Raw genomic sequence first — 72,089 nt, 5'->3', positions numbered from 1 at the left:
GGGACCCAGACTAAAGACAAAGCCGTCAAAATGAAATTCAAAGTGAGACACTTACAGAAAGGCTGCGACCCGTTGGAGCTAAAATATGAATTCTCGTATGAATTCGATTTTGAAGGGACGACCGAAGCATGCAGAATCAATGTTATAGTTAAGGCCTGGAGTACAAGCATTTGATTTCCTAACAACCAAGTAAAGATACCTTCTAAAAGGATTTTTGCAAAGGAAGCAGACGCAGAGTTATCTTTTACAAATACAGAGAAGGTGCATTGGTTGCAGAGCGAATTTCTTCAAGCAAGCATCAGGTTCTTTCTTATTTTGCAACCATACTTGTGTTGTAATAAGTGAAATTATTCTCATATTACAGAAGTGTTTTAAGAAGTGATATTCCTCTGGTTGTATTGCAAATGGCTCCTAAAAGGGAATTTTCTGGTAAAGTTGATTATTTAGAAAGAAGTGTGTGTGATGACTTTTTAGAACAGTTAACGCTGTCAACCAATCAGGCATCTAAGGCCAAAGAGTTAGTACCGAGGGCTCCCCGTCTGAAGATTGGAGAAGGATTATATGACAAGGGTAATTGGTTAAGAGACCCTCAGGTTGGACTGTCTGGGTTGGGGTTATTTAAAGTTGGATTTGGTATGAGGAATTCTCCTGCTCCTCAAAATATCATTTGGGAGTTAGATGTTGGGAAATCGGTAGTCCCAGGGGTGTTCATGGATACAGACTTGTTAACCCAAATGGCATTGAATTATGATTCAGTTACAAGGTGCATCCGGGATGTAAATGAAAAAACCCTCGTGGAGATTAATGCAGAAGAGTTGAGAACAGCGTTCGGGCTCAGTGAGTTTACAAATTTCTTGGAACCTATAAACTTCACACAATTAGCCCAGGTGTACAGGGCACAGAGGAGTCATCTTAGGAATGGGCCTCTCAAAGAACTTTTTCTGAAAGTAGGAGGGTTAGCAGTTGTAGGGCCCAACACACAAGAGCCTTTTTCATTAAGTATGTTTACCTTGAGGGCAAAAGGGATGTATTGGGCACTTTGCCAAGTTCTAGGAGAGGATGCTGAATCGAATATGCCAAACCATTACTTGCTAATGATTGTTCAAATTTTGAATCCTTCTCTTGCTATTACATTTGATTATGCTTCTTATATGGCTGATGCTATCCATGGAGGATTGATAGGGATAAAGAATGGAAAGGTGGATAGGCCATTTGGGTGGTATTCACTATTGATGCACCTCTTTCTCTTCAAAGGTGGAGATTATTTCGCCAGTGGAATGGACCTGGTAAAAGAAAAGGAGGGGGAGAAGATGCCGGTACAACTATGGAGTACTGTATTGTCATGGGACAGAGAGGATGCTAGTTTTCTAAAGTTTGATAAGTATTTTGCATCCAAAATAAGGACTCTCCTTTGCTCTGACAACCCAAGAGTCCCCAAGGTTCTCTTGGAGTTCTTAAGACCAAAAGAATTCATAGAAAATATCAAGATAGTTCATAACTGGGGTGATATGTACTTGTATCCAGTCTCCACAGTTTTCAGAGTCTTTGGTTTCAGAGGCACCCTGGATTTTTGTTACCATACCAAGTCCCCCTCAAAGTGGGAATAGCTGAGATTCTCAGACAAATTGGTGACCTGCAAGAGGCAGAGTTAACAGGCAGAGGTAAAGGGACTATTTTCCCTACAGCTACAGTAGCCCACCAATTTGTAATCACCAAGGGAGGCTGGAAATGTTTTGAGGATTTCCTCAAACCCTACCATTTGTCCACGGCAGTGTCTAGATGTGCTGATCCAGAGGATTTTTACAATGGTATATTCTGGAAGAAAGTAGCATGCAGAGGTAGGCTTCATCAATTCCATTTTCCTGAAGACCTCATCAGGAATGAATTTGATTTAGATGAGCAGGAGTTGAGGAAGGAAAAGTGGGTGGCTTACAGGAAGGCCCTGGATTTTGTGCATCAATTTGATGCTAGCTATGACCCATTGTCTAGCTTCTTCCCATTGGAAGAGAAGATAAATTTTTTGATTATTTGCTTTGAGGATGTGATGCAGACAATAAAGGAGAAGAGGGAGGTTGTAATTAAGAACAACCCTGAGAAAGCAAGAATGATTTTGGGGAAATCAGCTCCCACTAAAGTAATCCCTCCTGGTGATTATACCCTACATAAGAAAGCAGGTTACAGTGTGTTGGTGTCTGCAATAGGGGAACCCTCTTCATCCAAAGGAAAGAGGAAGGCACAAGAAGCCATTGACATTCAGGACAGCCCAAAGAAGCAGAGGGTGGGAAAGGAAGTGCAATCAGATACACCCCTGTATTCCCCATCCCAATCCCCTCTCCACATAGGAGATGAGCAAGCAGCAACTGAATACCTCTCCCAGCTGGGCAGCTTGGGGGAGATTGCATATACATATGATGAAGTGGAAGAAGGAATGCCAGAAGAACCCACTGAAACACAGATGGACATCACTTCAACTGAACTTAAAGGCCAGGAGTGGGATCCTGAGATAAAGAAGGCCACTAGTGCCTTTCTAGCTGATGATAGCTTTGTCACATCTGAAGCATTCATGCAATTTATCTGGAAGCAACATATAGATAAATATAATGCCAGATGTGAAGCAAGAAAGGCAGAGCAGCCTAATAGAGATCCAGCCTCAGTGGAGGAAGAAATAAAATAGGAGATGATGGAAGAATTCAAAACCATCACTCCTGAATAGGGAAGAGATTTAGTAGCACAAGCTGGAGTGCTCATTTTACCAGAGTGGAATATTGCTGATGCTCTGGTGTTGGATGCAGTGAGAAAAGAGACCAAACCCATGGAAGGGGTTACATTCAGTAAGGACAATGCTGCACTGGTCATGTGGTCCCTTAAAAGAAATGAGGACAAGAAAGGTAAAGATACCTCAAGGAAAAGTCACATTGGTGGATTGATGGTCAAGAGAGTAGAGAGTACAGGGGTAGTAGAGGCTGCTAGCACAGTGTTAGAGACTGCCAAATTCAGTGTTGCAGTGGCTGAAAAGGAAGCTAAAGAAAGAGAGGCCCTTCAGCTTAAGTTGGAAACGGTTTTAAAGGCTTATGATAGTGCTAAGGAGGAGATAAGAGGCAAAGATAGCATTATTGCTAAATTGCAGAGCCAGCTGGCAGGACAACGCCAACAAGGTGAGTCTTCAACATTAATGATCACCTCTTCTCCTACAAGACCTCCACCTACTAGCCCCATCATTGAGCTCCCACCATCTCCTACGCCTTCCAGCTCTCAAGTGATTGAGATAACTCCCCAAGAATTGGAGAGTCTAAAGCAAACTCAGGCTTATTATGCAGGAAAGTATGAAGAGAAGATAAAAGCCACAATCTCCAGTTTTGCAGACACTATAAATGCCTCACTCCTTCACAATAGTGTAGGAAAGGTCATGGAGATATGGACTGAATTAAGAAGAGATAAGGCCATTTTGACACCCATTTTTGACAAATGGAGGCCTAGGGAGCAGGATTTAGAGTTTATGTGTGTTTCCTGTGATGAAGCAAGGGCCAATCCCATTATAAAGGCTACCTCTGATGTTGCTAAAGTTCTAACACAATTAGCTACAGATGTAGACAATGTGGACAGGAAGGTCAATCTGTGCAAAAAGGAATACACTAATCAGGTTTTTGAGTTGCTCCCAGAAATTTTCGCCAATCCAGATCAGCTGAAAGACAAGCAGATATGGCTCAATGAGATGAATGCCAAGTTGTCAACAAGGGTCAAAGGAATCATTGATCTGGATGACACCTCTTTCTTTGTCGTAACCATACAGGAAATAGAAAGAATTAAATCGCACTATAGTTTTCTTAACTCGGAAGTCAACAAACTGAGGAATTCTTGGAAAAGGTTGACTAAGGTTAAGAATGATGTGATTAGTTTTGTATGGCCGATAGAAGAGACATATAGTGAGTGGGGAGTTAAATATTCTACTCGAGATCCAGAGCAGTTGGAGAGCGCCCCTGAAGAGCCAGAAGAGGTTGCAACTGAACAACCCGTTGAACAAACTACTGGAGAAGCTGAAAAGGGCACATAACTGATTCACGCAGAAATTGTAACCTCTTCAATTTTGAAATAATTGTAACAAACTTTCCTCGAGAAGTCCGAAGCTTTGTGCATCCATATTGTTATAAATGGATACCAGGACTAGAGAGAAGGGGATCACAAAAATTTTGTAAGAAAACGCTGCAGAAAAATTATCTGAGCTTTTCCAAAGTTTAATGGAGAATCAGACTTTTGTAAAATCTTTTCAAATGAATATCAATATATAGGCCGTCAGTTTTTGAGTAAAGCTATGTGTCGTCTTCAATCTTGTCCTTAAGTCTATTTACTGTTTTCATTCTGAATGATCCAGGATTTTCTGTTTGATTGAAATTGTAAGGCAATCTCAGTATGGGTGTTTTTAGCTTTTCCCTTTAGGAGGGAAATTAAACATGCATGATCACTCTTACCAGTAAATACTTTAGGAGAAACTTTGAATTTTGAGGACCATAGTTTAGTTTTAAGTGACTGAATTCTTGTTGGTGTTAGGCATTAGCAAGGATTTATGGAAACCAAGTTGATGGGAAGTATGGAGATATTTTATTTCAAGAGTTTTATTTGAGTTTGAGTGACTCTGTAGCCTTGGATAAGGCACTGGTACTGATCGAAGCTGTTTATTGCATGCTTTGTTGATCGAATATGCTGAAGTTAAGTACTGTTTCATTCTTTATTTTCAGCTGTTTTCAAGGTGAATGAACCCATTGGTTTTCTGGACTGGTTTGCTGTGGGTTTGTTGCTTAAGAGTGTGAAGTTAATTCACAAAGGGTATACCCACCTGGGCTCAAAGAAAAGCCCGAAGTGTAGAAGGTCTAACCAAACCTTGTCATATGTTGTCTCTAGAATCCCTTTATCCTTGATGCTTCCTCGGCACCCATTTTAGATTGTATTATTTTGAGGGCATTGAAGGGGAATCAGATTTTGAGACTAACGTTTTGTATCTGCAAGCCTATGAAAAAATTGATTTCCCCTACTAAAGACATTTCAAACTCATTTTTCATTTCATCTACAAAACTGTTGCTCATTAAATCATTACCTCCAAAAATAATATCATCAACAAATACTTCACTGACCAGTATTTCATCTCCTTCAGACTTGAGATAAATATTACTATCATCACTAGTTCTTTCAAAGCCTATCTTCATCAGATGTGTATGACGCCTTTCATACCATGCTCTGGGTGCTTGCTTTAATCCATACAAATCTTTATGCCATCTTCATACCATGTCTTTCTCATCTGTCAAAGCATAACCATCTGGCTACTCTATGTATACCTATTCTTCCAATATCCCATTCAAAAATGAAGACTTAACATCCATCTTGTATACCTTGAACTTCTTATGAGCTACAAATGCAAGTAAAGTTCTGACACCTTCCAGTCTTGCTACTGGTGCAAAATCAATCCTTGCAAACCAATCTTGCCTTGTTGCGAACTACAACACCATCTTCATTTAACTTGTTTCTCAATACCCATTTAGTACCTATAACATTCTTGTTTACCGGTCAGGGTACCAGGGTCCAAGTGTTGTTCTTCTCAATTTGATCTAATTCCTCCTCCATAGCTTTAACCCAATGATCATCACCAAATGCCTCCTTAGTACTTCTAGGTTCAATTGTGGAGATCATGCAGGAGTTCTCTCTTATTATTCTTCTAGTTAGTAATCCAACATCCTTATCCTGAATAATCTGCTCAATACTATGGTTCAGTCTTACATACCTAGGAATAACATGATCATTCTCTTCAAGTTTAGATTCTTCATTATCATCTTCTTCTGAATTTATTTATTCTCATTGAACAAGTGCATCAGAATTTTCTTTACCAATTTCTGATTTAATAGTTTCAGGTTCCAAAAGCAAAATACAAGGAATTTCATCCTTTTTATATGAACTGGTTCCTTTTGAGACTTCAGGACATTCATCTACTCGAACATCAACACTCTCAATAATTCTTTGTGTCTGATTGTTGAAGCATTTGTAGGCCTTACTCTTGGTAGAATAGCCAAGAACTATGCTTTCATCACTCTTAGCTTCAAACTTACTAATGTAATCACCTCTTTTAATAAAACATTTTCTTCCAAATATCTTAAAATAGCTAACATCAGGTGATCTCCCATACCAATATTCATAAGGGGTCTTGTCCTTACCTCTAACCAAAACTCAGTTCATTGTGTAGACAGTTGTACTTACAGCTTCTTTCCAAAATGTTTTCGCTACACCTCCTTGTATCAACATTGTCCTAGAAACTTCAACCACTAACTGGTTGTTCCTCTCTGCGATACGATTCTACTATTGTATCCTTGGTGTAGAAAGATGTTCTTTGATACCATTCTCATCACAATACTTAGTGAACTCCTCAGAAGTAAATTCACCATCTTGATCTATTCTCAGACATTTTATCTTTTTGCCACTCTCTTTCTCAGCTAAGGCCTCGAATGCCTTGAACTTACAAAACACTTCATTCTTATCCTTCAAAAATGTGACCCACATTATCCTTGAAGAATCATCAGTGAAGATCATGAAATATCTGTCACCTTGAATTATTCTTGTTCTTATTGGTCCACATAGATTTGTATGAACCAAATCTAATAAGTGCTCTACTAAGAAGGACTTTCTCTTTAAAGTTGAAGAATTCATCTTTCCTAATTGAAATTCTTTACAAAGAGCATTAACTGGTTTGTCTAGCTAAGGTGGACCTCTTACTATCTTGGACTTGCTCACTTTAACAATGTCATCAAAGTTTATATGACAACATCTCCTATACCAAAGCCATCTATCATCTATCTTTGCAATCAAACAATTGCTAACTTTAGGATTAAGATGAAATAGATTACCTTTGGTTTGTTTCCCGATTGCAATCAATTCACCTTTGTTGTCAAAGATTTTGTACATACCATTTCTAAACTCCAGTGGTTATTCTCTATCATTAAGTTGTGCCACACTCAGAAGATTGTGCTTTAGAGCTTCAACCCAATAGACATCGTCAACACTGCTCTTCCCATTAAGAGAAATAACTCCCTTACCTATAACCATACATGGTGAGTCATTGCCAAATATGACAATGCCGCCATCAAATTCCTTTAAGGAAAGAAATTTGCTCCGATCACCGGTCATATGATGTGAACAACCACTATAAATGATACAATCATCAGAGTTATCCATCCTGGACACCACTACCATCTGATTTGATATCTCTTCCTTAATAGCTACTGATGCCCTCCTAAATGGCACAAGATTAGTCTATGATCAAATAACACAAAAACACACAAAACATTAGTGTTAGTTAATCGAAAACTAATCTAAAAAGGCATACCAAAAGAGAGACTACAAGCATGCAAGCATATTTAACTATCAAAGCAAACATGATGAGGCATCTCCAAATACCTCCTAACATACTCTTAGTTCCTTCTCCCTTGTTCCTCTCCTCTCCAAGTTCCAAAATAGTGTAGCTCTCAGCAGCTTTTTGCACTATGGATGCTTATGGAGGATTGAGATTTAATATTAAGCTTCAAATATGAAATGAAAAGCTAAATACTATGCTATTGATGCTAAAATGATATATTTTAACCAAAAATGATAAGATGTTAGATTGCTTATGCTAAATGCTCTCTAAAAATGTCTATAGCCTAAATGCATACAAGTTTTCAGGATCTGGATTATAAAGGAATGGGCTCTATTTATAGGAAAAATGGAGCAATGGATGGCCAGGATTGAAAGGTTTAATCAAGGGTCAAGCTTGAAAGTTGGGGATCCATGTGCACAATTTGCACCATTGAAATGGTGACAAGTGTCAACATAAGATTGGGTTGAGAGAAGAGATTGGAGGCATTAAATGCCTGAGGAGACCTCATGGTTATCTAGAAGGTAAGGGTCAAGCCTAAATTAGAATTACCCACTGGATTAGGAGTTAATGCAAGGATAAACCTTTGTGCAAATGATTAAGAGATAATCATGGTCAAAGCATTAAAGGCTTGATGAGACCCTGGGTTGGGTAGAGGTTGAGTCAAAACAAATGTTTTAACCATGTGGGAGGGTTTGAGGTAACCATTAATGGTTATTGGAGACTTTGGGGATTAAGTGGTTGAAGGTTGAAAGCCTTTCAAAGGTTATCCAAGACTTTGAGACATTTAGTGGTTGAAGGTTGAAAGCCTTTAATGGTTATCAAAGACTTTTAGGCTTTGAGAAGTGACTCCATTTTGCTTAGGAATGTGACAATAATTAGGGGATGGATTAAGTTAATTAGGAAGGGGTTAGAAGAATCTAGAAGGGGATTAGATTTTGCAAGTGGATTTGGTGGGTGAGGGAAAATAGGATTTTATTAAAATAAAAATTCATTTATTTCAATAAATGTGTGCAAGTTGTATTTGGATAAATATTCAAATAAATATTAATTTATTTAAATGAGAAAAAGGAAGATAAAGCATTAAAATGCTTGAAGACTTTGAGGGGAACCATTAAAGGCTTGAAGACTTTAAGGAAAACCATTAAAGTCTTAAGAAGACTATAGAAGGAAGCCATCAAGTTTGAAGACTTTAAAGCCATCAAGTTTGAATACTTTAAGGGAAACCATTAAAGGTTTCAAGTGGGTGAGGATAAATAGGATTTTAAATAAATAATTTATTTAAAATAGTTGTGCAACTTGCTTTTGTAGGAAAATACAAGTGGGTGGAGGATAAAGGTGATTTAAATAAATTATTTATTTAAAATAATTGTGCAACTTGCTTTTGTAGGAAAATACAAGTGGGTGGAGGATAAAGGTGATTTAAATAAATGATTTATTTATTTAAATGTTAGAGGTGGGATTTTGGGGGATTTAAATAAATATTAATTTATTTAAATGTGAGAGGTGGGATTTTGGGGGATTTAAATAAATATTAATTTATTTAAATGTGAGAGAAGATTTAATTAAACAAATATGATTTATTTATTTAATTAATGGTATGAATTTGGTTAAGTGAATTAAATCAAATAAATTGAATAATTTATTTAATTAATAAGAGAAGAGGGTTAAGATGAATTAATTAAATATTAATTTAATTAATTATTAATTGATGGTTAAATAATCAAATAAATAATATGTATTCATTTAATTAAGTGGACAGATTTATGTGACTACATTTGCCCCTCTTTGAGACGGTGCAGTTTATCGCGTCGTTTCAAAGAAAGAAAAATAGGTGTGAAGAAATGCCCCATAAAATGTAAATTTAATGGGTGGTATGCCCCCTCGAGGGATGGGCCGAATTTTTTTGAAAAATTGGGCGATCTCTCGAAAAAGAATGAAAAGCGGAGGGGAGGTAGAATAGAAGAAATTAGAACTAATGATGAAAGAATGGGAGAAAATGGAGTGAATATGAAGAAACAACAAGCCAGTGGGTACCCTGAGGTCATGCAAGAGATACATAGCAGATGTAGTGTGGGGTTTGGATTGATGCTATACAATTGATCAAAATTGGTTGGACAATTTGGTGCAATCGGTTTAATTGCCCCGGTCAAGTCAAAGCGTGACAATTGATGTTAGTTGGTCGCTTGGACATGATAAAGTCTGAGTAAGTGAATCAAAGTGACCTGATGTGACTTAGACAATTGATGTAATTGCCCGATGAAGTCAAGGTATATGAAGCAAAATACTCGTTGAGACGTAGACAATTGATGTAATTGTCCGTTAGATTGTGTTTGATTGGTTGATCAATTGATAGTATGTGCGTGTGATGGATGGTTGTGGGGAATCATGGCAGCCCCGTTGAGACTAGGTCATTATGATAAATGCCTGATGTAGTCTAGGATTACCATAATCGATTACCTGTTGAGACCCGAAGATACGTGATCAGAGTATCTGTTGATAGTCTAGGTGTGTGGGAGTCGATGTATCTGTGTAGACAGAGTAACTGGCTTAATTTTGTGGATGAGTGAGGATGGGAAGCAATGAAGGGATTAGGATGATGTTGATGATCAAGATAGGGAGGGTGAGGGGGGATTTGATGTTAGATAGAAGATATGGAGGACTTATGACTCATTCCTATGGAAGAAGAGGAAAATAGAGTATGCATTATTATGACTATGTATGCATGATATGCAACTATTATGAATGTATGGATGGTTGGAATGCAACGAAATGCAGTATATATAGATGAGATGGAATGACGATCCATAGTGCTCTATTTTCATCATTGAGCTTTAAAATGTTGGAAGAGAATACAAGCATCTTGACATAATGATTCAAGATGACCAGAGTATTTCTTACATGGATTTGATATAGCAAGTTAATACAAGCAACTTGATATAATGGATCAAGTTAACCTGAGTATTGCTTGCGGAACAGACAAGGATTATCTCCGTTCATGCATGACTTGGATCATCCTCCTTGATCTTAGGCTGATCATATCCTGAGACAAGTGCATACCGTACTAAGAAATAAAAACCTTTATCCAAATTGGATGAGGAGGAACCAAAGAATGAGCATTGTACCTGTAAACAAATAGTATATACATAAAGAATAAAAGAATATGGATCCTTGGTAATGGTTCATGCTCATATGGTCGAGGTATACGCTGTAGTCAGCAAGCCATAATGATCTATGACTATATTTGGCATAAGATTACGTAGCTTAGTGAACTTCCCACGTAGACACCATTAGTACATGCCCCAGAACTTCATCAGAAATAATGCGCAAACGATACAAAAAAATGTTGAAAGATCCCGATACAGATAAACAAATGAATTACTCACGAATCAACCAAGCATTTGATAGCTTAACATAATTTTCTTGTCAAAGAAAACGTCACTTTTGTCTTTGTTTTGGTAAGGAAGGATGCATCCTTGTTTTTAAAGACAGTTTCTGATTTGTTGGATGTGGATTGTGTGGTCGATTGATAAATGGTCATTGTGTGAGTACTGTGTTAATGTTGGTTTTGCATCTGCTTGAATGAATATGTACAAGGTGTTGCCATGTTTTTGTGTGATTTTCGATGGGTTTTTTGATCTTTTTGGATTTTGTGTAATAGTTTTTGAATGTTTTTGGATTTTGTGAGTCATTTTTGAATGTTTTTGGATTTTGCGAGACATTTTTGAATGTTTTTGGATTTTGTTGAGACATTTTTGAATGTTTTTGGATTTTGTTGAGACATGTTCCAATGTTTTTGGTATTTTGATGATTGCTTGAATGAAGAACTGAATGAATCATAAGACAATGTAGAATCCACTTCCATCAATAGGTTAAAGGTATTGCCCCCAGTTTTAGACATGACTATGAAAAAGCGGGATGCAAGATGTATGGAGTACTATCATAATTACAGAGGAATAAAAAGCCATGGTTGATGGATGGATGGATGTATGTATGAAGTAGATGTGATCACAACAAGTCTGAAAGACAATGGAGCCATAGCCTTTACGAGTGGCACCTGTTTTCTAGGTTTTCACCATCGTATTTACCCAAGGTGCCACCGGAGTGTTTGTTCACCGTTTGGATGCATGATTTTTCTTTACTTTTTTTTTTTGAATGTTTTTGGATTTTCTTCAGGACATTTTTCTGAATGTTTTTGGTATTTTCTAGTATGCAGGGGAGCCTAATGCTCTGTACAGCTTAGGTATAAAACCGTTTGAGGTGCATGCTGTTAATTGGATCTGCAAGCAGTTCTCCTTCTGATGTAGCCAACTGATATGCCCCGGACCCAAATACAGCAGTGACAACATATGGGCCCAGCCAGTTTGATTCAAACTTGCCCTGATGTTCTCTGTTTGGTTGGTTATGAGGATTCTCTCATAGAACAAGATCACCTACCTCAAATGTACGAGGTCTAACTCGGTGATTGTAGCTTCTGCTCATGCGCTGCTGATAGGCTTTGAGGTGATTGTATGTAGCTTGTCGCTTCTCATCAAGTAACTCTAAGTCCTGAAGACGTGAGACTCTGTATGCTTCATCATCGATGAGATTATGCAAGGAAACTCGTAATGATGGTATCTCAACCTCAATAGGTAAGATAGCTTCTGCACCATAGACCAATGAATAAGGAGTTGCACCTGTAGGGGTTCGAATGCTAGTTCGATATGCCCATAATGCTGGATTCAATTGAACATGCCAATCACGACTGACATCATTGACTGTCTTCTTTAGGATTCTCAATATGTTTTTATTGGATGCTTCGGCCTGACCATTGCCTTGTGGGTAATAGGGAGTGGAAAAGCGGTGTTGGATATGAAATTTCTCACAAAGTTCACGGACATCCTGATTTTTGAAAGGAAGACCGTTATCTGTGACAATGGACATGGGTACACCATACCGGCAGATGATGTAGTTGAGGATGAATGAGGCGATCTGCTTGCCGGTGACTTGGGTAAGTGGAACAGCTTCGATCCACTTTGTGAAATATTCGGTGGCGGTAATAATGAATTTATGGCCATTGTATGAAGATGGATGAATCTTACCCACAAGGTCAAGGCCCCATTGACAAAAAGGCCATGGTGTTGTGATTGGTTGCAGTTCCTGTGCTGGTGCATGTATCAGGTCACCGTGAACTTGACATTTCTTGCATTTCCTGACAAAGTAGTAGGAATCCTTTTCCATAGATGGCCAATAGTATCCAGCTCGCATGATCTTCTTGGCTAGTGATGGACCACTTGAGTGAGTCCCGCAAATTCCTTCATGTACCTCTTCCAAAACCTTTGTTATCTCATCCTGTTCCAAACATCGAAGGAGAGTACCATCAAGACTACGTCAATATAGGGTTTCGGCAATAATGGTATATCGAGCAGTTTGGCGAATGAAGGTTTTTCGTTGGTTATTTGATTGGTTGGGAGGAAGGGTATGATCACAGAGATAGGTGTAGAACTCACCGTACCATGGGGATTCGGAACCAACAAGGCGACATATCATTTCAGATTCGGGGATATCATAAGCGGGGATCCAAAGCTGTTCTACCAAGAACTCGTAGCGTGTTGAATTCTGTGGAAGATCTAGTAGAGATGCGATGGTAGCCATAGCGTCAGTAGCTCGATTCTGATCTCTTGGTATCTGCTCAAAAGTGATAGTAGTAAATGATGTCTTTAGAGTGTCCACCATTTGCTTATATGGCATGAGTTTATCATCCTTGGTTTGATATTCATCTGTTGCTTGTCGAATGACTAGTTGGGAGTCGCCATATACTTGTAGTTCTTGTAATTTCCACTGTACGGCTAACCTAAGTCCTGTAATCAGGGCCTCATACTCTTCTATGTTGTTTGTGCATGGAAATGTGAACCTGTAAGACTTCGGGATGCTATCACCTTGAGGTGTGATAAACAAAATGCCTGCCCCCGAGCCATGCCTAGTGTATGACCCATCAAAATATAGTTTCCATGGTTGTGCTGTTGTGATCATGAATATCTCTTCATCTGGAAAATTGGAAATAAGAGGATGATCACCTGTGAGTGGCGCATCGGCCAACTGATCTGCAATAACTTGACCTTTGATAGCTTTACGGTCCATGTACTCAATGTCAAATTCACTTAGAATCATTACCCATTTGGCCAAGCGGCCTGTCAATGCTGCTTTGTTAAGTAAATACTTGAGTGGATCAATCTTTGTGATGAGTTGTACCTTATGTGTCAACAGATAGTGTCGCAATTTAGTGGCTGCTAAGATTACTGCTAGGCAAGCTCGCTCAATAGGTGTGTAATTGAGTTCATAGCCAACCAGTGTGCGAGAGATGTAGTAAACAGCACACTCTTTGCCTTCTGCATTATGTTGTGCCAATAATACACCTAATGTTGTACTTGTCACTGAGATATAAAGTAACAACGGTCTACTTGGATCTGGTGGCATCAACAATGGTGGATTCATGAGATAGTCTTTAAGCGTCTGAAATGCTTGTTGGCATCTGGCATCCCACTGAAAGCGGATGTTCTTGTGTAGCAAGTGTGTGAATGGGTGACACTTATCAGCCAATTGTGCAATGAATCTTCGGATGGATTGAAGCCGCCCTTGTAATGTCCTTAGCTGACTGATATTCTTTGGAGGTGGCATGTCCATTATTGCCTTAACCTTTGCTGGATCGACCTCAATGCCTTTGCTTGAGACAATGTATCCTAGAAGCTTCCCAGAGGTCACTCCAAAGACACATTTCTTTGGGTTGAGTCAAACATGATATTGTTCCAGTCTATCAAAGATTTGATCTAAGATGTGGAGATGTCCTTCTCTAGTAAGTGATTTTGCTAGTAAGTCATCCACATAATCTTCCATCATAGTATGCATCATGTCATGGAAGATGGTGGTCATTGCTCTTTGATAGGTCGCTCCTGCATTCTTTAGACCAAAAGGCATTACATTCCAGCAGTATGTGCCCCATGGACATGTGAAGGCTATCTTATGTTGATCTTCAGGTGCGATCTTTATCTGATTATAGCCGGAAAAGCCATCCATGAGTGAAAGCATCGCATGTCTTGCTGTTAGATCCACTATGATGTCGATATTTGGTAGGGGAAAGTCATCCTTAGGACATGCCTTATTCAGATCTCTGAAGTCAGTACAAATGCGGATGCCCCCTTTTGGTTTGCCGATAGGCACAATGTTGGAGATCCATTCTGCATAATCAATTGGCCTAATGAAACCAATATCTACAAGTTTCTTGAGTTCTGTTTTGACTAGCATTGCAATCTGGGGATGCATCTTACGAAGCTTCTGCTTGACAGGTTTGGCTCCTTCTGCTACGGTGAGGTGATGCATGACTAAATCAGGATCAAGCCCAGGCATGTCTGCATATGACCATGCAAAGCTGATCTGACACTTCTGGAAGAACTCTATAAATTTAGGTTGTTCCTCTGGAGTGAGAAGAGATGCCAGATGTATGATATGAGGATTTTCAGGAGTCCCCACATTGTATTCTTTGGTTTCCTCGATGAGAATCGTTGATCATTCCTGTTGTGCATTAGCAGGGAGAATGTCAAACCCTTCATCCTCAGGTGCCTCAAAGAGGTTTTCACCGTTGGATACGCTCTTTCTTTTTACTTTTGTGGGATCAAATAGTGCCATAGTGTGGTTTTCACTGGAAGATCCATGTTTCATTGTTATATTTTTGCAGTTGAAAGGTTTGGCATCCGCCCCGAAGTATGCTGCGCTATTAAGTTCAATGACGAATCCAGCTTTGTGATCCCCGCTTGGTAGATTATCCCGTAATTCCAAAAAGTCAATGATAGCCTCATCATTTTGGAAGAGGTCAAGACATGGAGGATTTGATTGGTTCCATTCGATGAGTTTAGGGTGGATAATGGGCATTACTTCATCGATTAGGTTAAGTGCGGGAGATGTATCAGTGAGGGTTAAGACGTTATGGTGAAGGCCGTTAATGGTACTCTCCCTGTCAGAATCAGGCGTAGGATGAGACATAGGGTCTGTGGAAGATGTTTCCAGCTCAGGTACCCAAGTGGTCTTTATCTGTGCTTCTCCGTAAACAAGGATGTCTTTGCATGGCGGAGGTGGTGATGTGTCTTACTCATCTGAAGTGTTAAGTTGTACAGAATCAAATTCCCACTCATGTGAGTCGGTCTCTGAATCACTCTCCAGCATCCGATTGCTATACCATACTGGGATGTCTTTGGAGTTAAACACGGTAGGTGTGATTGGTTTATGTATCTTTGTAGTGATCGGTGCTGCAGGAACTGTGATGGGGATTAAAGGATTTGTTACTGGAAGTATCGACAGTGTTGATTTAGTGGCTTCTGTTGGAATGGCTGGTGCCATAGATGTTGCTGTAGGTTTCCATACAGTTGTTGCTACAAATGGTGTTGCTGATGGGATTACTGGTTCGTTTGGTGGGATGAATGATATTGATGATGATTGCGGTGGGGTTGTGAGCCTCGATGGGGCAGTGGGGATAGTGCTTGATGGTGCTTTGATTATGAAAGGTGTCCTCTTTGCAGTAGGTGGGCAAAATGGTTTGCTGGGTTTTCCTTTGAATTTGAGTTTAGGAAGGATCTCTTTTTCAAAGCCTAGGCGTGTATTACCTTTGGGCTTGAATTCTGGTAGCAGAGGTTCATGTCGTCCTTGTTTGCAGTATCCCAAAGCACTCTGACCATCATATCCCATTCTTTGCATAATGAGGAGGCCTTTGCCATACTGTTCTGTAGGAAGTGTAACTCACGGTTTATCAGTGGTGATGGGATCTTTATAGATCCAGTCTGCTAGGTCCTCATCTTGTGTCTCTTCCTCTTGACTCTTTCCAAGGATGAATGGTGTCAAGGCACATGCTGGTATGATTAGTGGTTGCTGGAGTAACTGCTGTGGCTTACCATGTTTTCTAGGAGAAGTGGGCATTTGTCCCACACAAAAGAGTTGACTCAAGTTGTATTCTCCAGGACCTTCCTCTGCTACTTTCATCTTAAGCTTTTCTTGCTTGGGTATAGGGGTGTTCAAACTAGCAAGAGAGGCGGGACTTACATATGATGTGGAGGAAATGGCTTCCCTATTATTAGGAACAGTAATTTCTGGTTGATGGCTGATATTATGGCAAAATGCAAAGGGATTTGCATCGCCCAGGATTGTGATCTCTGTACCGTTATGTGGGAACTTGATACATTGATGGTAGGTAGATGGAACAGCTTGCATGGCATGTATCCAAGGTCTCCCTAATAATAGATTATATGGCAGAGGAAGGTCTAGAACCTGACAGATGATGTGCTTTACCACAGGGCCCACTCGGATTGGTAGTACCACAGCTCCTTTGGATGAACGCTCTGCATCATCATAGGCCTTGATGGTGATCTTCTTGCGAGGATCCACTGATTCTATTGCATATCTTAATGCTGTGACCAACTATAGTGTACAAATGTTTAGGCCTGCTCCATTATCTATCAAGACTCGCTTGATCCTGTGTTGGTTGATAAAGCCTTCAATGTGTAGCGAAGCATTATGAGGTTGTTGGAAAGAAGAGTTGTCACTTTCAGAAAAAGTGAGACAAGGTGATGACTTTAGATTTCCAACCATGGCTTGAAACTGGTCCGTATTCAGGTTTGCAGGGACTGACGCCTCTTGGAGTGTTTGATCCAAGATTGTTTTATGAGATGGCGATAGGCGCAAAAGATCTAAAATGGATATAAGCGTAGGGGTTTTGTCTAATTGTTCCACAAGATTGTACTGCTTTGGGACGGAGGTGGTGCCTTGTGGAGCTGCCTTGATGGTGACCTTGCCACGACGTGTAACAACATTGCAATTTGAGGTGGGATTTTTGAAGGTTATGGTTGCAATTTGTTCACTGGCATCATACAGGTGATTTACAGTATAATTATATGCAGCCTGCGTATAATTAGTGGTATCAGTGCCTTGCCTAGAAGTGGAAGGACCCCTTTGATCTTGTGATGGAAGTGGATTCTTGAACATCTGATGATCATTATTGGTTGTTTTTGGGTCATGTCCTTCAACTTCAATTTCTCCTCGATCAATAAGATCTTGAATGAGATCTTTCAATCGGTGACAATTACTTGTCTTGTGTCCTCTTCCTTGATGGAACTCACAGTGTTCAATATCTCTCCACCATGCTGGTTTGACTTGAGGCTCATAATTCGATAACTTAGGTAGAGTGATCAAATTCTGAGAAATGAGTTGTCGCATCACTGTTTCAATGGGTTCCCCTAAGAGAGTGTATGTGCGTTTTTGTTTTTGTGGACGAGGTCTTGGTTCATCATGAGATGTGATGCGACCTTGATTAGGAGGAACATTTGTGTTATTTTGAGGTGGAGGATTTTGTCCTGCAAATCGAACCACAGGTTGTGCATTTTGGATAGTTTGAGCATCCACAACCCCATCGTTGACGATATTCTTATTCTTGTTCCAGAAGTTTGGTTTATCACTATTGAAGCGCGGGCGAGGACCATCTTTGGGTTCATTAAAGATTTTGATGAGTCCTTTTTTGATGAGTGCCCATTCACATTTTATACCCTTGGTGATCATATCGTTAAAAGAGTCTGCGTCTTTGACATCCAGGTGAAATTCCATTTCTTCGTTTAAGTTGGAAATGAAAATTTCCACTAGTTCTCGTTCAGGTAACTGAAGAGAACGTCTGCTAGACATTTGGCGCCATCGTTGCAGGAATACTGAGAATAATTCACCTGGTTTTTGTTTGGTGTTGCATAGATCAGCCATGGTGATGTCGCGTTCAATATTATAAGAGTAATGAGATAGGAACTTCTGGATGAGTTCCTCAAATGTTCTAATGCCACCTGGTAGTCGGGAAAACCATGATGTAGTTGTTCCTCCCAAGCTTTGGGGAAAGAGGCGCATTAGGTATGTGTCTTCATATGCCACTTCAAGACAAGCGGAATGAAATTCTCTGACATGATCACGGGGATCTCCCTTTCCTCTATATTTTTCGAATTTTGGTGTTTCGAACCTGCGTGGAAAGGGTGGCATATAAAGATTCCTATCAAAAGGATAGGGACAGATGTTGTTAAGTGAGAATTGATTGGTCTTAACACCACTATGAAGTTGTTGGGCGAGATTCTCGACTTGTTACCGCAACATCTCCATTTCATTTGGAGGAGGAGGTGGTGGGTTACCTCGAGGAATGTTATATCTGATGTGATCTCTACCTCTTTCCTCCTCATGGCGACTTTGTCTTTCTGATGCTTGTCTTAATTGGGCAAGATCAAAGTCCGAGGGGAGTTTGGCTCCTTCTTGAGCGAGTTTTAAGAAGTGAGCATCCGCATTGCTCCTTAGTATTTCATCAAATAATCTGTTAAAATGAGGGTTATGCTAAACCCTTTCGATTGTTGAAGGAGTGGGAGTACTTTGGTTTTCGTCATTCACATTTCCTCCAAGTGCTTCTTGAAATTCATTGAGGTTGTCCTCTTCTTCCTCAATTTCTATTTCTCGTTGTCTTGATCGTGATCGGGTTTGAGCCATTTTGTTTGCAAGTTTGTTTTGAAGTTGATTGAAGATGATGATGAGTTGGTGATGAAATGAAAGATTGATGGTTGGTGAATTATGTGGTATGTAGATCTCTTTAGCACTTTTAAGGTAGATGTAACCGAAATTCCTTCTTCGAATTTGCTTGCTTGTTTTGATAAGATTTGATGTGATAAGGTGTAGATAAATCTGAGATGTGTTACAGATTTACCTACCTAGTAATGAGAGGATTCACTCATGAACTAGTTTTAACCTGCGTAGATGTGTCTCTTAGGATGAGCTTATCCTAGATGTAGAAACAATCTAAAAAGTGATGTGATGTGTTTGATTTCAAGCAATATCTAAAAGAGAACTTGGGACAAGAACCTCTTAATGTTTTGAGAGTTGGGACAGATTGATGATGGAGTGATGATGTATGAGTGAGATGATGGATGAAAATGTTTTCAACTTTAATAAAAACTTTGTGTTATAAATGGGACAAACTCTATCTATTCTCTTTCAGGTGTTGGTGGTATTTCTCGAGCTGTGTTATAGGTGATGCAGACGTTTGGGAAGAAGTTGGGATTAATCTTTCCTCCTTGATTTTTGTGATAACTCAGAGCTCTATATTGCATAAAAGCTCTATGATTCAATGATTCTGAATCAAACTCATTTGTTTTACCTTGAAGGTATAAACGCATGCGATGTAGAAAGACTCTATGTGAGACAAAGATTTGTCTATTGAGATAGAAGAAGTTCCTCCTTTTGATCAAAGCCTTTGAGCTTAATGGTCTCCTTTTCAAGTTGATATTCTGATGACACTTCTTCTTTCGCAAGATGTGAAGAATGGTCATAAAATTTGTCTCTTTGTTGTTTACACTTTGTTTTTGGTATTTTTGTTTGTTTTTGAGAAATGTTGGATGAATACTATGTTTTTGGGATTGATTTTCTGATTTTTCTTTGACAAGAAAACAAAGCAAGCACACAAACACAAGAATGTTGCCTCAAAGGCACAAATGAGTATGGGTCTAGATCAACCCAATCCTTGGACTTGTTTTTGACCCTTCCTTTAGATGTATTTTAAGGTGTATCTCCAAAGCCTGAAGTCGGCTTAATTTGCACTTGGTCTTTAAAACGAACACACTTCAAACACTTTTTATCCCTAAGGTCAAATGGCCAGTTGTAATAAATTTAGCCCACATCTTGATATTTCTTCGACTTTGGTACTACATACCTTATGAATCCCGCCTTGGCAGGTAAGGATGTGATATACTAAGTCTTGCACGAGCATAACAAATAGATGATCCCTATGATGGGGGAGTCACCACTTTTATCAAGCCACAAGTGACTTTTCAAAAAGCTATGTTTCTACTCAAGGAAATATGTATGGTGAGTATCTTGGGAGCAAAACCATCTATGCTCTTGCACTAAATTATATCTCAAATATCCTCAATCAATAGAACGGGTGGGCTACTACTTAAAAGTGTTTAGTCATGTTCGATGTTTTTGGACATAAGTTCATTCTGCAGTGACTCACTTAAGAGCCTTGTAACTGGTGGTGGGGCCCATTTGTCCTTTCGGCCAGTTACACTGTAGGAACAGCTATACCCAAGGCTATAGCTTTTGCTCACACCTGATTTCTATAGCGGCTCGAAGGAATTACCGCTGGAGGTCATTCCCAAGAGTGATGTGTCTCTTGGCAGGCCTCTCTTAAAAAGATAAAATTTTGAGTGTTACTAACACTTTTCTCTTGCACCTAGGACCACGAAAGCCAAGGGAGAGGATAGTGTGTGTTAGAAGTAGGACCACTCGACCAACTCTTTGCACAAGTGTGCCAAACACGAAAAACACTTGTTCTTTTTAATCTATCATTGCAATGTGATCTAACTATTTGGAGATGTTGCTCCAACAATCATGGTGTTCTTTTTAATTTTCAAAGGCAATTGTTTGAGTAAACTAGAATTTGAAAATCCTGGTCAACTTAATGAAAAACACGTTTGCATGAAGTAAAATTTCTTTAAAAATGAGACAAGTTGATTGTGAATTTTATTTGCACCAAAAATGGAAGTGTGGATTGTGAGTTTTATCTTGATGCAAGAAATAAATTTTGCCTTGTTTATTTTAAGCACCAAAACGAAGTTTGTTTCCTAACTTGCAAAAAAAATAAAGTTGTTTTTGTATAAGTTTGTGGTTCTTTTTACCTTGGAACAATGAAATTCTTTTTAAGAGCCCCAAACAAATATGTGATTCTTTTTTTTAAAAGCCCAAAGTTGAAATGTGAAGTTAATTTTAAACCAAAATAAAAAGTGAATTGATTTTTAAAACCAACTTCAAAAAACAAGTTAGTAAAAAAATATAAATCTACTTTTTAATCTAATTTAAATCTGCACAAAAGAGAAAAATAGTTAGTAAAATCCGCCTATTTGGTGGGCTTCTACAAGCCTAATTTTTTTTTTTTTTGGTTACAAGGTGATTTGTACAACGTTTTGTTACAATAGCGCTAGTCTGCGTTTGAACAGAGGCACTATTTAACACAAACGCACTAAAAGAAAGGGAAAGACAGAGAAGGAAAAAGCACTGAAACAGGGTGAATAGCGCCAAAATAATGTCAAATGCCCCAAAACAGTGTCAAAAGCGCAACCTGTGTGACATTTTCAACATTCAAACATGTTATTGGTTAAAAAAAAAAAAAAAAAAGATTGATCTTTTTGGTGTTTGGATTCACGTCGGGTTCACCAAATGATGCCCTCCTAAATGGCACAAGATTAGTCTATGATCAAATAACACAAAAACACACAAAACATTAGTGTTAGTCAATCGAAAACTAATCTAAAAAGGCATACCAAAAGAGAGACTACAAGCATACAAGCATATTTAACTATCAAAGCAAACATGATGAGGCATCTCCAAATACCTCCTAACATACTCTTAGTTCCTTCTCCCTTGTTCCTCTCCTCTCCAAGTTCCAAAATAGTGTAGCTCTCAACATCTTTTTGCACTATGGATGCTTATGGAGGATTGAGATTTAATATTAAGCTTCAAATATGAAATGAAAAGCTAAATACTATGCTATTGATGCTAAAATGATATATTTTAACCAAAAAATGATAAGATGTTAGATTGCTTATGCTAAATGCTCTCTAAAAATGTCTATAGCCTAAATGCATACAAGTTTTCAGGATCTGGATTATAAAGGAATGGGCTCTATTTATAGGAAAAATGGAGCAATGGATGGCCAGGATTGAAAGGTTTAATCAAGGGTCAAGCTTGAAAGTTGGGGATCCATGTGCACAATTTGCACCAATGAAATGGTGACAAGTGTCAACATAAGATTGGGTTGAGAGAAGAGGTTGGAGGCATTAAATGCCTGAGGAGACCTCATGGTTATCTAGAAGGTAAGGGTCAAGCCTAAATTAGAATTACCCACTGGATTAGGAGTTAATGCAAGGATAAACCTTTGTGCAAATGATTAAGAGATAATCATGGTCAAAGCATTAAAGGCTTGATGAGACCCTTGGGTTGGGTAGAGGTTGAGTCAAAACAAATGTTTTAACCATGTGGGAGGGTTTGAGGTAACCATTAATGGTTATTGAAGACTTTGGGGATTAAGTGGTTGAAGGTTGAAAGCCTTTCAAAGGTTATCCAAGACTTTGAGACATTTAGTGGTTGAAGGTTGAAAGCCTTTAATGGTTATCAAAGACTTTTAGGCTTTGAGAAGTGACTCCATTTTGCTTAGGAATGTGACAATAATTAGGGGATGGATTAAGTTAATTAGGAAGGGGTTAGAAGAATCTAGAAGGGGATTAGATTTTGCAAGTGGATTTGGTGGGTAAGGGAAAATAGGATTTTATTAAAATAAAAATTCATTTATTTCAATAAATGTGTGCAAGTTGTATTTGGATAAATATTCAAATAAATATTAATTTATTTAAATGAGAAAAAGGAAGATAAAGCATTAAAATGCTTGAAGACTTTGAGGGGAACCATTAAAGGCTTGAAGACTTTAAGGAAAACCATTAAAGTCTTAAGAAGACTATAGAAGGAAGCCATCAAGTTTGAAGACTTTAAAGCCATCAATTTTGAATACTTTAAGGGAAACCATTAAAGGTTTCAAGTGGGTGAGGATAAATAGGATTTTAAATAAATAATTTATTTAAAATAGTTGTGCAACTTGCTTTTGTAGGAAAATACAAGTGGGTGGAGGATAAAGGTGATTTAAATAAATTATTTATTTAAAATAATTGTGCAACTTGCTTTTTTAGGAAAATACAAGTGGGTGGAGGATAAAGGTGATTTAAATAAATGATTTATTTATTTAAATGTGAGAGGTGGGATTTTGGGGGATTTAAATAAATATTAATTTATTTAAATGTGAGAGGTGGGATTTTGGGGGATTTAAATAAATATTAATTTATTTAAATGTGAGAGAAGATTTAATTAAACAAATATGATTTATTTATTTAATTAATGGTATGAATTTGGTTAAGTGAATTAAATCAAATAAATTGAATAATTTATTTAATTAATAGGAGAAGAGGGTTAAGATGAATTAATTAAATATTAATTTAATTAATTATTAATTGATGGTTAAATAATCAAATAAATAATAAGTATTCATTTAATTAAGTGGACAGATTTGTGTGACTACAGCTACAAATACAATATCTTCACTAGCATAATCATCAGATTCTTCATCAATGATACCACTGTCAACCGCTAAAAGACAATTTATCTTGCCTTTACCCTTATACTTCTTGAATTTATCTCTCTTGTATTCATTTTCACCATTAGGACAGTTAGCTACTATATGACCAATCTTGTTGCATACAAAACATTTTAAAGGTAGTTTACCTCTGTATTTCCTAGTGCCTCTAGGCACTCATTTTGCCAACAATGCTTCAAGTTCCACTAGGTTGTCTTCATCATCAGCATCTTTGCTGAATCTAGATTCATAACCATGGCTAGTATCTCTAATTTTTCTCACAGATGGGTTAGAGACAAAAGCTCTGAATGCAGATTCTGATTTCTGTACACTACTATCATAACTGTTTAATTCAAAAGTAGTAATTTTGCCAATGATAGAGTCAAAAGTTACCTTAGTTTTGTCAATGGACTTCAGCTCTTGAATAGCTGCAACTTGGATAGCATAGACTGGTAGCAGGGTTCTCAGTACCTTACTGATCACTGTGGCATCTTCCACTTTCCCTCTTGCACTCTTTATTTCACCAACTATCTCTTTTATCCTTTGACCATACTGTTGGATATTCTCACCTTCAGACATTCTCATGTCATTAAACTTTCCTCTTAGACTCTCCTCTTTAGCAATCTTAACATGTTCATCACTGCTATAAATCTCTTCAAGTTTTTTCCATACTTCATATGCAGTTCCAAGCCCATGAACATCTACATATTCAGCATCAGACATGTAACTAATGATAGCCTCCAATGCTTGATGATTTTCTTATTGTTCTTTCTTCTGATCATCAATCAAAGTTCCAGTAGGTGTAATATACTTAGTTTCTATATGATCCTAATACTGACTACCAAGACTCTTAATGTAAATCTTCATTTTGTCACTCCATATCCTATAGTTTTCTCTATTAAATTTTGGACCTTCCTTCTTCATCATGATCTAGTAGATCTTTTCCTCAAGTTGTTAGGCTTTTGGTTTAAGAGGACTTGAGAAGCTCTGATCCCAATTGATGGTATGATGAAATAATAAGTATCTGGTAGATTACAGAGGGGGGGGGGTGAATTAGTAAACTAAAAAACTGATACAAACTTCCCAAACTCAAACTCAAATACACAAAGTAAAAATATCACTGTCAAGATCAATACTCATAAGAATACTTGACATCAATTGGTTAATTGTTATAGCAACTTAACAGTACACAACTTCAATCTTGTAAACATCCAAATGCTTAATTATATATCAATGCACTCCATCTCTCAATGCTTCCAGTTATTATGCCTTATCAGAAGTTAATCAAATCAACAAATAAGATCATAACCATAAAAACATTCACCACATGACACAATTGTTTATACATGGAAATCCCAAATAGGTAAAAACCATGATGGGATGAGACTCACAAGATAGCTATCTGAACTCTTCTGAAGTTCGCCCTATTAGGAGCTAAGCCTGTTAAAGCTTTTACAATAAGTCCTGTTAAGAACTGATCCTGTTAGGAATCACCCGGTTAAGGGATTTACAAATGCCTTGATAAAAAGCAAATACCCTATTAGGAGTAACCTCGGTAGAGGATATGAGAATCCAAGCTAATGGATCACCTTGTTAGAGGATTTAAGAAGTAACCAAGCTTGTTATAGCTTACCCGGTTAGGGGATTTCAATTATGTTGTAATTGTTAGAAGACAACAGGTTTTTTTTTATCTGTTTGAATAGCACTACATTTGCTTGATCAGATCCTTTTAATCTTCAATATTCCCTTACACAAACTGCAGATCCATTCTCCGGTTAGGCAACCACACACTCAAATGATTTCTGGCAACACCTTGCCAACACCTTTTACAAAACAACTTCATCGACCTTAAATATAAATCAATTAGGTCGGTAACATAACAAAAACCTAATTCTTTCATAGAGATTACAAACAAATCAGTTCAAGTGTGACCATTGGATTTACATAGCAATCTATACACATTCTTCAAGAAAATTCCAACCGCTCCATGATCACCGCTTCATCGGACTTGTAACACATCACGCACTTTGCATTCGATGCAATCCACTTTGTTCATTCCCTAGACATTCAAGCAAACACACCAAAACAATTTGAACTAATCTTCATACAATGATCACACGTGTCACTATCATTACCGCTCATCATTAGATAATAAACCAACATAACCATTTCAACAAACTTAATTGGTTAAGGTTTAACAAAAACAACTGGTAGGGTTTACCAGTTACATATCATAGAAAGGGTTTAACCTTATACACCGGTTACCAGTTCAACTCACATACTTACATACTGGTTTACAACATCTTCCTCAAAGCTCTTCCTATCGGTTACAAGACAATATCAATAATAACAATAGTATCAACAATATAATAAATACCATTACCTATTCAATTAACATCAATGACAATATAATTATCATTAATGCAATCTTCATACAAATGCCAACAGAGAAGAACTGATAGAAGAGTGAAGTGTAGCAGAGAAGTTCCAGAACTAAGCAACATGATTTTGGTTGAATATCTTGGTGTTTATATTGGCGTTACCATCAATGCCAAAGGGGGAGAATGTTGGCATGATTGGCATAACTGATGTAGATGAAGAATGATGACCGAACCAATAAAGGACTATTTGTGATGACATTGTGATCAAGAGATTGAGATTGCATGATTGGATGACTTTGATCATTTATTTATGTTGTCCTTGATGGCAACTGATGTCTACTATGTTGTATTTTGTCATCTTAGTCTTTTTTGTCTACCAAAAATACCTTATAGGTATTGATGATAGTGAACTAGGAATTAGGACCTTAACCGGTAAATGAGGAAATGTTTTGATTAGATCTGGAAATTGGCGATGATTGAAGTGTTGCGGTTTCAAATATGAGTTTGTATCATTGTAATATGTATCTGAGTAGAACCGCATTATGTTTTGGTTATCGAAAGTCATGTTTATTATTTCTGTTGTTGCTAGGGTTTAAGAAGGGTTTAGGGACCGGTAAAGAATCATCTTAACCGGTAATGATTTTTGGTTTGGCAGTGATCTACATCAAGTTCAAATGTTAGTGAGGACATGGCACAAACTATGTGAAGTGTTTGAATAATGTTTTGGCATGTTTGAAGATGTAATTTCTTGGGAAATAGTGAAGCGCTTAGAAGAGTGTTCTAAGGGCTTGACTTTGTATCAGATCGAGATGCGATGATCATTCAATGGTTGTAATTAATTAGTAATTGATTGTAATGATCCATATGATGATCTGTAATGAGTTGTAAAAGATCTGTGATGATCTATATTATAAGTCTTAGGGTTTTGTAACCGAATAAGTTGAAAAGGTTATTTAGGTCAGTATAGTTGATGTTTGTTGTGTGAGTGTTTTTGAGAAGAGTGTGAAGCCTAACCAGAGTATGAGATCTGCAAGTGTAGCAGATTTGGAGCAACAATTGGATCTGTTCAAGCAAGCAATTAAGTGCTATACCGGATCATTCATTGTTATTCCCTAATAGTTGTAGCAACAAAATCTCTTAACCTGGTAGGTCCTTACAGGCCTTACATTATAAATCCCTTAACCGGGTAGCTCAACATCTGAGTGTTAAATCCTCATGTGAGGTTGATCCTAATAGGTCAAAGCTTCTAACATAGCTCATCATCTAAATCCCTTAACCGAGTGACTCCAAATAGGGTCTGCTCCTAACCGGGCTAGGCTCGTAACAGAGTGCATTAAAAAAGAGTGCACAATTTTTGTGGGTACCAATTCCCACCATGGTTTTTCCTTATTAGAGTTTCCACGTGAAAAACATGTTGTTCATATGGTGAATGTTTCTATGTGATGTTATGTTTTACTTTCAGTTTATGCATGTTAATGAACACTTAATGAGCGGTTCTGATAAACCAGTTTAACAATTGGTTATCAGTGTTTACCGGTAATGTTAAAGAGTTTATTACTAGTTTATGATTGATTTGGTGAATTTTTGCAAGTTCAAGTTTTAAGTTCGAAATTGTTGTTAATACTGATTCACCCCCTATCAGTATTAACCGGATCCTCTAAGACTAACACCTTGAGGATAAGTGTTCCACTCCACTTGTTGATGCCACATTTTATCGTCAACTTGTTGGGAGTATTATTTACTTGACTCACACATGCCCTGATATTTTCTTTTTAGCTGACATGGTGTCATGCTTTATGCAAAAACTACATGAGCTTCATTAAAAAGATGCCAAATGCATTTTTAACTACATCTAGGGTGCAAATCACTATGGGATTTGCTATGCAGTAGGCATAGGACTTTCCTCAGTTGGTTACACAGACTTAGATTGGGTTGGTGATCTTGATGATCATAAGTCCACTTCAAGTTATAGCTTTCATCTTATTTTAGGACCCATTTTTTGGCAAGGCAAGTAGCATGCTATTGTTATTTCTTTGACTGAGGTTGAGTATCGAGGGGCTATTATTACAGCTACTGAGCCTATTTCACTTCATAATATTCTCATTGAGTTTTCCTTCACCACTCCATGGCCTACAATCCTTCATTGGAACAATCAGACTACCATTTAGATCTCGAAGTACTTAGTTCACCATCATTGAAGCAAACACATCAAGATCCACATGCGCTACATCAGAGAGTTGATTCAGGAGTAGGTCATTGATTCACAACATTGTCCTATAGCAAAGCAAGTTGTAGACATCCTAACCGAACCGTTCACTGAGAGTAAGTTTCATTAGTTATGATATTTCTTGGGGGTGTGGGATATTTCATCAGGGGGGGTTAGTTGGCTTCTCCTTCCTCTCTTATGGGGGTGAATCTTTCCTCTCTTGAGGTTTTATCCTTCTTCTTTGAGAGTTATTTTCTAGTTTCATCTCTCTTTTGGGGGGGATTTTTTCCTAGTAGGTTTTCTCCCTTCCTTCATTTGTGAGAGATTGCATTGCATTTATTTACATTTGTTCATGGGTACCTGACATGGCCTCATAGCCAGGGCCCATCTTGCATTGTTAGCTTGAGTCTTCATTCCCCTAAGATGTCTCATAATTACACTTTACTTAAGTTGAATTAGTATAATGAATTTCATTATAGTTTTCATTTGAGAAAATTAGGGAAGTGTGCATCTAGGGAAGCTGCTTGTAGGAGAAATTCCACCTATTTGTAGTCTTATCTTGTTGTCATATTCCACCTTCAGTGGGTGATCCACCTGTTGTGGAGTATTTTATTATTTCTCTTACCTACCCTCCCTTGCCTTTGTATCTCATTGGGCCACATGTCATGATTGTGTGCTCTCATTTTCATATGGCCTTGCCTTTATAAGAAGGCTCATCTTCATTGTATAGTTTATCCAATTGATCATTTTTGCATCTTGATGAGAATACATTTTTTTCTTATCAATCTTTGTCTCTCATATTTTGTGCTACTCATTGGGCTCTAGATCTTAGTTATTATTGACAAATCTTACAATACCCTTCCACTCACCATACTAACCATGATGTGAGCTAGGTTAAACTTAACATTATGTGATGACATCACTATAAGTAGGCAAAGATTTTCTAAGAATAACTTTAAATATTAATAATTTATATTTTTTATTTATATTAAATTTTTATATCATTATAATTTAAAATTGTGGGTGTGTATATATAGAAATCCCTAAAGGAACTTGAAGAGATACTATATAAGTGGCGTCTATGCACTCCATACTTCATTTCTAGTTCAATTGCATCAACTTGAAGGATATACAATAAATTCTATCAATTTGTCAATGTGAGAAGGAGATTCAATATAAAGAGTTGTGAGTGTGTTTCATGAAGAAACTAATGCAATCTTTAAACAAGCCTATTATTGGATACATTGATCTCCAGACCAAAATCTTATTTTTATTTATATATAATATCTATTGGTGGTTAGAGAAAGCCAAAATCAATAAAATTATTCAAAAATTAAATAATATGATTATCAAATAATGTAAAATATAATATTTTTGATAAATAAGTACTTTTTGAAATATCTAATAGTAAATATTAATATTAACTATTTTATTGTTGGCAGGTATGTCATTGGTATACAATATATGGTAGTTATGTTCAAAGTGTTTTGTACTTCACAAGAACTATTCTTGGTCGTCACTCTATGTGTAGTAAAATATTTCAACCAATCAGATCTATCCTTAACTAGATTGGGTGTAGTTTAAAATATTGGTTTTCTCTAAAACTCTCCAAGAAATAAATTCAAATTGGTTTAATGTCTTTCATGAGTTTACCCGTAAAAGAGGTGTAGGAAACAACACATAATAAATCAAAAAATATCTATTTCATTAATTTGTTGAACATTAAGAAGTTTAAGATTGTTAAAAGACAATATGATGAATGAAAATAGTTAACAAATATAGTTACAAAATAATATGAATATTAGATGATACTATTTTTTTTAATTTTACAAACACATTTAAATATATAAAAAATATTACTTATACTGATATAAATATAATATTATATTTCATATTTATATATGACTAAAAGGAAATTTATATAAAATTATTTTTTAAATAAATAATTAAATTTATTTTATTTATACCAATTTTAATTTAATCCTAAAAAGTGTACTAGGAAAAGTTTATATAAAGAAAGTTTCTTTTATATGAAAATAAATAAGCATACATTAAAAAAAAAAAAGGCCCCCTCTTAAAAGAAAGAGACCAAGCATTATAATTATTACATAATTTGTTTAAAGAAAGACAAGAAGTATAATAAAATGTTATGTATTACATAGCCCTTTTTAGCTAAGAGGGATACGTTTCTATGTCGTTTCCCTAATGCTACCTCTTTTCAAATGATTTTATGAAGATAAGTTTGACTCAATCTTTCTATTGATAATATTAGGTCACGTATTCCTTCACATTATTTTACGAGGAACGGTCATCCATATTTAAAAGATAAATTATAAGAAAAGAAAGAATTACAAATAAAGAAAATCATTTAAGCACAAGAAGTATATGTGTAGTAGAAAAAAAGAATAAGAAATGATTAAAGAATATATATATAAATATTATTTGTAAAGTATTTAAGTATTTAAAATGATAAAAGAAAATAAATTTTTTTAATATGATTGGAAGTGATTTAATTATTTGTTCATAATTTTAAATATGTAGATATCAAATATATAATATATATTTTAATTAATTATAGGTCTTGATTATATATATTTTTTATTCAACAAAATGTTAGCAATTAATTTTATAATTATAAGTTATAAGAACGAAGGAAAATAATAGATAAATTGTGCTTAAGTCTTAATATGATTGATGAGAAAATATAAGCAATTGATTTCATAACCATAGGTTCGAAAATCATAGTGTTGATTGTTAGGCTCTAATACCAAATGTAATGGCACTTTTCTCCATATCTTAATTAAGTAATTTCAATGGAACTAATAGATTAAATATTAATGTAAAGTTCAATTATAAGATGTGATAAGATTAAAATAGATGTAATTAGTCAAGGTAGTTATACATGTAATAATTTGATAAGAATTATAAAGTCAAAGGTTAACACAATAAATTGAATAACATAGCCACATAATTCAACCATATTATGATCAAATAACATATAAACCATTTTTAATATCTTATAGCATCAAGGTTTCCAATACTTATCTTAACCTTGAGCACTTGGAACGGTCATCCTCACTCTAAGAAAATTCTAGTGGCCTTGCGTCCTTTATTTCTATAGCATTCCCAAAGGAAACTAGTTCTTACATAGAACCCACCAGTATTTACAAAGAACTTAACCTGCCTTCGTGGTATAAATAATACTATTTTGGCGAGGACACTCTTGGATGTATATTGTAACCCGAGTTGGACATATGATGTGTGCCCCTTCTCCAAATGCCTCATAGCCCACCAAGCCACCATCTTCTTCTTCTTCCATGAATGATCTACATGCCCCCTTCCAAGTCACACATATATGACTTATAAAACCTTTTAAAGTGTGGTTTCCAAACCATCACACCCTTTCAATTTGGTCATCTTTAATTACCTCTTTAATAAATATTATTATTCCTCTCTTTTAAAAGAGTTTTTCATAGATATTATTTATTAATGTCTCTAAACCAAAATATTATAAGATCCTTTATTTTTACCTTCCTTTTCAATTCTATAAGATTTATTTCATAACTTTATCCTCTCCTAAAAAAAAGTCACAAAACACCTCTACTACTCCTATGTTTTTTATTAAGGTAAACAGGTTTTGAGGGGACTAGAAACCCCTAGCAATAGGTTTTGAAGGGACCCAAAACCCTCGGATTTTTACCAGGATCTGGAACTCTAAACAGATAGCTCCTAAAAATACATCAAATACAACTAGTAGCCTAAAACCAGCCTAACAACAAAGATAATACAATGAAACCTAGCTGAAAGAGGAGGAAGCCTAAGCCTTACACTAACACAAGGGTTTTATCAAGGCTCCCTTAACCTTCAATAGAAAACAAGGGTTTTTCTAGGTACCCATAACCTGATTAGTCGGTTTTACTAGGCTCCCATAACCTAAAGAAAAAGATTCTCCCAGGATCCCATAACCTATAACAAATTCTCCAAACCAAAGCAAAAGCCTGGCCCTAACCAAAAACAAGAACTGGCTAAAATAGGCCCTTGAAAACTATCAGCAACCAGTCCATCCTTAGCAAAAACAAGAGACATGGGGTTTTGCTAGGCTCCCCCAACCTTGATGAGTTTTGAATGGCTCCCACAACCAATAACCGAGCTTCCACAACCAGAAGTAGGGTTTTTCCAGGCTCCCTCAACCTTGAACGAGGGTTTTCCAAGGCTCCCACAGGCTAATAGCTGATCCGCCAAATACCACTTGCAGTTCCTGAAAACAGGCACAACAGCCGACTTCACCTCTATAGAAGAAGATTCATCCCCGGAACAAACCAACTCCATCTCAATAGAAGCAAGCACCACCTCAATAGACTGAACCAAGGAAACCCAAAACAATTGAGACTGAAATAGGAGAGAAAGAGGCATAGGATTCAAAAATTAGGAACAACGAATACCAGACCCCGTCATAAGGAAAAAAAGGGTTTTAAAAAGGCTCCCTCAACCTTCCATTGGAACAAGAGAACAGGGGTATATATAAAAAATCCATAATCAAAAAACACCACCCCATGAGGTTTTAACATGCTCCCCAAACCACAAGAACTGGGTTTGAGAATGGCTCCCAGAACCATAGGCACACTGGGCTTTAGCATGGCTCCTAGAAACATAACCAGAAAAGAACAACAAAGCCTCCATCCAAGCGCAAACAAGGGAAGAAAGCTCCATCTCTAAAGAGAAACAACCACCCTAAACGTCTTTGTGCAACACATCAAAGGTAAACAGGCTAAAACCATCTCCACCTCAATAGGAGATAGGGTCACCTCAAAAGACAAAGCCAAAAATAACCCTTGATAAGGATAGTAGAGAAGGAACCTTGAGACACAAAAAAAGAGGGGAACCTCAATTGAAAAAAGGAAAGAAGCCAAAACCCTCTAAAAACTCCAATGATCCGCCCACCCAGGAAACCACAAAGCCTAGATAGAGAAATGAACAAAATGACAGGCATAGACAACCCTAACTCGAAACAGGGGAACACATCCACATCAACAAAGTCACAAACACCAAATACATGAGATCCCGTCCACAAGAAGCATAGGGAGGGCCAACACAACCACTCATCACTACAACCAAACACATCCTCAACAATACCCACCAGCACTAGTGCCAGAAACCACCAACACCCAAGCTCGATCCAAAAAAGAGAGCAGGAACACAACATCTAGGAGGAGAAATTTGTGCCCTGCCCAAAAGAAATGAACGCAAACACAACATTATCTGAGACATCCTGCCCAACACTATCATTTGCATCCTCCATGTTATCTACATCATCCGCTTCCTCAACATCTTGCTCTCCCTCAGAAACCCTACCCCCCAACCTCTACTACTCCTATGTTAAGCTTCTAAGGAAACACCATTTTGTCATATATCGTAAAGAGACACATCAATAATGCTAATGCTTGGTTTATTTTTCAACTTGATCTCAATGAATTATACATCTTTATAAGTCTCTCCTCGCTTTCTCTAACTTCCATTTTATCATTATTGCAAAGAAGAATTTTGTGGCTAATAATTTAGAAGTTTTATATGTTCAAATGAATTAAAGGTTGCATGTCAAATAAAAAAATATAATAAAATATTTAATATGCAAATTAAAAATACAATATTTAATTAAATATGTTAAAAAATAAAGTATAGTACAAAGGGAGAAATACAACATAATCCACACTACTAGATTGGTCTCGATCAATCAACTACACAACTCTAAATATATTCCTTTTTGTTGCATCTTATTTTAAAAATGACTTTAAGAAGGTGGCAGGTTCTCAAAATTGATATAATACTTCAAAAACACTTTAGATTTTACCTATAGGTTTTTTTTTCAATTCAAAATCACAATATTAAAATTTATTAGATCATACAATTTGACTTGCTATAATTTTATATAACCACATATATGACAATTTCAATTAGTAAGAAATCATTAAAATTTTAGTATAAACAACATATTATACAAATTAATATTGCTTCCCCCCTTCACCTTTGCTTGGTAGGAAGAGTCCTAGCCTTCAAACCCACTATAGATATGGTTAGAATATGGGCAAGCACTAGATGGAAAATCAAATGTAGTGTCTCAATCTTTTCTATGCCTGGCAGTCTCTTCCTTTTTAGATTTACTGCAGAAGAAGACTTCATCTATATTATGTCTGGTTCATGGTCTTATGGTAAGCATTGCCTTACTCTCTCCAAGTGGAAGTCGGGATTTGACCCAAGTGCGGACCTCCTTAGACTGGTGCTGGCTTGGATCAGACTCCTGGGCCTCCCCCTGGAATTTTGGGACAATACCATTTTCAGGTGGATTGGTAACTCATTTGGCCAGTTTGTTGCTATCGACAATGTGACAATGCAGAAGTCCAAACTTCTTTATGCTCGCCTTTGTGTGAATGTGGTTGTTAACAACCCACTCCCTAATTTCATTGCCCTGAAATCCAAATGGGGTAAATGGACATAGGCGATTGTCTATGAGAACACCTCCCTATATTGTCAAAGATGTGGTAAACATGGCCATGTTATTGCGGATTGCCTGACCCCACAACCTCCAGAGGAAAAGATGAAGGATAAGTTGTCATCCCTAGGTATTGTTATCAGGGAGAGAACTCAGAATGGTAACCCCCCTAACCCCTCGGCCTCCAACAACACTGTGGGTCAGACCGAGGACTTGATAGAAAAGATGGGCCCTCAAGATACCTCTGAGGAGGGTTACCCCTTCTTGGCTAGTATTCTTAACATGATAGTTACCCCTAACTCCAAGAAGGCTCTTACCCACTTGAGGAGATGCTTGGGGCCGGAGCTAGAAGAAGGAGAGATCCCCCAAGTGAAGATTGAACAAGAAGGTCTCAATATGGAGGTGACTATCAAGGCAAAGAAAGGGTTCAATATTTCCAGTCTGCCAACAATCGTGCATTTGATACCCAACTCAGTGGGAAGTTGTGGGAGGAATATCTGGAGCACTTGCGCTGGGGCCTCGCTTACCACTGGGCTTGGTCTAGACCCCACCTCCTCTTCATCTGCTACAAGATCCTCTAGGGATATCACTACTCTATCTATTGGTAGTCGGTCTGCCCTGTCTTTGCCGGTGGATAAGGAAAAGGGGGAATGGCAGGAACCAAAAAGAAAAACTAGAGGAAATAAGAAGGTGGATGTGGAAAATGACTCTAAATCAGGCAGACCCTCTGAGAGGATCCTCAAAACTAAGGTAATTGCAAGGGAAATTGCTAGTGGAAGGAAATTAACCCTGGAGACAACATAGAAGGGCAAGAAATGAAGTTCCTCTCATGGAACTTAAGGGGTTTAAACAACCCCCAAAAGTAGTATGCTCTTAAGAAATGCATACTCACCAATAGAGTTGATATTATCCAAATCCAGGAGGTGAAAATGAATTACCAAAATTTTGCTACACTTGTTGACAGTTTATGGCCAGGTGCTACCTTTCATTATGGAGAGGCAGATGGTGCCTTAGGAGGAATTACTACCCTTTGGAATAAGAGCAAGTTGGATGGTCTTGTGGTTGGCTCTTCTCACAACTTTCTTTCCACCAGGATCACTATTAATAACTTCTCTTGGTTCTTTTTTAACATTTATGCTCCTAATACTAGACACAGTCGAGTTCTCATTTGGGAGGAAATCACTACCTTCCTGACTAACAATAAGGAGGACTTGTTTATGTTAGCTGGGGATTTCAATACCCCCCTTTATCCTTCTTAGAAGATAGGAGGTCCAACAGACTACAGTGAGAGCATGCTTGACTTTGCTGACTTCATCATAAATAAGGAGTTACTTGATCTTGACCTTCAAGGGAACCCATTCACCTGGTCTAACAATAGAAAAGACTCTAATCTGATTCAGGTCAGGCTGGACAGGTTTTAGATCTCTACCAAGTGGAACATTGGAACTAATTCCTCGCTCTTATCTCTCTTGCGCACTATCTCTGACCACTCCCCAATCCTCCTCTCTTGGGTTGACAAGCTAACCTCCGGTCCCTCATCCTTCAGGTATGAGATCACATGGCACTCCCATCCAGACTTCAAACAATGCATACAAAACTGGTGGAACTCCCCTGTTCAAGGTACGACTATGTTCAAAATTTCTAAAGAGCTGGAAATTATCAAAACAGAGGTGAAACCCTAGAGTATTTCTTCCTTTGGGGATATCTTCAAGAGAAAAAAGGAGATTGAAACCAATTTGGACTGCCTCCAAAGGACCATTGCGGAGGGGACTTCCTCTATGGACACTCATATAGAGGAGGAGAGATGGAGACACAAATGGAAAGAAATCACGAATCTAGAAGAAATTTACTGGAAGTAAAGATCCAGGATCCAATGGCTAATCGAGGGGGACAGGAACACCTCAATCTTTGACAAATTGACCTCAAAGCATAAAAGGAGGAACACTATTCATTGCATTCTCAATAACATAAATGAGGAAGTGGTGGGGAATAATGAAATTGGTCAAAGGGCTTCCCTTCACATTACTAATGCCTACTCAAATGATAGGGTCAAGGAACCTACTGAGATTAGTGATAAACTCCTTAGTCTCATCCTTCAAGTCCTAGATGAGGTTGATAATGAGCGGCTGATAAGCCGTGTGTCTGAAGAAGTTAAAGAAGCAGTTTTTGCTATGGCTGCCTTTAAGGCCCCTGGTCCTGACGACTTCCCCCTGCTTTTCTCCAGGTTTTTTGGGAAATTGTGAAGTATGATCTCACTAAAGCTACCAAGGACTTCATTCGCACTCGTAAACTTCTAAAGAAGTTTAATAACACTTTCATTGTTTTGGTGCCCAAAGTTCCTGATCCAAAATCCATGACTGACTATCGGCCCATCATCCTATGTAACTCAGTTTATAAAATTTTCTCTAAAGTTATTGTCAATAGAATCAAACCCCTCCTTGATAAATGCATCAGTCCCTCTCAAAGAGGCTTTGTTTTAGGTAGGCAGATTCTTGACGTTGTCATTACTATTCATGAGGTCATTCACTCCATGGAGACAAGTCGCAACCTAGGTATGGCTCTCAAGCTTGACACCTCTAAGGCTTATGATAAAATTAATTGGAAATTAATGTATGTGGTCCTTTCTAAGATGGGATTCCAGAAAAGATTTATCAATATTATCAGGGTGGTGGTAAAAAGCGTTCACTATTCAATGATTGTCAATGGCACCCCCTATGGCTTCTACAAGGCTGGGAAGGGGCTACGATAGGGATACCCTCTCTCACCTTATTTGTTCATTATGGTAGCTAAAGTCTTGAGTAGTAATTTCTCCATTCTGATCAGGACCAATAGAATCTTGGGGGTAAACGCTGCTTCCACACTCCCTCCTATGGTTATGTAGCAATTTGTGAACGACACCTTCCTTTTCGGCCTATCATTTGTGATAGAGGCTAGAGAATGGAAACATCTACTAGAAGAGTATGCCCTTTCCTCTGGTCAAATGATTAACTATTGCAAGAGCAAGGTTTATTTCTTTAACACAGACATAATTCTCCAAGGTAAACTTATTAAAATCCTTGGATGTAGTACTGCTAATTTCCCTGATTCCTACTTGGGTCTCCCCCTCACTATCAAGGAGGTCACCTCCCACTTTTGGGAATCAATCCTAGAAAGAATGCAAAAGAAACTTGTTGGCTGGACTGGAAAAAACTCTGAGTAGTGTGGGTAAACTCCAACTCTTGGCGGCCTCTCTTCAAGGTGTTCCTGTTTTCTTTCTCTCTCTTTTCAAGATTTCCAATTCTATAGCTAAGAAACTTGAGAGAATCCAAAGAGGCTTTCTATGGATGGGATTGGAGGAGAAGGCCAAAATCAGCTTAGTCAACTGGGAAAAGGTTTGCAAACTGAAGGTCATGGGTGGCCTTGGGATTAGAAAAATCTTTGATCTGAATAAGGCCTGGTTGACTAAAATCAGATGGATCCTTATGAAGGGCAAAACTGATTGAAGCATGATTATGAGGGTCAAATACTTGAATCACAACCCCTTCCCCTCCCTCCTCTCTTCCAATGAACTCCCTCCTGGGTCTAAAATTTTGAACAACTTTGTTAAGAATAGGAAACTTCTCAAGCAGGGTCTAAAGTGGCAAGTTGATAATGGTGAGAAAATTAGATTTTGGGAGGACAACTGGATTTGTGACAAACCCCTTGCCTCCTCTTGGTTCAATTGCCTCATGGTCACTCTAAAGGATTTAATTATCTCCCTTGTGATAAACTACATCTATCCCTCCCACTGTTGGTTAAGGCTTGCTGATAGTCTAGGAAATACCCCCCAATGGATTCATTTGGCTGAAAAGCTGCAATCCCTTCTTAAGGGGATCAGGATCCCCTATTTTACTCACACTGATAAACTTGTTTGGATTGCAAATCCCTCAAGGTCTTTCAGTGTTAAATCAACCTACAATCTCTTGGTTGTCTCCTTCAATGATTGCTACAGCTGGAAAGAAGTTTGGAACTCTCAGCTCATCCCTAAAATTAACTTCTTCTGGTAGATGACCCTTCATAGGAAGATCCTTACTATTGATAATCTGAAGAGGACAAGATTTATACTTGCCAACAAATGTGTTATGTTTAATTGTGTTGAGGAAAGCATAAATCACCTCTTTATTCATTCCCCCTTTTCTTCTGAGGTTTGGTACAAAGTTCTACAGAAATTTAATTTGGCTTGGACATTCTTGGAAGACTTGCAGCAGTTTATCAGCAACTAGAAGTGCCCCTTCGCACACCCGCCATTCAGACTTTTTTGGAGACTCATTCTTCCCCACGTCTGTTGGCATATTAAGAAGTAAAGAAATAATAGGATATTCTGTTACACCAGCAGCTCGGTTAACATGGTGACTGACATAGTTGAAAATTACCTCAGGGAGAACACCCTCATCAGCAAGTGGAAAACTCTGCAATTTGGCCCTATGGCTTTGGATCAGAGGTGGATTAAAACATGGAATTTGCTAGATAGCTTCCTTCGATATGAAAATTCAAAAAAGATGGAGAGGCTTAATACCAGATGGTCAACACCTCCCCCCCCTTGGCTCAAGCTCAATTTTGATGGTGCTGCTCGTAGTGGTTCTGCAGTAGGGGGCAGAATTATCAGGGATAGCTTGGGCAACTTGGTTTTGGCTTATGTAGGAAATTTTGACTTTGTCTCGAGCGACATGGCTGAAGCCCTTGCTCTATTTTGGGGGCTTAAGCTCGCTCTTGGCACCAATATCAAAAGACTGATCATTGAAGGGGACTATAAACTGATTATCAGGGCCACTAAAGGCATTTCAGGGATCAGTTGGAGAATCAACAATGTCATCAAGGACATCTAGTTCATGATTGTCTAGCTAGAGGAATTTCAAATTCAACATATCTATAGAGAGGGGAATGCGGTGGCAGACTCTTTGGCTGCGACAGGACTAGAGATAAAAGGTATGAGGTACTGGAGGCACCTAGATTCTCTCACTGACAAGCAGAAGGACCTTATTGGGAATGAACAAATCACCTCTATCCATCAATGAAGTGCCGCTTTCCTTTCCTCAATAGGTTTCTTTGGGCTGGCTTCTATGCTACGTTGCTAGAGGGAAATTTAAATTCAAATTGGGCGGGCTTTGCCATGCTGGCTTCTTGTGGTCCCCACCTTCTCTGCCAATTGCTAACTTGGGTGGCCACCTATTTTTGCATCGTCGATGGGTTGGAGTGCCAACTTTTGATCATTAATCACAGCAAGGACCCTAATTATTACCTTAACTGGAAACTTAGAACTCGCCATAATGACGATCTTTGCAAGTTGGTGGAGATATTAACAGGTGTCCCTTCGCATGCTTCCTAGAGCTGGTGGGCGCATGCCTTGTGAAACACAACCAAAAATCATTATTACACCTTGCACAATATTTTGGCTAATTACCATTTATTTTCTCTTAACTCTAGCTCTGGTTTTCCTCTCTACATTTCTCTTTTTAGGCTTGCCTTGTATCTCAACTTCACTCTGGAGGAAGCTATCATGGGAGGGGATTTAGTCTGAGTAGAATCGGACATTATTGATGACTATTTTCGCAATGACCCGTGCGTCTGGATGTATACTAAATAAGGATGAATCATCTCGTTCATGGAAGCCATGAAGGGATTCAACGGAAAACCTCTGCATGCAATTTGTCAACAGCTGGAAGGACAGGAGGGTGGTCATGGAGGACATTTCATTTGAAACTAGTGAGGAAGTTATTGCCTAGGCTATGGCTCTCTCTACTGAAAGTAGGAAATAGAAGAAAACCAACAGGGTTGCGGACAAAAACAACATGAACCGCTTCTTCAAAAAGGGCTAGGAACTAGCTAGAATGCGTGGGAATTTCAATAGGGAATGTTTACCCTACCCATGGGATCACGTTTGCAAAATCATAATGAAATACTTCACCCTTGAGGGAAGGTATGGTGTGTTCTACTATTATCACTTCCCACTGCTCAACCACTTTCGCAACCATGACACCATTTCTTTTCCTTTCTTTCTGTTTCATGCTCTTGAATCTACTGTCAAAGATGTCTGCAATTGTATGAGTCAAGAGGGTAATTTTACCATCCTCCACCAGGGGCTGATGTTTAGGCTTTACAATTTTCATAAGGCCCTTTTCCCGCATAAACCTATCTCGGTTCAACCCGCCCCCTCCATTCTGGGTCCCCCTGAAGGCTCTAACAAAGGCCTCAAAAAGTCTTCGAAAAAGCTGATGACTCCTTGTCAATCTCCTGACCAAGACCCCCCTACCCCCTCAAAATTGAGGAAAAAAAACATGCAACCCTTTTGTTGCGAAACCCACCTCCAAGAAACCCAAAAAGGAGCCCAAAATCCTCCTTGTTGAGTTTGATGCGGAGGAGGGTATCACCCCACGTAGATCCCACATAAACAAACCCCAGATGAAGCAAATTGTAGTGACAAATAATTATGCTAATGAAGAAGAGGATGATTATGAGAAAGAAGATAGTGAGAAGGGAGAGGAGGATTTTGAAGCCACGGAGGGCTCAGATTCCTCCAATTTGGGCACTAATGTCCCCGACTCGGAGACCATCAAGGAGGATATCAAGAACACCTCCCCTCATTCTAACACTTCCCTGTCCCACACCTCTGAGGGGGATGGTAGACATTCTGATGGCGGGAAGACTACAGCTGAAGAAGGGGAGAAGGGAGAGGTGGTGCAGTGTTCGGGTTGCAATGCTAACTCTAAAGATTTAAATGGTGTTACGAAAAAGGTGGAGCACCTAGAGTCCTATGTCAACAAGATTGGGAAATTTGTTTTCAAAGTGATTCACTCGTCAGCTACCTCTCTGTGCTTTCTCCACCAAAATAAGGCTGATTCAGACGGGCTGGAAAGTGACACCACTAAGGAACTATTCCAATTCTTGGCTGATGACTGGACATGGCTTATGCTCTCTAAGCACATGGGTGCTGATAATTAGGTTGTATGGTTGGTTTCCTTCCTTTTTGCTATAGTTTTTATCGCTGGAACACCTGGTTCCATGGTGATATTTCTACTATTAACAGTTTTTATATTATTGACATTATGATGGTTTACTGCTGGTTATGACGCTTGTTGGACGAGATTGGTTTCGATTTTGGGTTATCCAATAGTGGTAGGCACTTTTTGTTTTTGATTACTAGAGTAGGAATTGGCTGACTGCCACGTGTCTGCGGTGTATGTGCTGGTAATGCTTTTTTCTATCCCTTTTGGGTCAGCCCCCGGTTTTGGCTTCTTTATAATCAAAAACATATTACACAAATTTGAAATATACATTTTTACAATGAAAACTATCTTTAAAAAAAATATCTTTAACCTAAAATATATCTTATAGAAATACATATTAATTAAAAAAAGCTAGAACATGAATTATTTTTCTTCTTAAAGTATTTTAAGTTTCAAAATAAGATTGTCTTTATATCAATTTAGATACTTGGTTTGAACTTAAATAGTGAATTAAAGATATCTATTTTATTGTAAGTTTTAAAGATAAATCATTAAATTGTTTATATTTTAGAGGTCTATTTTTAATTTTATATGTATAGTATAATAATACAAATTTATATTACAAATAGATAATTAGCAATTTTAGAGATGGTTGTTCTATAGATTGTAAATAATATATATTCTTTTATTAAACATGTTATTTTTTAGTATATTAAATCAACTTACATTACATATTCATTGATATATTTATAAATTGTTGTAGAAGGTTGAGATTTTTTTTTAACTGACTTTATTTTTTACTCTATTGAACATATAAACATATTTGACTATACATCTAGATTAATAAAAGAAAATGTTTTGTAATTTATACATATTGTTTAGTATTGTTACCTAAACACTCTAAATTAAATCAAATTTAGGTTTGCATAGATTCCATGCAAATTCTATAAATTGAAAATTATTTCAGATATATAAAGATACAAAATCAACAAAAATTGTGATCTTTATAGGGTTTCTGAGATAAAGTGATGTAGCCAATTAAAACATAACCAATATAACAAAGAATAATAAAAAATAAACACAAGTTTGGATCAATTACTCTTCATTATTCTTCTGCAACTCCAACCATTCTGCCATTACAATGAAAAAGTCCCTATCTTAAACAATCACCAAAAATTTCCTTTTTAGACAGTTTTTTCACAATCCAAAAATTGCCATTTATGGAAATTTTTAGTTTGCAAAACTTTAATATATGTAGATATCAAATATATAATATATATTTTAATTAATTGTAGGCATTGATTACATATGTTTTTTATTCAATAAAATGTTTGCAATTAATTTTATAATTATAAGTTATAAGAAGGGAGGAAAATAATAGATAAATTATGAATAAGTCTTAATATGATTGATGAGAAAATATCAACAATTGATTTCATAATCACAGGTCACAAAATCATAGTTTTGATTGTGAGGTTCTGATACCAAATGTAAGGGCACTTTTCTCCATATCTTAATTAAGTAATTGTAGTGGAATTAATAAATAAAATATTAATGTTAAGATCATTTATTAAATGTTATAAGATTAAAATAGATGTAATTAGTCAAGGTAGTTATACATGTAATAATTTGACAACAATTATAAAGTCAACTTTTTACACAATAAATTATAACAATATAGATTTACATTACAAATACATAAGTAACAATTTTAGAGATGATTGTACTAGAAATTGTAAATAATATATTTTTTTGGTTAAACGTCTCATTTTTTATTATATAAAATGTTGGGATATTAAATCAAATTATATCACATATTTATTGATTTATTTATAAATTTTTGTAGAAGGTTGATAATTTTTTTAATTGATCATTTTGTGTTTTATTGAACATAGAGGCATATTTAACAATACAAACAGATTTATAAAATAAAATATTTTCTAATAAATTTATACATTTTGTTTAGTATTGTTAACTAAACACTCTAAATCAAATCAAAGTTAGGTTTGATACATTCCATGCAAATTATATAAATTGAAAATTATTTTAGATATAGCAAGATATAAATTCAAAAAAAATTATGATCTTTATATTGTTTATTCATTTTATTTTTATTGTATTAATGTTTTATGTATTATAATTGAAAAATAATATGGAAAACATTATTGTTCTTTTTAAGAATATGAGGAGAAGGGGCAAATATAGTAATTTTGGGAGCATGTACCAATTACAATGAATTTTTTCCACGTGTCTATTGAAAAGTGTTTCAAAGATAAAGTTTTAAAGATTCAACCTAAAATCACATTGTTGAAACAATATAATATTCTTATTTAAAATATAATGTATATCAACTTAAATCTTGTTACTTCCAATATTTGTATCCAATACAAAAATGATCAAATAGTTTTGATTAGATTAGATTGGTAGAGGAGAGGCCATACCATTACATATCCAATAATGAAAATGACCAAATAGTTAAACATAAATTTTTTTTTTTTATTATTAAAACCTTGTATACTTTCTATTCTATCCAACTCCCACAATTTTTTTTTTCCTATAACACATTTCCTATATTATGATAAGATATCTGCCATGTGAGATGATTTTGTCATAAATAATCTACATATATAAAGATGTTACAATTAATTGTTCTTTGTTATTTCCACAGTGTACTAAAATAAGATATATCTTATAGAAATACATATTAATTAAAAAAGCTAGAACATGAATGATTTTTATTCTTAAATTATCCTAAGTTTCAAAATAAGATTGTCTTTATATCAATTTAGAAACTTGGTTTGAACTTAAATAGTGAATGAAAGGTGTCTATTTTATTGTAAATTTTAAAGATATATCATTAAATTGTTTATATTTTAGCAGGTCTATTTTTAATTTTATATGTGCATTATAATAATAACTCACATTACAAGTAGATAATTAGCAATTTTAGAGATGGTTGTACTATAAAATGTAAATAATATTATTATTTTTTATTAAACATGTCATTTTTTACTATATAAAATCATGCATATTAAAATAAATTAAAATCATAAATTCATTGATTTATTTATAAATTGTTGTAGAAGGTTGAGATTTTTTTTTTTAATTGATTATTGTGTATTCTATTGAACATAAAAAAATTATAAAAGAAAATGTTTTGCAATTTATTCCATTTTGTTTAGTATTGTTAACTAACTACTCTAAATTGAAGGATCGATGGCATCGTGTGTGCGGGGGTTTGTGGGCTACCAAGCTAGGGCATCGATGCCCTAGCCCGTGAGTGGATGCGTATTCAGGTGCATCGGGGGAGGGAAGTGGAAGACGGTGCAGGGCAGGGAGTAGACGAGGGGGTGGAGGGTGAAGTAGTGGTTAGTGGGTGGGGAGGTTGTTGTGCATGGGGGGGTCCGATTTTGTTGCAGGCCGACGGTTTCTATTGGGGCAAGGGGCTTCAGCTGGTTTTTTTTCTCAGTGGTGTTTGGGAGGGGTGGGGCTTGGGTGTCGTACCTTCTCATGTGCCCCTTTAGGGGTGGGCTCCTTATTTTTTATTGTTATTTTGAGATCCAATGTCGGGTAATGGTGGTGAGGCCTTGAAGGAACCACTCGCCATGGATTTTTGTACAGCGGTGGGCTCAAAGTTACCATCCCTTAATATGAAGACTTTTAACAATAATCTTTTCTCCTCTGAATCGGGGTCTGGGAGTGCTGGTAGCTCTCGCATTATGAAGATTAATGGTCATCTGGAGAGATGCAGTGAGAGGCCAAAGCTGGTTATTCCTCTTGAGATGATAGCTGAAGATGTTGAATACTTTTCAAAACACTAGCTACATTGCAAGTTTTTGGGAATGAGGGTTTCTTTGCAGTTTTTGGAAAACTGGGCGCAGAGTGATAGTTCTGATACTAAATGTTTAGTATAGATGCCAAGCTAATAAGATGAGAGGGGGGGGTGAATCATACAAACTTAACCTTCCATAAAAACAACAGATTCAACCTTGGTAACATATACTTCAGCAATATAACCAAAAACTACTAAACATGCAAACTCATAAGCATATAAACATCATAACACTCATAACACTTGATTTAACGTGGAAACCCAAATAGGGAAAAACCACTGTGGGATTTTGGACCCACTAAGAAATATACTCTTCTAGAGTATGCTCGGTTAAAATAAAATCTTGTTAAAGATTACAAACACATTGCTAGATGTTACCCGGTTAAGGGATTTCCCTCAGATCTGTTAGGATCTTCACCTTGTTAGAAGTGACCTTGTTAAAGGATTTCAAACACTCAATCAAAATGTCACCTTGCTAGAGGGTTTTACAAATAAGACTGTTAAGTCCACTCGGTTAAGAGATTTTCTGTCACTTTAGAAAATAACAGTAATAAAAATCTATCTACAACTTCCCATCTAAAATGCTAAAGCAGATTCTTATTTGCTCAATACAATTTAGTCATAGGACTTATCTTGTCCATCTGCTGGGCTCTATACTCTATTATTCAAACAGGTCTTCAAGCTTCTGTGCTTGGTAATCACTATGTAGCATCCCTGTGCATATACTTGCCCGCATACATTGTTTATCAATAGTTCCTTATTTATAAACAATTTGCCAACTGCTTAATCTCCTTGATCACATTTCCCATGATCAATCATAGCCATCAAATCATCAAACTTGACTGGGTTCAATGTATCCTTCGATCTGAAAACATTTTACATCGCCTTGGAACTTGCATACATTTCTTGGAACTTGTGCTAGGGTATTGCGGTTCAATCTGAGCTGTAGATCTTCCTGCCAATTTTCCTTTGCCATAGATTCTTTAACAAACTTGATTCATAGCATACCTATCATTCAATCATAACCAGCTCATCAACTTCCTTCATTAAATAATGCTTTTATTCATTCAATGCATTCTGTTATTACTCGGTTGTAACTCGATGAATACTAAACTTCACTCGGTAGACATTCCACCTTCATTAACCGATAGCGATAACCTTAGGGTTTACCGACTAGGTTCCTTAGGGTTTACTGACTAGGTTCTTTGCTTGGTAACATAGTATAGTATTAACTTTACAATCAATAACATATGTAGGATATCAAAAACAATCTAAAACATCATGATCTTATCATTGTCTAACTCGGTAATAGTTGCCCATTGAATAACTTATTTCTCCCCTTATTCATCACATTCTTTCTGTGTCTTTTACCGACTTCTTTATACTCATCAAATCATACTTCTCAAGATATGGCAACATCATACTAAACTAGAAAATCAATTTCTTGACATCAATGAAAAAATAATAATATTAAGACAATAAACATCTGTAATCAGTTATATCCATAATCATCAACAACCTTCTCAATATCCTTATTGAAATGCCAACAATCTCTTATTGTAATTGGAATGCCAACAATCTCCCTTTGTTTGTTATAATGCCAAAAATCCCCCCCCCTTTGGCTTTGATGGCAAAACCAATTGATTTGACCTAATGGTGCGGATTCGGATTACTGTGAGATCCTGAAATGCTGAAATGCTCTCTTCCTATCATTAGTCTTCTCCTCGATACATTACTCTTCTCCCCTTTTCTTCAGTCTTCTCCCCCTTTGACAACAATGCCAAAAAGTAAAGAACTTAAAACATAATTTCTTCCTGTATGAAGTGATTTCCTGCTGTTATGTGTCAACTTAGCCTTGGTCAGAGCATTTTGTCTTCAATTCCTGTTCCCTGTATTTGTTTCCTACACAACTTTAGAAAACCTCCTAAAGTGTGTAAAGCAGCATTAACTCCTAAAATATATTATGAAGAGTCATCAAATTGATGCTTTCACCGAACTCAGTTAGTGAATGGAAGATAGGGGTAGGACCCCTAACTGCCTTTTGAGATACTCAAAAGTGTCCCTTGGCAGTGGCTTGGTGAAGATATCTGCTATTTGTTCCTTTGTGCTAACATACTCCAACACCACTTTCTTCTCTTGAGCTTCTTCTCTAAGATAATGATATTTGATAGAGATGTTCTTTGTCTTAGAGTGCATAACAAGATTCTTTGAAATGTTAATAGCACTAGTATTGTCATAGAATATAGTTATTGGCTCAGTAACTTTCTCATTTATAACTTCCAATAGTTGTTTGATTCATGCTATGTTGGTACAATTCAATGCTGCAACAACATATTCAGCTTCTGCTGTTGACTGTGAAACACATCCTTGTTTCTTGCTAAGCCAAATCCCTAGTCTTTCTCCTAAAAAGAAAGCTCATCCACTTGTGCTTTTTCTGTCATCAATGTTGCATGCCCAATTAGCATCAGTATAAACTTTTAAATCAAAAACATTTCCTTTTTTATATACTAAGCCATAATCTTCAATGCCTTTCAAGTATCTGAAAATTCTCTTGATTGTTGTCATGTGTGTTTCCTTAGGATCTGCAGAGAATCTTGCAACTATACCTACTGTATGTGCTATGTCTGGCCTGCTGTGAACAACATATTGTAGCTTTCTAATCATGGACAGGTAAAGTGTCTCATCAACAGATGCAGATTCATCATTCTTTGATAATTTATAGTTGGTAGTCATAGGAGTACTTACTGGTTTTGAATCCTCCATTCCAAATTTCTTCAAGATTTCCTTTATGTACTTGGATTGGGTAATGAAAATCTCATCTTTCATTTGTAGTATTTGTAGACCTATAAAATACTTTATCTCACCGATTAGTGACATCTCAAATTCTTTGCTCATTTCATTTCCAAAGTTCTTGCATAGAGAGTCATTTCCACAAAAGATAATATCATCAACAAATATGGCTGAGATTAGTATTCCATTTTTATCATTCTTCATGTACATGTTGTTGTTTTCACTTGTTCTTATAAAACCAATCTTGATTAAATAAGAGTGTAATCTTTCATACCATGCTCTAGGTGCTTGTTTCAGACCATATAAAGCTTTGTTCAATTTACATACCTGATCTTTATTCTTGTCTTCAACAAATCCTTCAGGTTGTTCAATAAAAACTTCTTCTTCTAATATACCATTCAGAAATGCAGATTTGACATCCATTTGATATACCTTGAAATTCTTGAAAGCAGCATATGCCAACAATGTTCTTACTCCTTCAAGTCTTGCCACAGGTGCAAAAGTCTCACCATAATCAATTCCTTCTTCTTGGGCATAACCTTTGCAAACTAATCTTGCTTTATTTTGAATGACCTCACCTTTTTCATTCAACTTGTTTCTAAAAATCCTCTTTGTACCGATTACATTTTTTTCCTTTGGTCTTGGGACCAGTGTCCATGTGTCATTCTTCTTGATTTGATCAATCTCTTCTGTCATAGCATTTATCCAATCTTCACTGTTAAATGCCTCTTTCACTATCCTCGATTCAAATTCAAATATCAGACATGTGTTTTGTCTCAGTTTGTTCCTTGTCATCACTGGATCATCCTTATCTCCTATAATTTGACTTGATGCATGATGTCTTCTGACATACTTGGCTAATACAGGCTTGGTAAGCTCTATATGATCTTCTTCATCACTCAATAACTGGATGTTCTCTTCATTTTCTTCAACAGTTCTCTTAGTAAAACTTGTCGGTTGAACATAGACAAATTCATCATAATCTTCTGGTTCTTTGGAGTTTCCTTCATCATTTCTTTCTACAAATTCATCAATTCTCACATTTGCACTTTCTACTATTTTGTTAGATGATTTGATCAGACATTTAAATGCTTTACTTCTAGAAGAATAACCAAGAAATGTTCCTTCTTCACTTTTTTGATCAAACTTGCCATTTCTATCATTTTTGTAAACATAGAATCTACTTCCAAAGATTTTGAAGTAACTTACATTAGGTTTCTTGTCATACCAGATCTCATATGGTGTCTTCAAAGTTCCTTTCTTTAGTTGTACTCGGTTCAGTGTGTAAATTGTTTTGCTTATTGCTTCTCTCCAAAATATTTGTGACACTTTCTTTTCAATCATCAGGGTTCTAGCACAATCCACAATAGATCTATTTCTTCTCTCAGCTATCCCATTTTTTTGTGGAGTTCTCAGTGCAGAGACTTGTCTTTTTATACCATGATCATTCCAGAATAAGTTGAACTCATCAGATGTGAACTCTCCTCCTCTATCTGATCTAAGACATTTCAGTTGTCTTCCTGTTTCATTTTCAACTCTTGCCTTGTACCATTTAAACATTTGAAAGGCTTCTGATTTTTCTTTTAAAAACATTATTGACATCATCCTTGAGTAATCATCCACAAATAATATGAAATATTTATCACCATAATAAATTTGAACTTTCATAGGACCACAAAGATCAGTGTGCACAAGATCTAAAATTCCCTTAGAAGTGTAGGACTTACTTGTAAAGCTTGATCTTGTCATCTTACCCATCTGGCATCCTCGGCACATAGCATTCTCAGGTTTTTCAAGACTCGGTAGACCTCTTACTCGATGCTTCTTTCTTATTTTGATCATATTATCAAAATTTACATGACAAAACCTTTTATGCCATAACTAGGTATCATCTATCTTTGCATACAAACACTTGTGCTGAGTTGAGTCAAGGTGAAATGTGTTACCTTTTGTTTGTGTCCCGGTAGCAGCTAATGTTCCATGCTTTTCATGAACTTTGACAATTCCTTTCTGAAATTCTATTCGGTAGCCTGTATTGTTTAGCTGTGCTACACTCAACAAATTGTATTTCAAACCTTCAACCCAATAAACATCATTGCATCTTGCATTATCAAGAAGTGTTATAGATCCTTTACCTTTTACCGGACATGGTGCATCATTACCAAATCTTACATAACCTCCATCATAATCTTCTAATATAACAAACTTATGTTTATCACCTATCATGTGATGTAAGCATCCACTATCTATGATCCAAGAATCATTAGTATTTATGTGAGATATTAGGGATTTTTCTTCATACCTTTCTTCATCTAATCCATCTTTGATAGCCACATAAACTACTTCCTCTGTATCAGTTTCATCTGATTTATCATCATTGAATTCCTCATTAGTTATTAGGAATGACTTTCTATCTCTTCTTCTGAAGTCTCGGTGTCCTCTGTAATGATTATCTTTCTGTTTGTCATCTTGGTAATCTCTCTTTTCAATAGAATCTTTGTCAGGACAATTAGAAGCCATATGTCCTATCTTATCACAATTGAAACATTTCAAAGGTAGTTTTCCTTTATACTTACCTTTGCCTCTCGGTAACCTTCTGGCTAATAGTGCTTCAAACTCTTCTTGCTTTCTGATTTCCTCATATAGTTTGTGCACTTTTTCTATGTTCTTGCGAAATCTTTCACTTGCTCCATTGTGATCCCCTTCAATGTACTTACTCATTCTATCATTGTAATAATCAGATTCACCAATATGAAAAGAACTAAATGCAGATTCAACTTTATTTACCGATGACCCATTGTTATCAAAGTTACTTAATTCAAATGCATGTAGTTTACCAATAGTAGCATCTAAAGAAACTGGCATATTGGGTACAGAACTTAATTCATTGATTGTAGAGACTCGGATTGCATAAGCTGGTAGAAGGGTTCTTAACAACTTACTTGTTATATCCTTTTCTTCAATAGTTCCAACTGCTCCTTGGATTTGATTGACAATCTCCTTTAGTCTTGTACTGTACTGGGTTATGTTCTCACCTTCATTCATCCTCATAGATTCAAGTTGTCCTCTTAGACTATCCACTTTTTCTCTTTGAACATGTTCATCACCACCATACATAGATATGAGCTTATCCCACATTGTCTTTGCATCATTGCAGCCTTCTAGATCATTAAACTCCAAGTCACTCAATGCAGATGTTATTTCAATCATTGCTTGAATATGTTCTTGCTTTGCCTTTATCTCTTCAATTGTCAATGGATAGGTGCTCGGTGTAATGAAATCATTCTCCAAATAATATACAACATATTCTCCAACTCCTGATAGGTGCAACTTCATCCTTTTCTTCCATGTAGAGAAACTAGACTTGTTCAGCTTCGGTGCATCTCTCTTATACATCTTTGGATCTTTGCCTCAAGTACCTTTAAACTTTTCTTCCGGAGTCCAAAGCTCTGATACCAATTGATAGTTCTGATACTAAATGTTTAGTATAGATGCCAAGCTAATAAGATGAGAGGGGGGGGTGAATAATACAAACTTAACCTTCCATAAAAATAACAGATTCAACCTCGATAACATATACTTTAGGAACGAAGAGAGTTAATGATCTTAACACCTTCTTGATAACAACAGGCTCTTTCTTTCACACATTCAGGGATCAATGGAGGGAACAACGTTTGCAGGGGGGAATTTGAATTCAAGAAATGGAGGGAACAACAATGTTGGTTCCTTTGGGTCTGAATCCATTGCAGCTCAAGGACAAACATCTAATGATGAGGATGGAAGACAGGATGGGGACCCACGAACATGGGACCCTCCTCTCGATCCTAAAAAATTAAAAAATATGCAAGATTCATGCCTCGAGGTGGTGCAGATTGATTCAGAAAATACCGAGGGGCGAATACCTAAACCATGGAATAGTCTCTTCGCTAGACATGCATCTGGTAAACCGACTGGTAAATCTTCTCTCCCCTTTCTGAAGGATATATCAGACAATAGAATAGGTAAACTTGCAATTGAGATTCTTGATTTGGTTATTGACCATAGCATTTCTTTAATGACTCTTTCTCTGGTGGGGAAATTTGTTGGACCCCGACCTAATATCGAGGATGTTAGATCCTTTGTTAAAAGAAAATGGAGAATGAAAGGACAGGTTGAAGTTTCTGCCCTGCCTCAGGGTTTTTTCGTGTTCTCCTTTTCATGTGGGGAAGATCTGGAAGCAGTTCTAAGTGGAGGCCCCTAGATGTTTGGTAAATCATCTCTTTCTATTAAAAAATGGACCCCTAACATGGAACTAAATGACTCCTTTTTTGAATCTGCTCCGGTGTGGATTAGGTTGCTTGGACTACCATTGGAATACTGGGTGGAGGATGTTTTCTCAGGAATTGCTAATTCCTTTTGGGAGCTTATTGTGATAGACCCAATGACTGCAACTTGCAAGAGATTGGTGTATGCACGCATCTGCGTCAACATATCCCAGAATATGGATCTCCCAAGTACTATTGATATAAATTCCAAACTTGGGTTATTGGAACAAGCCATTGAATTTGAATCTCTCCCTTTTGTGTGTTTTTCTTGCAAAAAAGTAGTCATTGGGCTAAGGCTTTCCCCAGCAACCCTAAAAGACCTATGATTAAACAAAAAACTATTATTAAACCGGTTTGGAAAGAAAAAAATAACAACAAAGTCTGCAACAGGTTACAAGAAAAAAGTGGAAATCTGGTAAATAAACCAGAAAATCAGGAAAATGATTCCAATGACCTTATTAAAGACCCTACCATGAAGGGGAACAAGAAGAATGAAACCAAGGAATTTGAGATCAAAATAGGCAATACCTTTGAAGCCCTTCAGTCGCAAGAGAAGGAGAATGAAATCAGTACAGTGACACTTGAGGATGGTGAGATTGAGGATATCACTAACTTTCATCATAAGGAACTATATGAACCCATATCAGAGAAAGAAGAACCCTGTTTAGGGAAAGAGTTTCAAGAATAGGAAATAGATATGGAAAGGAGTAATAAGTTTGGATCACCATGAGAAAACTTAAATGCTTTATTCCAGAACATAGAAGTAAATATGACTACTTCATCCCAGAAAAGAGAAAAGCTATGGAGCAACATACAAGATGAATCCAGGGCAGAACAACAAGAAGAAAACACAATAGGAAATGGAAAGAAAATTAAGACCAAGAAGACAGGAGGTCCTAATGGAGTAAAAACCAAAACCAGATCTAAGGTAGATTTTGGGGCCTCAAGATCCCCACCAGGACGCAAAACTATGAATTGGCATAGGGACCAAGAGAGTAAACAAAACATAGCTGATGGAAGGCAGAGAACTATCAAGGAGTTCTACCCCCAGGCTTCCAAATGAAAGTAATATCATGGAACATCAGAGGTCTAAATGGTCTCAATAAATAGGATATATTAAGGAATCTTATTCGAGATCAAAATCTAGATATTATCCTGACTCAGGAAACTAAAATGAGTAAAGAGAAAGTGGAGAAACTAAAGTTTTTTAAAAATGGAGGGGTCTATGGCAATAGCTCGAATGGAGCCTTTGGAGGGGTTGCAATATTCTGGAATAAAAGAACAACCTCTGGAGATATGATAGATGTGGATGGCAATATTTTATCCCTAAAAGCTAGAAATATTTTTGATGAAAAGGAATTTGTTATCACTAATATCTATGCCCCTAATTCCAAATCTGCTAGAAGTAAATTCTAGGAAAAAGTTTAGCATAAAAGGAAAAAATTCTCTATGCATAGTTGGGTTGTTATGGGAGATTTCAATACTCCTCTGCAAGATAGAGAAAAATTTGGAGGTAGTCAAGCTCAACCAGATAGTAGATCTGACCTGATGGACTTTATCAATGACAATGCTCTCATTGACTTGGATCTCAACGGAGCCTCCTATACTTGGTCAAACTGAAGAGATGGTGATGATCTTATCCAGGTAAGACTTGATAGAGCCCTTCTCCCTAATGATTGGATTCTTTCTCATAGTTTTTCCCTTTCTATTATTAATAGAATTGGGTCAGATCATTATCCCATTTCCTTTGTTGCTAAGAACTCTAAGAATAATCAGAGATTCCCTTTTCATTTCGAAAAGATGTGGATATCCCACCCCAATCTTGTAAATTCCATTGTTGAATGGTGGAATCTTGATGTTAATGGAACAACCATGTATAAAGTTGCCCAAAAACTTAAATATGTCAAAACCAATATTAAGACTTGGAACAAGAAGGTCTTTGGTGATATTTTTGATTCAAAGAAAAAATTAAAGGAGGAACTAGACCAGATACAAATTTCCATCCAGAAAGAAGGCTACAAAAAGTATTCCAAAGCCATGGAAGATAAGGTCCTTAACAACATTCACAACATTATTTCTAGGGAAGAAATATATTGGAGACAGAGATCTAGGGCTATATGGCTGAAGACAGGGGACAGAAACACTAAGTTTTTCCACATGACTTCCCTAAAACATAAGGCAGCAAATAGAATCACAAAACTAACTGTTGAGAACAACACTCTTCTTAATAAGGATGACATCAAGGATGAAGCTGTTAGATTCTTCAAGCAACTTCTATCTAGTAATGAGGACCTTGATCAGACCCATCTACTCAATCTGGTTAATAATATTCCTAAAATCATAAACCCTATTCAGAATAAGACCCTTGTTGCCATCCCGTCTGCTAAAGAAATCAAAAAAAGTTGTCTTCTCTTTTCAAGGGGATAAAGCTCTGGGCCCTAATGGATTCCCTATGTTCTTCTTTCAAGAATTCTGGAATATTGTGGGGAAGGATACGATTAATGCGGTGAAAGAATTTTTTGGATCTAGAAGAATCCTTAAGGAATTGAATTCCACTTTTATTGCCTTAATCCCCAAAGTTGCTGGGGCGGATTCTATGGGCAAATTTAGGCCAATTAGCTTATGCAACTCTTTCTATAAAATAATATCCAAAGTCTTGACTACTAGAATTTTGGCGGTGCTTCCCTTCATCATATCTAAAGAGAAAAAAGGCTTTGTTCCTAGTAGATAGATTCTTGACTCAATCATTCTTGTTCATGAGAACATTCACTCCCTCAATGCTGCAAAGAAAGAAGGTTTCTTGATAAAGTTGGATTTGGCAAAGGCTTATGATAGAGTTGAATGGGATGTTCTATTTAAAATCATGGGGGCTTTTGGTTTTGATGATAAGATTATCAAAATAATCAGAGAACTAATCACTACTCCTATGTTCTCTATTTTGGTTATTGGTTCTCCAACAATTTTTTTTAAAAGTTCTAGAGGGCTAAGATAAGGAGACCCCATATCTCCTATCCTTTTTACCATTCTGGCTGAAAGTATGAGTAGAATGATTCATAAGTTGAAACAAAGCAAAACTATCAAAGGTCTTCAACCTTCCTCTGCCAATGTGTTTTGCACTCATCAACAGTTTGTTGATGACACTATCATCATGGGATATTCTTCAATCAAAGAGGCTGAAGCCTTCAAAACAACTCTCAACTCCTATGCTTTGGCAACTGGTCAGCAAGTTAATTGGGACAAATAAGCTATGTACTTTCTCAATACTCCAGTCATAAGACAACAAAAAATTGCCAATATTATTGGATGCAAAGTGGAATCGCTGCCTTCCACCTACCTAGGTCTTCCTTTAGGGTTGGCACCCCCAAATTCCTTTTGGAATATGATCATTGATAAAATTAATAAGAGACTTGCAGGATGGAAAGGCTCAATGTTACCTCAGGCTGGGAAAATGCAGCTCCTCCAAGCTACCCTTCAAAATCTCCCTATTTATGCTCTCAGTCTGTTTGGTATTCTGGCTAAAATTGCTGAAGCTATGGAAATAATTCAAAAGAGATTCTTATGGTCAGGAGTGGAAGAAAAGAAGAGAATACCTCTGATTGCTTGGGACAAGGTGTGTAGACCAAAGAACAAAGGAGGGTTGGGGATTAAATTATAAAAACTTTTAACAAAGCTCTTCTTGCCAAGCAGTTATGGAGAGCCTATGACACTAAAAAAGACTGGAACCAAATTTGGTTTGACAAATACATTAAGAATTAGACTATCCAAGGAATCCTTAATTCCGAGGATATCCCGGCTGGATCCTTCATTTGGTATAGTGTAACCAAATCCATAAAAGTTGCAAAAGCTGGAGCAGGATGGGTCCTTGGAAAAGGTGATAGAATAAGGTTTTGGGAAGACCCCTGGATGAAGAATGAAGCCCTATTTGATCAAAACAATAGTCAAGCTATTGAAGAATGTAAAAGGAGGTTTGGACTGATGGTTTGTGACTATTGGAAGGAGAATAAGTGGGTTAAACTTGCGGACATCCATTGTCATTTTTTCTCTCTCCAGAAAGAGTTGCTGTCCTTTTCCCCTAACAAAAACTATGATGATGTTTTCCTCTGGAAAAGTGATCCTAAAGGTGAATTCACAGTTGCTTCTGCCTATAAAAACACTTTCTCTCAAATCAGCAATCCCATCTGGAGCAAATTCTGGAACAGCATCTTGATCCCTAAAGTCAACATTTTCTTTTGGCTTGCTTCTCATAATAGTACCCTTACTATTGATAATTTAATCCGAAGGGGCTTCAAATTCCCTAATAGATGTGAGCTCTATCAGAAGGAGGGGGAATCCGTTGATCACCTATTTTTTCATTGTTCCTTCACAAGGGAAATCTAGTGTAAAATGTGGAAAAAATGGAAAATTAACTGGGTCATGAACAAAAGCATTAAGGATATTATATGGCAATGGAATTATTCTACCAAATGTCAAATCATTAAGAACCTGTGGTCTTTGACCCTCCCCATGATATGTTGGGGCCTTTGGAAAGAAAGGAATAACGGGATATTTATGGAAGATAAGTGTAATACTTAGGTAGTCTTTGATAAAATATGTAGGGCTATAAAGGAGAACATCAACATACCTCACAAGAATAATCAACAATGGGCTATTATTGATATGAATGATATGGAAAAAGACATTCTTACTGAATGGAACCTAATTCATAAGGTCTACAGATCAGACAACAAGAAGAAGAGAGATAACCTTGTTTGGAGGTTTCCTGATTATAACTAGATAAAGGTTAATTTTGATGGGGCAGCTAAAGGGAACCCTGGAAAGGCTAGTGGAGGTGGAGTTATCAGAAATGCTCAAGGAAGTTGTATTGCTGCTTTTGCTTCCCCTTTTGGAACCCAAAACAACCATGTGGCTAAAGCTATGGCCATGCTTAAGACCCTCCAGTTAGCCCAGGAATTCAAATTTAAAAAAATCTGGCTCGAAGGGTATTCTTTAAATATTATACAAGCTCTCAAAGGTAATAGTTCAGTTTCCTAGAATATTGCCAATATTATTAAAAATGCTAAAGCTATCCTTAATAACTATGTTAGTATTATTATAACCCACACATTTAGAGAGGGTAACAAGGTAGCGGATATCCTTGCCAATGAAGGGGTTAAATTGGAGAAGGGTGTCAAATATATAGGGGAAGATCACATCAAGTGGGAGATTAAGGAACAATTATATTTTGATCGCCTTAATGGATCAAGGTAATATCATGATTGATTTCTGGGGTACGAGTACCAATGACAGATTTTGGAGGTGGATGAAATGCCAGATGATGAGTGTTTCTCGACATCATAACCAAGATCATATGTGTGCGAAAGATAATTGTAATAATAGTCAGGTTCGTATGAACATGAGTGGCAATCTCAAAATTGTGAAAGACTCTTTACAAGGGGAAACCAGAAATTCAGAGTTTTACCCGCAGGCCGAGAGTTGTAATAGAGGATATTGTTACCTAGAAAGTAGAATGGGAGGCAACCTTAACAGGAATGAACCTTCAGGTTGTGAGCACTGGAAGAGCAAAAGAAAGGTGTGGAGAAGACTCCATAGACATGGTTTCATTGATTATATGGAGAAGCTCCATGGTAGTAGAAACTATGTGTCTCACGGGTTCGCTAAAAGCTAGAGCAATAACAAGGCTACCCTATTTGGGGAAATCTGGCAAATCGATGAAAGTTTGATCTCGGAGGTCACGAGACTAAAGATGGAGGGGAAAAAATTCTATAGGGATAGAAAGTACGCCGCTGAGGCCTTCAAAAATTTCCCTAAGATGGAGGAAAAGAAGGGCAACCTAGCAAAGAAGGACAACATATCATACTTCACCCCCCAATAGGTAAAACCTTTCTGGCAAAAAGTTCTTAGGGCTTTAATGGAATATTTAACTATGGATGGCAGGTTTACAAAAATTTATAATTATCATTTCGCCATCCTGAACCACTTCCGCCATGGGGCTAAAATATATTTGCCCTTCTATTTAGCCTCTTCTCTAAATGAGAGCCTGGCCGACCATATTAAAAAACCTAGCTCCTACCCTCTAGCGCACCAGGGACTCATTCTGTTGATTTATGAATATATGAAGGATAAGACTAGGCCTACCAAGGATGACCCTTTAATCATTAATGCTCAGATTTCTGAGAAATGCATAGACTCTGATTCGACTGGGGAGACCAGCACCCCTACCCATAAAAAAAGTAAGGTTGAAATTGTGCAGGAAGAAAAGGATGTGCTTTGTGAGGAAGAAGAGGGAAAGAATAAGGAAAATATTTTTGAAATGGAGATTAACAAGGAGGAGAATTGTGGGGAAGGAGAGGAAGGGGGCAATTCTGAGAATCATCAACCTAACCCTGAAGGCTCAAAAACTGAGATAGAGGCTCTGAAGCCTAAGGAAGGTGAAAACCCTAATGTGGAGGAGATGGAACAGAGGAAGGATTCTGCGGACACCATTCTAGATACCACCCACAATTGCACCCTTGAATTCTTCAATTTTTAGAAGTGGGTGGTGAAAAAAATTACCAGCATGCAGGGTAAACAAAAAGAGCTGGAAGTTAAGATCAACAAGCTGATCAATAAGTCCGACTCTAGGAAGTAGCACGAGGAGATGAAGAATAGTGAAGCGGAGGAGGAAATGGAAATGAAAGACTGGCTGGAGAAAGATTTGATAAAAGGTGACCTGAAACATCTGGAGGACATCATCAAAATAATGAAGGAACAGGTGGAGGAGGATAAGGACAATGTCAATGCCCGGATGGCTAGAAATGAGAAATCCTTGAAAAGTCTTATGGACCATAGCCTCCAGGTTCTTATAGTCTCCTCCTAGAACATGAATGCGCTGGTGAATCATCTGGAAAAGAAAAACCAGGAGAAGAACCCAGTAGTTATTGAAGATGCTCCTACTTCCAGCCTAAGTCACCAGACCCCTAGGCGCAGAACCAGGTAGACTATGGCGGAGAAGGATATGAAGTTGAAAGAAAGCCATATTTTTTAAGAAAATACCGACTTGAGGGAAGCGGCCAAGGCAATGATTCTTTTGGTGCAAGATGCAAAAGAAACCATGAAGAATTTCTAAATTTATGTTTATGCTGGGCTTGGGGCCAATTTCTTGCTAGCCTCTTGCTATCCTTTTCTCTATTGCTGGTCTTTTTACTGGTTTTTTGTAGCCGTTGTGTTTTGTTTCTTTCCTGAATATCTTTCATATGTAACTGGGTTTCGAGTCCCTTAAAACCTATTTTTAATTAATCAAAAACATATACTTCAGCAATATAACCAAAAACTGCTAAACATGCAAACTCATAAGCATATAAACATCATAACACTCATAAGCATATAAACATCATAACACTCATAACACCAAATTTAACATGGAAACCCAAATAGGGAAAAACCACTGTGGGATTTCGAACCCACTAAGAAATATACTCTTCTAGAGTATGCTCGGTTAAAAGCAAATCTTGTTAAAGATTACAAACACATTACTAGATGTGACCCGGTTAAGGGATTCCTCTCAGATCTCTTAGGATCTTCACCTTGTTAGAAGTGACCTTGTTAAAGGATTTCAAACACTCAATCAGAATGTCACCTTGCTAGAGGGTTTTACAAATAAGACTGTTAAGTCCACTTGGTTAAGAGATTTTTTGTCACTTTACAAAATAACAGTAATAAAAATCTATTTGCAACTTCACATCTAAATGCTAAAGAAGATTCTTATTTGCTCAATACAATTTAGTCATAGGACTTATCTTGTCCATCTGCTGGGCTCTATACTTTTTTATTCAAACAGGTCTTCAAGCTTCTATGCTCGGTAATCACTATGTAGCATCCCTGTGCATATACTTGCCCACATACATTGTTTATCAACAATTCCTTATTTATAAACAATTTGCCAACTGCTTAATCTCCTTGATCACATTTCCCATGATCAATCATAGCCATTAGATCATCAAACTTGACCAGGTTCAATGTATCCTTCGATCTAAAAATGTTTTACCCCGCCTTGGAACTTGCATACATTTCTTGGAACTTGTCCTAGGGTATTGCGGTTCAATCTGAGCTGCAGATCTTCCTGCCAATTTTCCTTTGCCATAGATTCTTTAACAAACTTGATTCATGGCATACCAATCATTCAATCATAACCAACTCATCAGCTTCCTTCATTAAATAATGCTTTTATTCATTCAATGCATTCTGTTATTACTCGGTTGCAACTCGGTGAATACTAAACTTCACTCGGTAGACATTCCGCCTTCATTAACTGATAGAGATAACCTTAGGGTTTATCGACTAGGTTCCTTAGGGTTTACTGACTAGGTTCTTTGCTCGGTAACATAGTATAGTATTAACCTTGTAATCAATAACATATGTAGGATATCAAAAACAATCTAAAACATCATGATCTCATCATTGTCTAACTCGATAATAGTTGCCCATTGAATAACTTATTTCTCCCCTTATTCATCACATTCTTTCTGTGTCTTTTACCATCTTCTTTATACTCATCAAATCATACTTCTCAAGATATTGCAACATCATACTGAATTAGAAAATCAATTTCTTGACATCAATGACAAAATAATAATATTAAGACAGTAAACATCCTTAATTAGTTATATCCATAATCATCAATAACCTTCTCAATATCCTTATTGAAATGCCAACAATCTCTTATTGTAATTGGAATGCCAACAATCTCCCTTTGTCTGTTATAATGCCAACACAGAGGACTTGGGCTCTGGAAGGGGAAATGGAGATTATGCTGCTGGCAAACAACTACTTCATGGTTACTTTCAACTGCATGGAGGATTGCAATAGAGTATTTGAAGGAGGCCCATATTTTTAACACCAGGTGGGGTTGTTTATCAAACCTTGGCATGCGGAATTTAACCCTTCGGAGGAGCTCCTGAATAGGGTTCCAGTGTGGGTTTGTTTACCATGTTTTCGAGTGGAATGTTGTCGGGAAGATGTGCTACGGATGCTTTCTGCTCTGCTTGGGAAGCCAGTGGGATCTTCAATGCAAACCCAGGGGAGAAAGGTAATGAACTTTGCGCATATCTATGTTGAAATTGATCTTCATAAACCTTTTCCAAATGCTATAGATATGTGCGCAGGCTCTTATTCTTGGGTTCAATAGTTAGATTATGAGACTTTACCATTTTGTTGTCATCCATGTCATGAGTATGGTCATTTATAGCGTAAGTGCCCTAGATATAAACTAGGGGTGCATCAACCTCAGCAGTTGGACCCGAGCCTAGATAGGTTTGATAAAGGGAAAGCTGCTATGTCGGTCGAGGTTGAGGGTGCAGATGGTTTTGTCTTAGTTAAGACAAAGAACAAGAACCGAGGACAAAAGAGGCCCTTACAGTAGAGACGGGAGGAGGATACCTTTAATAGATTTGAGGCCTTAGATGAGCTTAGCCATCAGGAAGTAAATCCGACATTCACCTCTTTGGATCAACGTGCATCAGGGGGGCTCCAGAAAGAGTAATTGAGGACTCTACCTAGGCCCTGCAAGTGGTTGGAAGTCAACAGATGGAGATGGATCAGCTAGTAGGGGTCCAGTTGGGACTCACTCATAGTTTGGAGGTGAATTCAGTTGAGAGGGAGGGTTCTCCGATAGCTTTGAAACTGGAACTGGCTGGGGGTAAAAGTAATAAGTCCTCCATTCACCAAGGTCTGCATCAGAAAGATGTTAAGAAAAGTGCTTCAACAAAGTACTCAAATGTTGGCAGAAAGAAGGATTTGGATAAGATCAAATTGATGGGGGAGAATTTGGTTGAGTCAAGGTCAGTAAAGACTTTGGATTCTTACTTTTCCAATCCTCCAAAATGATTGTGCTTTCATGGAATGTGAGGGGCTTGAACAGTTGTTTGGGATTTGATTAGGAATCATTCACCTGATGTCCTATTCTTGCAAGAAACTAAAATTTTGGTGGATAGTATGATGGGTCTAGTGCCAAAGTTGTGGGGGTGAGGCGAGTGTCAGTGTATTGGGGAAGCTAGTTCCTCTAGAGGGGTGGCCTATCTTTGGAACCCTTTAAGGTTTTTCCCTGTCTGGTGGGTTGCCTCCAAATCTTCATTATCTGGGATTGTCTCTAGTCTTGAGACTGGGGAATTCATCTTGTTTTCTAACATCCATGCCCCTACTGATTTTTTAGGGTAAGCAAAACTTATGGTCTCATATTTCTTGTATGCGAAGGCTGGCCCCTTTTCGTCCTTGGATTATGGCAAGAGACTTCAATGCCATCCTTGAGTTGAGTGAAAAGAAGGGGGGTGTTATGCAGTTGGAACCTTCTTCTTTCCTTTTTCAAGATAGTATATCTTTGTTGTAGCTTGTTCACATTAAGCCTGGTAATGGTTTGTTCACTTGGAACAATAGGAGGGTGGGAGAGTATTGGATTGTAGAGAGGTTGGATCATTTTCTGGTTTCTAGTTTTTGGATTGGTGGGGGGTGGTCCACAAGTTTTGAGATTCTTGACTAGAGAGGGTCAGATCACTGGCCCATCAAGCCAGTTTCTACTTCGGCTCGGGTAGCTCAGTCTCCTTCATTCAAATTCCAACTTATGTGGCTTCGGGATCCTACTTTGTAGGTTCTTGTAGTGGAGTGGTGGAGGAAAGGGAGGCCGGCCTTTGGCACTACCATGTACACTTTTGCCAAGCAACTGCAATTTGTTAAGTTTCAGCTTAAACAGTGGAATCGTCAGGGTTTTGGGAACATTTTTCATGCTAAGAAAGATACTCAAATTGTGCTGAGTGGGATCACTAGTGAAATCAGAGAGCATGGTTTGTCTGAGGCCTTACTTAGGTAGGAAGATAGGGCTATCAAGGTGGTAGGGGAATGGGAGCTTAGGGAAGAAATATACTGGAAGCAGAGAGCTCGTATTGATGGGCTACAAGCGGGGGACAAGTACACTTCTTTCTTCTTCAGCTTAGTGAAAGCAAGAAGACATGGAAATTCCATCCCTGTTTTGGTTAATGATAGAGGTGAGCAGTGTTTATCCTTGCAGGAGATTTCTAGGGAGTCGTTATAGTTTTTCCAGTCTCTCTTTAGGGAGGACTTTCAGGGGGAAACAATGGAGGAGAATTAGGTTCTTGCTTGCATTCCCTATCTTGTCATGGGGGAGATGAGTGAGAAGCTTTTGGGCCCTATTTTGTTGGAAGAAATTGAGAGGATTGTTTTTCACATGAGGAAAGGAAAAGGTCCTGGTCCAAATGGGTTCCTGGTAGAATTCTTTCAAGAGTTTTCGGATATTATGAAACTGGATTTACTGGAGGTAGTCCAGGAGTCACAGAGGAATAAGAAGATGCTTCGGGCTTTGAATGCGACTTTCATTTCTCTAATCCCCAAGTCAGATGGGGCCGACTGGTTAGGCCAGTTCTGCTCTATCTCTCTTTGCAATGTGATTTATAAGATCATCTCTAAGTTGATTGCGGATAGGTTGAAGAAGTACCTAGGGAATGTTATCTCTGAGGAGTAGAGTGGGTTTGTGGAAGGGTGCCAAATTTTGGATGGTGTGGTCATTGCTACGGAGACCATTCATTCTATGGCAACCTCCAAGGAAAAAGCTATGTTTATCAAGCTGGATATGGCTAAGGCTTACGATAGAGTTCGGTGGTCCTTCCTTCAGAAGATCCTCAGGGCCTTTGGTTTTGCTAATGAGTGGATCCAGTGGGTTATGAGTTGTGTTACATCTACTTCTTTCTCTGTGCTTATCAATGGATACCATACTGAGTTGTTTGGTGCTTCTAGGGGTCTCCGCCAGGGGGACACCCTCTCACCTTATTTATTCATTCTTCTGGTTGAGGGTCTGAGGAGGCTGATTAAGCATAATGTGGGTTTGGATATTATTCAGGGTTGGAGATGGGGTAATGACTTACAGCCGCAGTCTCATTTGCAGTTTGTGGATGACACGACCCTTATGGGGTTTGATCAGATCAGAGAAGCTACTAATCTGCGTAAGGTTTTGGATGTTTATCTTGCAGCCTCGGGTCAGTTGATCAATGAGGATAAATCTTCTATCCTCTTTTTCAACACTCTTGAAACTATTCAAAGGAGGATTTCTCTTATCTTGAGATTCCAAGTAGGCTCCCTGCCCTTGAATTATCTGGGTATTCCTATTTCTCCTGGTAACCCTCCTAGGGAGTCATGGCAAGGTATCTTGGATAAATTTCGCATGAAGGCTGAACACTGGACTCATAGATGGCTATCCTTTGCTAGGAGGGTTCAACTGATTCAGTTGATGGTTCATGCTCTTCTGATCTATCGATGTATGCTTCATGTGGCTCCTAAGTGGTTCTTGAAGGGTTTCGATTCTCTAGCTAGGCAATTCTTATGGGCAAGCAATCTTTCCTCTTCCAAATGGAGTCTTGTCAATTGGGTCTTGGTGTGTAGCACAAAGCAATCGGGGGGGCTAGGTTTAAGGTAGTCTACTCTTTTTGGGGAAGCTCTGGTAGCTAAATTGTATTGGAGGTGGTGTGTTGAGAAAGATCGAGGCTCGGCTAGGATTTTGGCCAACAAATATATGCAGAGGATCCCAATGGAGGAAATCCCTAGATATCCACTTGAGGCAAAGGGCTCAATGATTTGGTATACTCTCAAGAGGGGGGCTTCTCTCTTTAAGGCAGGACTCTTTTGGATTTTCAGGAGGGGGGAAGAGGTCCTTTTCTGGAATGACTCTTGGGATGGATATCCTCCCATCCTTGATTAGTTTCCTAACCTTGGGAATCTATGCTAGAGGTTTTTGGAGGTGGGATGGTCAAGGGTGAGTGACTTCAAGGTTGTTTATAGGTGTGGGCGGTTGGATTTGGAGTGGTGGAAGGCTCCTAATGAGTGGCCGATTGCTGGGATGGAGGAAGAGTGTGTTGAGTTGCATGGTATTTTGGCGAGTAGACACTGTAGCTCCCTCAAGGGTAGGGATGGCCTTGCTTGGTCTCCAAATCCTAAGGGCGTTTTTATTGTTGCTAGTGGATACCAAGAACTGTTATACCAAATACTTGAGGGAAGAGAGGTGAACTGGTGGAAACAGGTGTGGAATATTGTTTCTTGGCTAAAGTGTAACTGCTTTGCTTGGACTTTGGCTTTGAATAGATGCCTAACTTGGGACAATATCCGCAAGCGAGGATTCTTGGGACCTTCTATCTATGTTTTGTGTTGTAACAGAGAGGAAGATTCCTCACACCTGTTCTTCAGATGCCCCTTCTCTATGCTTATTTGGCATTATTGGTGGGGGGTGTGGAAGCATCCTTGTGTCCACGTAAATTCTCTAGTGGAGTTCTGGAGTAGTTTGGGCAGGCCTCCTATCTTTTCCTCCTTCCTCCAGACTGTCTGGTATATTGGGCCCATCTTCATTCTATGGCAAATCTAACTCAAGAGGAACATGAGGATCTTTCGTGAGGTCAGATTGTTTGTTCAACAAGTTTGGAATAGGATCATTGCTATGATCCAGGAGATAGTGGAAGCTAAATGTGAGGTGAATTTTCCTCTGGGTAGAGATGAGGCAAATATTGTGAGCAGGTTTGGTCTGCAGGAGTTGTCTCCTATCTCATCTTGTGTCAGGAGAGGTAGACAGGCTATGAAGAAGGTGCAAAGGGTGGGAAGGTGGATACCCCCTCAGGATGAGTTTATCAAGATTAACACCGATGGCTCATCTAGGGGTTACCCAGGCCCTACTGAAGTTGGTGGTGTTAGTAGGAATAGCATGGGGGAGGTAGTTTTCCTCTTTTCAGTGCATAAAGGGTGGCAGTCTAATAATTTTATGGAGGGATTTGCGATTCTCTATGCCCTAGAGCGTGCTTCGGAGTTGGGACGGAGGAAAGTAAATTGTGAATCAGATTCACAAATTGTTGTTAACTTGTTGACTGAGCAATAGGTGAATGGGATTCAGGGGCATTTGGTAGGGATTGCTCAACAGATTCTCCAAATTAGTTCTTTAATGGAGCAGGTGTCTTTCATCCACATCCCTCATGAATGGAATAGAGCAGCTGATTGTTTGGTCAAGTGGGCCTTAGAACATGGTAGTGATTGAAAAGCTGAAGGTTGGGAGGATCTCTCTGCGGATTACTATCAGAACTTGCAGAAGATTTTTACTGAGGACATGGATCTGGTTATGAAGCTGGTTGATCTGGGGCTGGTTTGGTGGTTCTTTTCTGAGGCCTCGGGGCTCTGGTTATCTTTGTAATTCTTGTGTTTGATTTTCAATAAATTTTTTACCCCTTTATTAAAAAAAAAACAAAAAAACTTACTACTTTAAATCAAATCAAATCAAATCAAAGGTAGGTTTGGATAGATTCCATGAAAATTCTATATATTGAAAATTATTTTAGATATAGAAAGATACAAATTCAAGAATAATTATGATCTTTATATTGTTTATTCATTTTATTTTTATTGTATTAATGTTTTATGTATTATGATTGAAAAATAATAATGAGAAAATTGTTGTTCTTTTTAAGAATGAGGAGATGGGGCCAATATAGTACTTTTGGAAGCATGTACCAATTAAAAGGAATTTTCTCAGTGTGCCAAATAAAATTTTAAAGATTCAACCAAAACTCACATTATTGAAACAATATAATATTTTTATTTAAAATATAAGTTATATAAACCTAAATCTTGTTATTTCCAATATTTTTATCCAATACAAAAATGATCCAATAGTTTTGACTAGATTGGTACGGAGAGACCCAACCTATTACATATCCAACAATAAAAATGACCCAACAATTAAACATAAAATTTTATTTATTATTATAAAAACCTTGTATACTTTCTATTCTATGCAACTGGCACAAATAATTTTTTTCCCTATAACACATTTCCTATATTATGATAAGATATCTGACATGTGAGATGATTTTTCCATAAATAATCCACATATATAAAGATATTACAATTCATTGTTTTAAAAATCTTGTATACTTTCTATGCTATCTTATTAGCACCAGTATTTTTTTTATATAACACATTTCTTATATTATGATAATACCTCCGTGATGTGAGATGATTCCGTAGTAAACAAGGACGCAAAGCGTCAAGTTCCTACCATTAGAAGAATGAGAGTAATGGATAGAAATAAAGAGGAAGAGATAGCTACATATAGATGGAGAAATAAAGCTACATGTGACACTATGATAGAAGGATACAGAGATAGGGGTATAAAAAATAGAGAAGCGGACTCAACTAGAGCGAAAGAGAGATCGTTAGACAAAGAGAAGAGGGGGGAGGAGAGAAGTTATTGTTATCAAATTTTAATTTAACTAGTGAAATTGAATTTAAATTCCTTTTTAATATTTGAAAATGAATATCACAAAATTTTAGTTAAAATATTCTCATGGTTGAAAAGATTTATTTCTGAAAATTTTATCCATAATTCAACTAAAATTATAAAATTATTACAAAATTTATATAATATGTTGATTGAGTTATCATGTCACTATATACATTGGAAGATTTCTAAGTGGATTAAAAAAATAGGTGGAAAACCTAAAACCATGCCAGTAACAATTTTTCCTAAGGTTCATCACTTTATAACTAACAAAATTTTATTAATTACCATATTAAAAAAATATAATATACATATAACAAAAAAATATATCTTTCTAATCTCTAACAATTGTAATAAATATAAATTTAATCTTTCAATTGCTTTAAAAAAAATTATAAAATGAAATTAAGTTAAAAAAATTGAAATCTTATCTAAAATTACAAATTCTTACTTTGTAATTATTCATTTTTAAATAATTATCTTTAAAAAATTCTCTTCAAAATATTTTAATAAAAAAATCGTTATAAAAATCAATATTAATTATATATCCTTTAAAAAATTGATTTGTTTATTAAGAGATAATAATTCATACATTAAAATATATTTTTATTATATTAATTAAATTAGCTTTTTTTTAAATTACTTTCAAATATTTTGTTTTGTAAAACTTAGCGCAAATCTTTGATGAATCTCTAAAGATTTAGATTGTGGCATCTAACTACATTAAAAACAAACCCTCAATGACCGATTACTATTAATATAAATGCATGTTTTTAATTAAAAAAAATACAAATTACTATAAAAAAATTATTTGCATATATTTTTACCGTGAAATCAAATATAATATATAAAATATTTATACAACAAGAAGTTTAAATGAAAATGTTATTATTAATTTGTTTTATATTCTATCATAATATATCTTCAATACAATTTACTAAAGCTATAATTAAAATTATTAAGTAAAATATATAAAATTTAAAATATATTAAAAAATAAAAAAAATATAAAAAAAATATATTAAAAATAAAACTCCCTCCAAATATAAATTATCGCCACATGTCCCCTCCTCTGTAATGAACTTTAGTTTTTCCGGTCATTTTTTCCGCGTAAACTACACGTTAACAGGCCAACCGCCAGCAAAAATATCCGCCGGAAATGCCTGTCTTTACGGCCCAATAGTGAGAGATGCAACTAAGTTTTTGAAAAAACAATTTTTCTGTCAACGGAAAACTTTGGGCAAAATATTTGGATGTCGTGTTGTGCAGCCAAGTGCATTTTTATTTGTTACGGGTACCGTCAATTAATTACAGTGTTTGAACAATACACTGTTTTAGAAAAATAATAATTGCTTATGGGTACAATGCTGTCATAGTAATAATTATAGAAAAATATTGTATTTTTTGTTGATAAAAATTATTTTTTATCCTTACTGAAATTAATGTAGACCAATCAGATAAGAAAAAAATCACATTTTAAAATATTTTTTGTTAAAAATTGTGCATGTCAACTTTTGAAAAAACAAAAATTTATTTTAGTTTGGAAAATATTAAACACTGATTGGTTACCAAGGACAACAACTAATAGCTATTTAACACCATGATGGATGCATAAGTATTCCTGCCATGGGCAGGAACTAACAAGACATAGGGGAAAGGACCCAGTAGTTGAGCATGTTCCAATTGTTGTGAGGGTTGTTGATACCTTTTGTTCCAAAAATTGAACAAATAAAACCTATTGTTTGAAACAAAAAATATCAATTTTTGTTACAGTTGTTAGGAAATGTACCAATAGTTGTTAAAAAATGTACTAATATTGTAAAAAGTAACCAATCAGGTGATGCCACATCGGCTGCACAACTATTGGGGTCTCTTTTGCACGCCTATTGGTCTCACTTTTTTTTGGGGCTGTTTTGGACACCTTGGCAAAAAGCATGCTGATGTGGCATCATATTTGATGATGTGGCCCTGAAACCTTAGTTATAAGCAGGGGACTTGCCAAGTAAGCTGCTGTAAAAAAATCGGAGTGATTCGAAATTTCCAAGTAAGATTTTGAGAAGCGTGAAGTTAGGGTGCACGACTACTGGGTCCTTTCCCCTATATACAAAAATTTGTCATTTCGAGTGTACCCAAATTTTATTTCCCCAATAAAAATGACCCAATATTGTGATAAGACGTCTATGATGTGAAATAATTTCTGAAATAAACAGTAACATATATAGAAATATTACCATTCATTGTTTTTTTGGTTTGCACAATATACTAAAATAATGCTATTGAGAGTAAGCACGTTTCTACTGTTCGTAGAATAGGACTATACCCGTTACAATGAGTTCAAGAACATCATCATAGTATAGAGGATTACCCATCTATTACGTTTAATCGGACTTAAAGGTCTATCTAGATTTAATGCATTTATACTGTTCCTGTAAAACAATCACATATACAAAGATATTGCAATTCATCGTTCTTTGTCGTTTCCAGTGTACTAAAATAAAAGCTGTCAATAATTCAATCACATATATAAAGATACTTGCAATTCATTGTTCTTTGTCGTTCCACTGTACTAAAATAAAAGCTGTAAAAGAATTCACAAAGGTACTGCAATTCATTGTTCTTTGTCGTTTCCAGTGTACTAATTAAATAAGAGCTGTTGAGAGTAAGTACGCTTGTCGAAATAATTACTATTCATAGAGTAGGACTATATCTGTTACAATGAATTCAAGAACGTCATCATAGTACTGAGGATTACCCTTTTATTACGTCTAGTCAGACTTAGAGATCTATCAAGATTCAAGTTCAATGCATTTATACTGTTCCCGTCAATTAAAAACAACGTTGGAAATCCGGCTCGCGATTAGAGAGCCTATGAGCTACTAAGAAGCTTAAGAGACAGACATCCAGCTTTATGTTGCTTCAAAATTTCATCTTGGAGACTAGGAATATGTAAGTATTAATTTGCAATAGATTTTATAAATACGTAACATTAATATATATATACACCCATCGGTATACAATAAAGCATAGATGCAGTGGATATCAAAATACATAAAAAAAAGCCCTAGCAGGCTCGCAGGAAACAAACAATCTCCATACAAAGGATAGAGATTTATTGTTGATAGTAGTAAGAAGTATGCACATAAGTAGAGGCCAGATTGAAGAGTCTTAGTTGGCAGCAACCCACACAATGGAATCGTCTGGCATGAAGTGGCAGATGGCCTCACCCCCTGGTTTCACATGGAGCATCTTGAAGGATACGTGCTCAGGACTCCACTGACTGGTGTCTTCATGACAAAGAGATAACATTTCTGCAACATTTCCTTCATCAGTCTTCAGAGAAAGTTTGTATATTCTTGTGTCTTTTATCTGATGGCACAAGTATACAAGATATGCATATCTAATGGTGTGGCAGGCTACAACTCTGGAAGTGGGTTTGCTTTCGAAGGGAATTGAAGCAAGGGAATATTGTTGCAATCCTGACTTTGTAACCATCGAAACATTGACTACAAATACATTGACATCATTTGTTCCAATTTGAGAGGTACTGTAGTCAATCATGGACTCTAGTGAAGTTACACATTTTTTGCTTTCCCCAATCATGGTAGACTTCTCACAGATTTCTAAAGTTTGCTTCATAGTAAGAGCCATCCCGGAATCTGGGGATATGTGGAGTTTATTTAGAGATACAGAAAGATTTTTTGTTGAGAAAGGTATTTCGTTGGCCAAGACAGCAGGAATGAAATTTAATGTCTCTGTATTTTTCCAGTCTACCATGTCCACACTGAAGTTGCTTCCAATGCCTATATTTTTTTGGAGGAAAAATATTGTTCCAGAAGACACTGAGGTTGTTGAATGGTTTCCCATATTTTCAGAAGCAGTATAACTATAGACGATGAGTTTCGCTAACACGATGCGTACTTGGTTAGGATAAGATGAGGTGTTTGGCTGCAGAGATGAGAGGCGGGCAAGCAAAAGAGTAGGAATGGGAGTTGTGGGCAATTTGTGGTTCCAATAACTTAAAGCTAAGGGCATGGAAGTAGAGGAATCCTTCATCTCAGCCTGGCAGGCCATAAGGCACTGCAAACAACGCAAAAGCATTAGTATCAGCATTAAAAACAATTTGCAATATCTTACTCTAATTTAAAAAGATTTAATGGAGATGAAAAACATACAAGCAGAAGAGCCATGCTGAAAAGAAACTCCATCAGAAAAGCTAGTCCTGCAACAATCAGAGTT

General features: G+C 37.0%; 1 protein-coding gene across 1 annotated transcript in view; it reads right to left on the bottom strand.

Moving 5' to 3' along the window:
* Positions 1-70,821: 70,821 nt before the first annotated feature.
* The window catches only part of LOC131062376 (BURP domain-containing protein 3), a 1,469-nt gene continuing 201 nt past the window's right edge, over positions 70,822-72,089 (bottom strand). The window contains exons 2-3 of the mRNA XM_057996010.2: positions 72,026-72,072; positions 70,822-71,930 (exon numbers count right to left, since the gene is read on the bottom strand). Of these exons, the coding sequence (XP_057851993.1) occupies positions 71,019-71,930; positions 72,026-72,072 (959 nt within the window). The 3' untranslated portion in view covers positions 70,822-71,018. The remainder of the gene's footprint in view (positions 71,931-72,025; positions 72,073-72,089) is intronic.

The sequence above is a fragment of the Cryptomeria japonica genome, chromosome 7 (assembly GCF_030272615.1).
Source record: "Cryptomeria japonica chromosome 7, Sugi_1.0, whole genome shotgun sequence".
Classification (NCBI taxonomy): Eukaryota; Viridiplantae; Streptophyta; class Pinopsida; order Cupressales; family Cupressaceae; genus Cryptomeria; species Cryptomeria japonica.
Note: the sequence above shows the minus strand (reverse complement) of the source record. Positions and strands in the feature narration are given on the sequence as shown.